This window comes from Thalia democratica, chromosome 5, assembly GCF_965202585.1.
Source record: "Thalia democratica chromosome 5, ktThaDemo2.hap1.1, whole genome shotgun sequence".
Lineage (NCBI taxonomy): Eukaryota > Metazoa > Chordata > Thaliacea > Salpida > Salpidae > Thalia > Thalia democratica.
This window is the reverse complement of record NC_139169.1, coordinates 44920110-44971306: the sequence shown is the minus strand read 5'-3', so window position 1 is coordinate 44971306 and position 51197 is coordinate 44920110. Positions and strand designations below refer to the sequence as shown.

The following is a 51197-nucleotide window of genomic DNA, read 5'->3' as shown; positions in this document are numbered from 1 at the left end:
TAAATAACAATGTTTTCTTTTAATATGGATTATAATTAATTGAAAACTTTAGCGTAGTTAAATATAATAGTTTTCTGGATGAGTAAACTATGCTTGATTTTTAAAACATAAGAATTTTTTAGAGCTTATTTTATAAACTAAACATTAATTCTACTTTTTTTTTTTTGCGTGTATAGTATGTTAGACTTAAAGTTTTTTTCTATCTCGATAATAATTTTGGTAATGACTAAAGTAATTTAAAAAAGTCTTAGTTTTTATAATTAAAAACACTTAAAAAGTAATTTATAGCATAACAACAGCATATCCTTTATTTTAGAATAATTTTAACTCCATCAGTTTTACATTACAAATTAATAAGAATCTTTTTTGACAAAGAAGTGTTTGTCGTTAAATATACTTTTAAATTAATCTTTTAAGAAGTTTAAGTGCTTTAAAATTTTATAAAGTTTACTTTATGTATATAAATACATTAAACAAGCTATATTTAATTTTAAACTTTTATAATACATTATTAAAGTATAAGAAAAAAATAAAACAAACAAAAGATCATTAATAGATTAAAAATATTTCAGAGTAGTTTTCAAATATAAAATTATGATAGTTTAAAAGATTCATCATTGTGAAAATAAGTTTTTACGGAAACTGACACACAGTTAAGATCGTTTAGGTTTTAGAAATACTTAAAAACAGCTATTAGATAGTAGTTCTAATTATAAAAATATTTAATTAGTGTTATGAAAAAGTTTAGTACCAAAATATTGATCATAAAACAATTTATACTAAACTTAGAAAAAGTGTTTCTAAAATTTTTTTTTTAAGTTAAACCTTTTATTTAATATGCTTAAAGTTTTGTTCTATAAAAATGTTTAACTTTAAACTTAAACTCTTATAGCATTTTGAACAATACAAACACGTTTTATTCAGAAAGGTGTCTCTAAAAACTCAAATAGTAAGGTTAAAGAAAAGTTCGTGCAGTATTCTTGTAAAACACCTTGGCAAAAACCTTTATTGGCAAAAACGTTTACTCGTATTTTATGTTTTCTCAGTAGTAATGCCTAATGTAAACGTTTGATATCAGTTTAACTTTTGTTTTTATCTATGAAGTATTAAATTAAAGTACATCTATTTCTACATTAAAAACAACCAGTAAAAGCTGATACACTCAATGTTTGTTTTATTATATTTTGTAATAAAAAAGTACAGTACAGTAATTCTTAAAGTTTCATCAGTAAATAAATATTTTTAACCTTAAACTAAATGTTAACTATAAACTTTAAAATAAAATACCTTAGTTTTAACAATTATACTTGCATAAGAAAACGTAATAAAAAAAAATTAACTATTGATTATGTTTCATTGTTAAAGCTTGTTTTACATAATAAAACTTAATAAATTTGAGAAACAAAAAAGTTACAAATGATTTATTAAGGTACAAAGTTAAATGTATTTCGACTAACCCTTATCAATCGCAGTTGTTAGAAACGGTATACTATCAAAATCCACCCGTGTTCAAATTCTACCTGATTTTTTTTCTGTATTTATTAATTAACTTTATATATTTTTTTGATTTTTTAAAGTTAATTTTAATTTATATTTCACTATCACTGTTACCCCTAACACTTACCCTCGATCGGTAAACGGTTTTGAACTTTTGGTTGATTTTGATCGCGGGTGGGTTTTGAACGTGTCCCGTTAGCAACTAAATTAAATTGTGAGCAAGAACAATACAGTTATAATTACGTCACAAGTACACATCTAATCAACAAACAAAATTAAAGTTAACAATAAGTTAAAATAATTTAAAATTTTTAACAAGTATACATTATATCTTAAAAAGTAAAATAAACAAAAAATTATAGTAATTTGTATAGATTTATTATAAACAAACTGTCGTTTACATAATTTAGACTTAAACGTTTTTATTTAAAAAAAAACTCTAAAACACTTAATCAATAAAATTTAAAGGCTTTACATAAAACTCAAAAACGACCATCATTATAATCGCTAGCCCGTTTAAAATTGTTTAATAAATGTTCTGTAATAACAGGATTTTGTTGATGGGCTTATGGAAGTATTTTGTTCATTTTATAATAAAAAAGTTATAATTTATGCTTAGTCAAACTCGTTATATACTGTAACTAATTGTTAATTTCATTTTTGTTTACTAGTAAATTAATGTGTTTTGATATTGCAATTACAAATGTATACATGCTAACAATTTACTTTATTTACAAGCTAACAACTTCAATTGATAAGGGTTAGCCGAAATATATTTTACTTTGTACCTGAATAGATCGTTAAAGATCGTCTTGTGTCTCAAGATTTTTTTATAAATAAGTAGTAAAATTAACATAATAAAACTAACTAGAAACTATTGTTAAATTTTAAGCTAAATATTAATTTTATGTATTGTATTAAGCTACAGATAATAAGTTTTTTTAACAAAAATTGTTTAAAAAATTTAGTACAAAACTTATATAAGTTTCGATTTATTTGACAAAAAAAAGTTTTAAAAGTTATTATTTCATAAAAGCGCTATTAGTTATTCGTTTACTATATATTTATTTTTAATAGTTAAGCAAGTTTAGAAAACAAGTTGTAAGTAGTAATAATTTTTGCATTACTATATATTAACATACTTTATATATCAATATCTATTATTACTTTATTAAGGGTTTTTAAATCAGATTGGTTTATTTTTGGATCTTAACACTTTACTAACCATAAGTTTTCTTAAACTTTATGCTGCTAAAGAGTATTTTATTTTATAACATTTAGTTTAATCATATCAATATTTAAACATAATGGTGAGTACTTAATTACGAAGTACGGATAGTTATTAAATGTGAATTTATTAAACCCTTTGAGTTCTTTTAAAAATAAAAATCTTTGAAGCCATAAGTTATTTTGCATTGTTTATACGTTATAGAATTTATTACTTTTTTTGTTATAAAGAATTGTTTGTTTTGTTTAATTAAGAAAGTTTTAATTGTGTATTTTGAGATAATATAATTAGCTATAAGAAAAATTTACGTATACTTAGTTATAGATAACAAGTATGTAGTAAGCTAATGTTAAAACTTGAAACTAGTTTATTGGAAGATCTATTGCTTTTAAGTTAATTAAATGTTTCTTGTAAGTGTATAACAAACATTTTCCAGTAATAAAAATTTAAGTTATATCACAAAAAATACATAGTTTTTATATAATAATAATGATTTGTTTATTTAAAGTAAAAAGAAGTATAAATATTTTAAATAATTGTATTGTTTTTTTTTACTCTTTATCAAAAAAATTGAAGTTTTTAAAAGTAAAATAAAGTTCTACAAACCAAATTATTTAGATTATACTTTAAAAAATAATTTGAAGCTTTAATTAAATTCGTCTTTTTTTGTTTTATATTAAAAAAAGTTTCTAAAAAAGTTTATGTTTATAGTTTTTAAGTCTGTAAAGATTACAGGTATGTTGATTAAACAAGTGCATACTTTCTTTGTAGACAAAAAAAAGTTATGTAAATAACAAATTTTCAATATAAAAAGATTTATTACACATGTTTTAACCATTAACAATATTGTAAATTGAAAAACATAAGGAAAAAAACTATGATACATTGTATTCTAATTAGTTTTACTAAATCACTCTTATTGTATAAAAACTAAATTTTTATCATACAGTAACTTCAATAAACTATTAACAACGTTCTAAAATTTATTGTTAAAAATATAAAATTAGTTTTTTAATTTCTTAATATCACAATTAAAAAAAAAAATATTTGTATTTTAATAAAGACCATGGCACTAATACATAACACTGTTGTTAAAATAATACTCTTAGTATAATAGTATATAATTTTTACGTAGATCTTTTAAAATTAATAAAAATTAGATGTATTTTAAAGACTTTAGTACTTACAAATAGTAGGTTATATTATTATCGTAATTTTTGGTTGGTTGTTTATTAATATGCACTTTTTTAGAAGACTTGCTTAGTAAGTATTATAAATAACTTCACAATTAATGAAATGAAATTAAAAAAAAAAAAAATATTTTGTTTTGATTGAGTTTTACTGAACAATATTTTAATACTTATAAATAACACTTGAGTTTATTTTACAACTTTTAGACTCTTTAAATTTCGTTCCCCTACATACTTTTAGTACATTATAAATATTAATGAAACTATAACATTTTAAAACCGTGCATTATTGTTAATGAGTTGCGGTAGGTTTAATTTCCAATTTATAGTATGGTTTAATTTTCATTGAGTATTTCAACTAGTGGGTAATTATTATAAAACCTTAAGTACTACTCGTTTACTTTAGAGTTTTAGCTCTTTTATGCAATAAAAATATTTTTGTGCTTTTTTAAAATATATTTAAAGTGTTTAATATAGGTTTATATTTAGTTGGCAATAGTTTTTAAAAGATAAGCTTCAAATATAACCGATTAGTAGTATGGTTGAGTTGTATATTTTCTAAACGAAACTAGTTTATTAACTCCAACGAAAATTTCTTGTTACTTGAAAAACATTTTTTCAAGTAACAAGAAAACAAAAAAAAAGTATTTATTATGTGAGTACTTTATTAAATGGCACTTAATATGAATAATGTAAAATATTTGATGCTTAAAGAAGTAAAAAATATCTACATAACTGTACACCTAGACTAGTACTTTAGAATTAATAACTTTTTTAAGATATTTGTATGTTGTAATATTGTTTTGAAGATGATAAATCTAAAGTTAAAAGCAAAGAAAAATGTTTTTGGAATATATTAGAAAACTTTGTTTTGAATGTTGCTGCGCATCATGAATTCAAAAAGTCTCTTTCTACAAAAGTGTATTACGTAAACATTGTTCGCCTTAAAGTTTAATTGTCGTGTTCAGTACATTTGGTACAATCAATTTTCGTTAAAATCATGTAACGTCATAAAAAATACAACATTAACGTTTTATTTTCATTATCAGTTTTAATAAAAAGAGTTATTATAGACAGTTTAAACTCTAAAACCTCTTGTTCCAAAAAGCAGTACACAAAAATCAAATTTTAATGTACATTAGTTTAGATAATAGATATAATTAACGATAATGATTCAAATAACCCAAAAAATTGTATGATTATAATTTTTTGTGAAAACATTATGTTCAGTTTTTCAAAAATTTTAATCATTTTTAAAATAAAATTCGATTAAGTTTATTCCATTTTGTGTTTAAAGTTAGCAAAAATCTAGTATACAAAAACAACAAGGGTTTAAAATAAATACATAAATTTAGAATTTAAATTAATTGTTTAAATCTATTCTTAATACATGCAACAACTTTTTAACAGTGTATTTAGAACAGTTTTGTTTGAATGAGATGATAACAATATACTTTTTTTTTGTTCTCCTTCTTTTAGTTGTAAATCAAAGTTATAAATTTTTAAGATATATATCTCAAACTTGTGTTGTTAGAATTTCTTTGGTCCTTTTAGTTTGTTTCATTAACATATTTTCTGTAGTTATTATCTAAAATTTTAGATTAAATATTTCTAAAAAAAATAAATTGTTTTTTTTTATCTTAAAAATAAAGAATAAAAATTAGTGTAAGTTAATATTAAATATCAAAGTCAATGAAAAATATATAACTTGTTATTTAAAGTTGTAAACTTTTTCACATTAAAAGCAATAGTAAAACCGTGATATATTGCTTTCTCATTAAACTTTTATCTTTCGAAAATATACTTTTACGTAACCATAGTTTATAAATTTCAGAACATAAGCTTTATTTGAAAATTTACATAGAATAATCTACTTGATGATACTTTACATTAGTAAAACTACAACGGATAAAAAACTGTATACAAAGTTTAACCTTTCGTAATCCTACAAGAAAGATAAGCAATTTAAATTCTTATGATTTTGACTTCTGTTTGAGTACTAAGCTTATAATATTTAAACTGTCTCTCAGTTTCATTAAAATGAAATATTTTAAAGTGTGTAGAAAAATTTCAATATATAATATTTTTGATAAACATTCGACAATTTAAAGAACTACTTTTAATCATAACTCACTGAACAAAATGTTAATTTATAAATCTAAGGAGTCACATTACATTAAATTATTAAAATATAAGACTTTTGCAATTATGTTTGGTATGATATATTTTCAAAAACTAACTCGATACTTATGTTTAACTTAACATATTTTTTATTATCATAAACTTTATTTGTTTTTTAAGTATTATTAGATGTTTATGCTTTTTATTTAAAATAAGCTCAATAACTTATATGTTTTGATTTTGTGAAAACTTATAAAAAGATTTTAACTTCTAGAGGAGAAACTATAGTTATTAAATTGTTTCAAGACTTTTTAATGCAAACTCAGTTTCATGCAAAAGTATAAATTCAATAATCGTATTTATAATTAAATCTAAAAAATTTTTATGTACCAGTTTAACAAATAAAAATAATTTACAAAAACTTGTTATCTTATCTCTAATTTTCAAGTAAAAAATTGTGAAAAATATTTTTAAAAAAATTTCTACATAATGACAAAAAATTATAAAATAAGTAAACAAAAGATAGTTAAGACGCTTTCAAAACATAGATAAAAGCCTCATTTCCAAACATTTATGTTTAGAAATACTGACTTTAAGTATAAAAATTGTATATAAAATAGTTCTAAACAATTATATTATGTAAATGTTTTGCAACTTGTTAGTTTACTATAACCAAAAAAAACGGATTTTCTAATCGTGTTAAACTAAATTTGATAAAATATTACGAAAACTAAGACAAAATTGTTCGAAGTAATAACTCTTGTAATAATTTTTACTTATTTCTTACTATTGAAATGATTTATTTTCTAAAGATTAGCTAAAACGGATCAAAACTTAAATGATTGCGACGATGTTTTTATTTGGTTTTTTTTTCCAAGAAATAATTAATAAATTGTACATACCAATTGATTTTAAATGAAAAGCTTTTTGAAACAAGTTTTGATGTAGAAATTCATTCATATAAAAAATATGTTGCGCTTAACAAACTTACTCAGCTACTTTAACCATGTTTTGAGTTTTTTAACTGACACGTTTCTTAAAGCTAAAACACATGTTTTTTTGATATTAGCATTAATCTTATTCAAATATTTTAGATGATTATTAAAATTTTCCAAATTTAGTAAAATTTGTTAAATTTTTTTTTAAACATAAACATTGACTGAGTCTTTATTAGCTTTAGACTAAAAATATGTTTTTATTTATTTAAAAACGAATAAAAATAATTAAAATTCTTAATATTTTTTATAAGTAAATCAGTTTAACGATTTAAAACCATTTTTTGTCGTTTTTAAGTTTAAATAAATAACTAGCTTACTTCTAGTTTTATTAAAACTTAAGTTTGCCACTTTTTTGCTTAGTTAAAAATTAAAGAATATAATTTTTAGTACATAAAAGAAATATCTTTTATAGTTATATATTCTTACAAAACATGTTTAAAGTTTTTTAGCTTCTATTGTACGTTTTCATTATAAACAATACTTTTCTTTTTAAGTATTTTTATTGAACTTCAACTAAATATTTGAATCATTATGTAAAAAATGGAAGAAAGCAACAAAAAAGTATATATACATATATATATATATATACATTTTTTTACTCCATGCTTAGCTAAACATCCAAATGCTACTAATATTTTTATCAAATTAGTTTTTATCATTTTTTACATATTTTTGTACTAAAAAAATAAATTAAATCGTATTACTTGCTTAGATCTTTCTTATGATACCTTATAAATAGTTCAACCTTTTGTGTTCTAGTTTTGCTTTAAAGAACTTTAATGAAGTTCTAATATTAAGCTAACATAGTTATTAAAACAAAATGAACAAGTTTAAGAATTTTTGAGCATAAAAACTATTTATGACTTAAATTACTGTGTTGCTCGTTTTTTTTTTGAAATTGATAAGTTCATATTCTATTATTCTGAAAAAAAGCGAAACTTTTTATCATTCTAATATTTCAAAATACGATATAAAGTTTTTTTTTTTAAGTACATAACTATGTTGAATTGATAATAGTCATATTTGTTTTAGATTTGTTGAATACTAAGCTTCTAAATAAATAATAAATAAATAAAATTTGGAATAAAAAAAAATTGCAAAAAAATTGTGTTAACTTAAAAAAAAAGTAATGGAAAAAATAAAGGGAGTAACTGAAAAATAGTAATGTAAAACTTAACCTATAAATTGTTATTAAAGAAATTCAAAGTTTAAATAATTCTATATGTAAGATAAAACGAAAAGTTGTTCTACTATTAAATATTAGTTAAACTAGTTTATTTACTAAACTAATATTGAATTTTTTAGCTTAATCTCAGAAAGTGTTTTCAGTATGAAATAATTTTAATATAAAAGATTGCTTATGTTTCATTAGTTTAAGTATGTTGTAATTTTAGTTTTTTCTCGCACTAAAATAAAATAGATTAATAAAAAACAAGTTAGTATTAGTTCTTTAAGATAATAAAAGTCAAAATTTTACAAAACGAAGGTAGTTCTTAAAATTTTATCAGTAACTTTAAATTTAAACAGAAATATCAAAATGTAATAACTTAATAATTTCATTATTTTAGAATTTGTCTATTAAAGTTTGCAACAATAAATGTTCGTTTTATTTATAAATGAATAGATAAGAGCCAAAGTATTAAAAGAGCTCGAAAAAATATCTTGTATTTTATAACAAACATAATAAAATTTTATAAAGTTTCTGATTTTATTTTCTTATCTTAGTAGTTCGTTAGAATAAAAACCGTAGAAAAACTTTGTTAAAAATATATACAAAGCAATAAATATTATTCTAAAACGATAAAAAATATAACAGTAACAGTAATCTTAATTTTATTTTTTTTATTTTAAAGTTTTAAAAGATTTCTAAAAGTTTGAAACTATAATTACTTTGTCATTCATTCCGTTTAAATTTTACATCATTTTTTTAACAAACTTGTAAGATAGTACTACTAAATAATATTATACAATTTATTGTTGAATTTTAATAAAATTTACAAAAATAAACTTCAAAACAATATAGTATCTAATTGTTATCTTGCATCTAGTATAACAGTAATATAAAATCAAATACTAGGATCTTTATATTTAAATTTTAGTATTTCTTTTGTAAAAAAAGTACTTGATAATATTTAAAATTATCTTTAGAGAAAATCGCAACTGTTACTATTGCAAGTTTTTAAGTCTAAGGTAAAAAAAAAGTATTTTTAAAAGACCTTTAAAAAATTTTTAATTATGATTAAACAAATATTAATTATTGTTTAGTCAGTTTTCATAACGTTATGTTATGTTTGAAAAATCTAAATGTTTATACCTAATAACTGTGTAAGAGGTAAAAAACACAACTTCCCACAAATATAAAATTAGTAAAATTCCGTAAATAAATTGGCAACATAAGATTAGCAGCCGAGACGTACTTGTCTAATATTTATGGTCACCAACCTAAGAAAGCGCAGGTAACGATGGCTTGGTAATGTTTTGAGTATTAATGGTTAGCTTACTCAAAAGGCTTTGCTATTCAACTAGTTAATCGTTAGTAGACATAACGCTAGTCGTCCAAAACTACAGTACAAAGACGATTACAAGCGTGACCTAAAAAGCTAAAAAGTAAGAACCCGAATGATAGAGCCTGAATTGTATGATCGCAATACCTGGCCATCTCTCATCATAAACAATCTAAGTTAAAAAGAAAAATAATCGTCAAGTAAATCAAAAAAGACAAAAAGCAATAATAAAAATATTAAAATTTGATTGTTAGTTTGAAAATATATATAATAATTATTTTTTGTCAATTTACTTACTTTATTTTTTTTTTGCCAAACTTGTTTGTAATTTTTTGACTTGTACATTTTGTTCTACCAATCTTGTGACCACGTGTTTACATTCGAATATTAGGTTAAAAAAAAAAGACTTTTCATTTTAATTTCTTAACACAGTATTACAAAAAACAAGTTTTAAACTAAAATGTTTATTCAACTTAAATGTTTCAGTTATTTTCAAAAAGTAAAAAACATTTTTAAAAGTATGTAGTCAATAAAGTAAAAACTAAATATAAGTAAAACATTGTTTGAATTATTAAAAACTAAGTACATAAAGAGTTAACAATGGGCAAATAATTTTTCAAACTATAAATGTCTAACAATTAAAAGCCAAAAATGTAGTTTTAATAAAACAGATTTTTTTTAAAACTTTGTTTTTATTACAACTTAGGTATGTTAAAGTATGTGTTTAAAAATATCACCACATTTAATTTATACAAAAAATAAGTTACTTGACTAATACCTTAATCGGAGTTATAAATATACTAAAGCTTATAGTAAACATATTATATAATAATGTCAATTATTATAATGTAAAAAGTATGCTAAAGCATAAGTCTTTTGTTTTGATTTTCTAAAGAAAAAAAACATGCTCTCAAATGCGTTTTTTATTGCTGATTCCGAACTGATTAAATGTTTTTGCAGAACCAAAAATTGTAGTTTTTAATGTATGAAGTTATTTATAAAAATAGCTCTAAAAATTAAAAAAAAAGTATTGATTGCAAATAAAACTTGTGCAGAATATATATTTTTTTTCTTTCAATTATATTTTTATAGTTTAATTGTCTTTTTAATATGTAACACTTTAAAACTTAAAAGTGCGTATCTAAAACAACTTTTTTAAACAAAGAAGACGAAATTTGCATTTATACTAGAAAATATTTACAGCAAACAAAAATTATGTGCAGAATAAAACAGTCTATGCGCACGGTGCCATGCCAACTTTGAAAAACATTGATCAAGATTTTTTTTAAAGGTTTTGGTTAAAAAAATTATTATAAAACAATTGAACTCTCTGAAGTTTTGTTGTAAACTTAAGTCAAACAAGATTAGCTGAGAATGACAATTACCTTTGAAGTTTCACTAATTTTAAAACACTTATTGTATATATAGTTTATTGAACGAAAAAAAAGACGCTAAAAATATTTTGTCATAGGACCTGGTGCGAGAATAACCTTTCGGTTATCGAGTCGCACACCATGGATACCTTTTAACGTTTTGTACAGGAGTCCTGGACTAATAAAACTTAAAGGTTTTAATGCGTAAAGCATTATACAACATCTTAAAACTATAAAAGTGTTGTTAGAAAAAAATACTATTAAGGTTTCATTTAAAATAAGCTTAACTTAATTTCATTATTGTTGCCTATTGAACAATAAATGAAAAGCGCTCAAAAAGTTTGGTCTAAGGACCTGGTGTATGAAAGATTTTTTTGGTTCACTAAATAGAAAACTTAAAGAAACACTTAATAGTCTACTATATAAAAAAAAGTTTTAGTTTATTTGCACTTAGTATATAATAAATATTCTTTTGATTTTATTTAAGTTAATTGAACAGTTATTTCATTTTGTGTGTACTGTGAATGTGTACCATCTAAGTATTCACATGTTATATATGTCTTGTTAGGGGAATTTTATTTTTAATTTAATATTACCATCCATGTCTAAAATCTAAAGCAGTAGAAGGTTTACTTTGGCTAATAGCTTTTTTTGTAATTTTTAAAAAATGTTCAAACTTTAGATCTAATTATTTTCCTTATCTTTAAAAGCTAAATTGGAACTTTTTTTTTAATTCTAAAGAATTTTTTTTGCCTTTAATTTAAAAAAAATCCATCTGATTGGGGTTTGAATTTTTGAATGGGGCCCCTTTAAAAATTTTAGGTTTTTTTCAATAATTTGACTTATTTAAGCGTTTATCCAAAAATAGAATATTTATATATTTTCTTTTAACTTTCTTATTAAACTAACTTAATTATTAAGGAATATTTTTTATTATATGATCTATGCAAGTTTTACATAAATCCATAGCATAGTTTACATCAGGGGCTTGTCTAGAATTTTTTCAAAGGGGGTTCACAGTTTTTTTTTTTGTTCTTAATTTCCGCTTAAGTACGCATTTCTTAGGTATGCACTGTCAGTTAAGTATGCATTATTTAGCCGAAAAACTCTGTGTTTAGAATTCTTTTTTCTGCTTAGAAATAAAAAAAACATATAAGTAGCTGAGACGTATATGTGGTAGATTTTAATAAACACTTTAAAAGTGTTTATTAATGTCTACCATATAATTGTCTAAAGTTTTCTTATTTACCTAATTATTTTTTACTTTTAAAAGTTAAAAAATACTAGTTTAACAGAAAGCAACAAATTGATAAGTAATAAATATCTTTTAATTTTAGTAAAAAAATTTAAAGATATACATTAGGTCATTTATTAATGACAATGCAGAAATTTGCATTAAAAAGTGAAGCTAACATGAATAACAAAAATATGTATTAACACAAAACTGAACACGAGAACTAATCAAAATAAGTAACTAAAGTGTCTTAAAATTAGTAAAAAATACTCAATGAAATTTAAATAATTTAATAAATAAAACATTAATTATACATAAATTCTACTTAAAATATTTAGCTAAACATCAGATTAAAATCAAAAGTTAGTTATAATTTTGAAAACGAAATATATAGTGAAAGTTTCCAAAGTTAGAAATGAAACCAATTGAGTTGGATTAACATTCAAAATTAGTATTATAAACAATTTTTATTGGCCTATTTTGTATCAAAAGTTTCATTTTTTGTATGTGAATCTTTTTGAATTATAACATTTTTATACAGTTTTTACTTTTTTTAACATAAATTCTTTTAAAACTAAGTCATAATAGATTAAAACTATTCAAAAGTTTAACAAAAAATCCCAGCTAAATCTACTTAAGTATGTAAATTATCCAATTAGATAATGTTTTAATTAAATAATCTAAGCTTTATTTCTTATGCTTTTTTTTATAGGGTTCACAGGAAACAGGAAACCAGTCAAAACAGGCCCCTGGTTTACATTATTATTTTTTTTTATTGTAGAAAAACATCAGAAAATACTCACTCTCCCCTCTGCAACGATAAACGTTTTCTGAAGGTCAAGCAAGTGAGTTTGAGCTCATCACATGTTATTCCACCTGCCCTATCTTTAAGTTTACTAAGAAAAAAAATTACCATTTAACTAAAAACAAAACTAAAAATGTCTATGTAATAAAAAAAAAAATTTAGCTAACTGAAATAAAAACTAATCCTAACCCTTTATTGAAAAAACCTCGGGTGACACGTCATGTGGCAAACACTCACAAGGTTAAAATTTCAACACTAAGAACCACAAATTGTGGGAGAATTATGAAGCTCAAATCCCCAAGTAAGTATTTGCCAACGCTACAACAAAAAACACACCAACAACCCAATCATGTGATCACTGCCACCAGTGTGAACTCACAATTAGCTGTTGTAAACTCAAATAAACCAATATCAAATTTTAAGTATTTAGTTCTAAAAAAAAAAATAAAAACTAACTAGAATAAAGAAATACTGTGAGTAGGGAAAAAAAGATACTATTTGTATTGAAAAAAATAACATATATATATATATATATATATATATATATAATAACCGCCTCCAGAAGATTTCTAGCAGTCAAAGCATTTTTAAGGAAACAACCCAACAATACCAGGAAGCTATAAGAGAAAGTGGGTACGATCACGAGTTAGCCTATAGCCACAAAAGCGAGAAGGGTAAGAACAAGAAAAGAAGGAGAAGAATATTCTATATTTCAACGCTCCATTCTGCAAAAGTGTGGCAACACGGGTTGGGAAGCGCTTCCTAGAGATTGTAGACAATAACTTTACTGAAAACCATCCATATTGTAAAGTTTTTAACAGGAAGACACTAAAAGTGTCCTACTCCTGCATGCCAAACATGAAACAACTTATAATGGCACACAATCGAAAGATGTTAGACACGCAGGACAAAGAGAGGCGAATGTGTGACTGCAAAAAACAAGAATGCCCGGTAAATGGAAGTTGCTTAATGGAAAATATTATATATAAAGCTACAGTCATAACTGAAAACCAGACCAAGTTTTATGTTGGCTCAACTGGACTATCGTTCAAGAATCGCCACACAAAGCACAAGTACAGCTTCAAACACCAAAAACATAAAAACAGGACAACTTTATTGCAGTACATTTGGAAACTAAAAAATAACAAAGTTAGTTTTAAAATTCAGTGAGAAATATTTACAAGAACAAAAAATAAATATAGTATAAAAAACGGATGTAAATTGTGTACTGCAGAAAAAATCGAAATTTTAAAAGTTAATAAATCAGAATCTCTAAACAAAAGAAACGAATTACAAACTGGCTGCATACATTATTGTAAACAATTTATCTAAAAACTATGTTACTAATTTTGTCTAAAATCAACTATCTATTATTACGTAATACCAAATTTTGTATAATTTTACTGCTGTACTTACAAGTTTGCTTTTCATTGAATAAAACTTGGCTGAAGAAGCGTATTAAACGCAGAAACAGCTGTTCCAAGCAAAAGTTTATTTTGTGTATTTTAATTTTATATATATATATATATATAATTTATTTAAATGGCGATTTTAAAAATTCTATTTTATTTAAAAAGCTTCTCTTAAAACACAACAAATATTGAAGCATTTTATAGTCAATTAACTGTTGTTTTCGTTAATTTTAGTTGTTTGATTAGTTAGAAGGTAGATCGATTTTTGTACTGATATTTGTAATGTACAATATTACGTCATACTGTTTTTTGTTTTTTTGCATAACTTTTGTATCTTTGTTTAGTACAGTGCTTTTTATTTTGAATTTAACTGGCTGATGATCAAAGCTTTGTGAAACATATGTTCCAGAATTTTTAAAATCGCCATTTAAATAAATTATTTAAAAGCCCTTCAAGTGGGCTCAGTTGAAAGTGTTTAAGTTTAAACATTAACCTTATTTTATATATATATATATCAACAATAAAGTCAATAAATAATAAGAGTTTTTAAAATTTGTTAGTATTAACTTTGTACAAGACTCAAAAAAATAGAAATAAATAAATAATAAACAAATAAAATAAGTGAAAAAATAAAAAATAAATAAAATAAATACTAAATAAACAAAAAAAAAAAAAAAAAACTAAAACTTTCTAAAAAAATTTATTAAAAATTTTTAACTTTTTAAAAATTAAAGAAATTATTCAAGGGACCTCCTGCTCAAGTGCTATGAATTTATGTAAAATTTGCACAGGTCATAAAATAGAAAATAAATAAATCAGAGAATTAATTTAAAACTTAGTAAATAAGCATATTAAAAACAATTTTTTTTCAAAAACTTTTAAGGAAAAATGTCATATCTTATTTTTTAAAAATTTAAAGAAAATAAAAAATTCCTTAGTAATTAACTTATTTTTATAAGTAAATAAAATAAAAAATATTTATTTTTGGAGAAAAGCTAGATAAAACAAGTAAAAAAAATGGAAAAATACGTAAATTTTTAAAGGGGCCCCACTCAAAAATTAAAACCACAATCAGATGGATTCTTTTAAATTAAAGGCAAAAAAAATTAAAAAAAAAAAGTTCCAAGTTAGCTTTAAAGATAAGGAAAATAATTGGATCTAAAGTTTGGACATTTTTTAAAAATTGCAAAATAAAGCTATTTGAGCCAAAGTAACCCTTGTAGAAATACATACTAAAAAGAAAGTGTAATAAAATGAATAAATCTACATTATTGTAGTCTATGGAACTGCTTTGAAGAAGGCCTTTCATTGAACAAACTTTAGACAACTTATTTTTGTTAAGTTGTTTTTAAGATTATTCAGTGAAATTGTAACCACTAAAATTAATAACAACAGGGATTAGCCAAAATAGTTTAAACATTTACATTATGTTAAGCTTTTAAACCCTTTTAAACTCCCAATGGTAATCATGAAAATCACAGTGTACTATTTACACCTTTTATTTCTCCAAAATATTTTAACACTCCTGTAACTAACATTAACATTTTGTCAATTGTTTTCAAATGAGCAAGGTTTGAATTTTGTTCTTGTTTTATTTAGTAGTAACACTACATGTATACTATTGCTTGGATGCATAAGGTGAATTTTTGGTAGTTCTGTATCAATTCAAAAAAAACAAAAAAGCTCAATTCACAAAACAAAAAAAAATACTGGCTCAACACTCAAAAAACATTTCTGGTTAAATAATAAGTATTTAATTATTTGTTTTTTGGTACAAAAACATCAGTTTAATTTTTCCCTTTGTAATGATAAACACTTTTTCGAAGTTCAAGTAAGTAATTTACACCATGTATAACTCTACCTGAATATAAAATATTATTGCCACCACTAGACAGCATATGTCATGGTTTGGGCTACAGTGTTAACACTGTTGTAAAAGTGTAAAAAAAAGTGACGCTTTTGATTTTTGTGAAACTGAGTGTCAAAGTAAATACAAATGAGACCCCTGCCTGGCATGATGTGATAGAACACTTTAGAAACATAAAATATCACATTCCAACATTACAGTGCTCCCTTTCACACTTTCAATAATTAGCCAATCTAAACCTAATTGACTTCAGTATTTGTTCCATGTAAGTTCCTGTTAACTTAGGCTTGTAACTTATGAAAAACAACAATTGAGTTATTGAGAAGGTCTCTAATTTGAGCTTGGGCCTAAATACAGCAGAAGAAGATGTGCATCAGTTTAAAGTTTTAGAGGACAAGTTAAGTGTGCAGGGTTGCCACTCAGTCAGGAAAAGTCAGGAAAAATTTTTAAAAATGACAAAAGTCAGGAAAAGTCAGCAAAAAATGGGGGGTTTTGAAAAAAAGTCAGGAAGAGTCAGGAAATTTTATAAAAATCAAAAAAAAAGTCAAATTTTGTCAGTTTAAATTCCTAGTTTTTTAAAGCCTTCAAATGGTAAAAAGTCTTTTAAAGTAAGTGATGTACCGGACTCACTATCCGGGTCCGGCCGGATATTGCCATTTTTGTCTGATATCTGGATCCGGCCGGACTCTAATTTGATAAAAAAGTCCGGATCCGGTTCCGGCCGGATTCTAATTTGAAAAAAAAAAGTCCGGTTCCGGGTCCGGCTGGATCTCTGTTAGGATCCGGATCTAGTTAGTAAAAAAGAGCATACTGAAAAGTATTTTTTCAAAAACAAACCCTGTGAAAATTAATAAGAGTCATTTTCGTCAGTTAAAATTAAACACCTACCGTGATTGGCTCATTTTGTACACGTGACTAATTTACATTTGTTTACATTTAAACTATAAATAAACATTTCATGAAATGCAACTCTTTACATATGTTGTAAAATTGAAAACTTTGGAATGAATACTTGCATTATTTATTGTTTAAAGTTGAGCTCAGAGAATATTTAGAGTTAATACGGTTGAATGTACGAGTCAATCAAAATCATATGAGGAAATGTTTCAAACAAAATACTGATGCAACAAAACATCAGAACATGACAGGCAGTTTATATGTAAGCAGTTAGTTAGTTTGGTGTGTAGCTTGAAGCAACAAAATATCTTGAACGTTTTTGTGAATGCTTATTGTAAGTAGTGTTTTGTCTTAAAAGTGAATATTTCAACAGGTGTTTAATTGTTTAAATATTTAAGCCAGGTTTATAGTTAAATAGTTTATTGAAAATTTTACAGTTTTCTTGTTTACTAAAAGTTTTATTTAGTTTTTATTTTTTTGTTTTAAGTCTTTTGATATAGATTTAAATAGCTTCCAGTTTTTAAAGTATTACCAAAGTAATTAATAATTTTGTATATGCTAGTATTTCTTGTTGTGTTTTATATAAAAGATCCATTACTCAAAACTGACGTGTCTGATTATAGAAAGTAGTCTCAGTTAGAATTCAGTATTTGATAAATATTAATTAAATAAGGTAGGATTTAATTATGATGTGTAGTACTAATAAGTTAAGTGTACCACAATCAGTCCACAACTGTACTACCAAATTGTCAACCTTTGCTAGCTGTTCTACTGATTATTAGATTAAAGTAATTTTTCAGTTTTTAAAAACCTCATTCTGACTCAGGCTTGTTTATACTCACTCTAGCTAGTTTTATTGACTTTAACAGTGGCAGCCCTGCTAGTTTGAAAATTTTTGGGAATTTTAGAAAATCTTGGACTGCCCAGGCTAGTTTAGTTTTTTATAAAAACTCAGGCTAGTTTTCTTTTAGATTTTGAATGGGTTTGAGCTGATCCAGTTTTCAATATTTTGTAATTTTCTAGTGTATTTTGTTCAAGAACTTGATTTCAGATTTTTAATTGTAAATAACACTTAAATTTGTAAACCTTTTGGCTAGCTGTTTTACTTATTATTAGATAAAAGTTCTTTTTTTTCAGTTTTTAAAAACCTCATTCTGACTGAGGCTAGTTTATTCTAGTGATGTACCGGACTCACTATCCGGGTCCGGCCGGATACTGCCATTTTTGTCTGATATCCGGATCCGGCCGGATTCTGTTTTGAAAAAAAAAGTCCGGATCGGGTTCCGGCCGGACTCTAATTTAAAAAAAAGTTTGGATCCGGGTCCGGTACATCACTATTTAAAGTCAGAAAAAAATTCCAAAATTTTCCTAGAATTTTACAAAAATCTTTAATTTTATTTCCAATGCTTTCATCTGGTATAAGTTAGTAAAATATCATTTATAAAATTGCAAAAATTTTCTATTAACATTTTGAACAAGTATTCTATTTGAACAAGCAGATTTTGTAAGCTTTTTAGTATTGATGATCTGTAGCAAGGACACTTTCATAGTGAAACTGATATATACACAAAAATTATCTAGCATAATTTTAGAATGAAAGTGTTTTTTGTTTAAGTAAATAGTTGAGATCTTTATAACTAAGCAGTAAGTTTAGTATTTTTTGTAACTTTAGTTAATGTGTATACTTTACCTCTTTAAAATCTTTTCAAAGTTGTTTAAATTTATAAAATTAGTTATAAGAGAGGTATATGCCAAGATTAAGTTTACTTATTATTTTAATTTTTTGTAGAGTAACTTAAGTTTTTAAAGTGAATAAGAGTACATTTATTTGTTACAAATTATAAGAGGAAAAATTTTATACAACAGATATATAGTTTTCTTTTTTATGTCTTTTTTTACAGTTACTTAAGTATATTCTTTTTAATTGTTTTTTAATTTAAGGATTTTATATTGAATAGTTTGGGTAGTATTTTATTAATCTAAGTGAACAGTATATATAAGTAAAGCATGTTTTAAGTAAATACATAATGTTGTTTCGTTTATTTAGATACATTTATGCTAGGAAATTCTAAAAAATTGTGTTCTTTATGGTTTCAACTGTAAAAACTTGTTATTGTTTTCAGATTTTAGTTGTGAAAGTTCGTTATTAATTCAAGGTTTTAATTGTAAAAGTTCCTTACATGTCGCTTGTTTATCTAAATACATTTATGCTAGGAAATGCTAAAAAATTGCGTCTGTTTTTAGACAAGCTGTGTTTAAAAGGTAATAATACAAGTATTTTGCTGATAAGAGCTGTTTATTACAAACATCAATCATACACAGATGGTTCAATAGATGTACTGAAAGTTTGATGATAGAATTCAGCAAAAAACTGCTGTTTTTAACCTGTATTAAAATTAGATTGAAAGCTTTATATAGTTTCAAGTGTTAGATTATGTATTTTAGAATAGGTTTAGTTTAGGAGTTTGAGTTTGATTTAGAAAAGTCAGGAAAATTTTGGTAAAAAGTCAGGAAATTTTTCTCAGCTTGATCAGTGGCAACCATGAGTGTGTGATTATGCAGATGGAAGATATTTTGAATTTAAATTGTTATATTGTTTTAAGAGGCTATCAAGTAAAACTTGAATCGTGCTACTTTTGTTTTTCTTCATTAGTTTGAAAGAAATGGTTATCTTTTTCAATAACATTTTTACCCTGTATATATAAAAAATTGTAGCCTAAGAATTTAAAGTCTAAAAAGAATCTTATAAAATTTTAATATCAAAATCTACAATTATCTAAGAAGGTTTTTTGAAAACATTATTTTTTCCATAGTAATAAGTCTTTATGGTCTTAACAGGGTTGCCACACACTTAGATTAACTCAGGCTAGTTTAAAGCTTTTAAAACTATTGGATGAAATTCCCATAAACTTTGAAAACTGGATCAATTTTCCAAAACTTTAAAATGGACTAAGATATGTTTTACTTAAAAATCAATTAGATAGTTGTCAAATTTAAAGTGTTTTATACTATCAGTTAAATAAGGTTCATTATTGATAGTGTTTATACTTTTTTGAGACTGATTGTGGGCAGTCTTATTTACTGGACATGAGCAGCACTAGATTGTTATGGTATTTTTTTTCTTTAATCTAAATTATGTTTTCATCTTTAAAAAAGAATGATAAAAGGAGGACTTTATTTTTTATTTTCCCATGTCATATATATTTCTGGATATACAGTAAAACATTGTATGGTTATCTTACTTGTTTATTTTTATTAATTTGTTTATTTTTATTTTGTTAGTATGTTTTAAAGTTAAGTTGTACAAATAAGCTTGGTTTTCGTTGATTTTAAAACAAGTTTATATATATTATTAGTTTTAGATTTGTTCATTAAAACTTAGTTATTTAGGTATATGTACAAAATATAAAATGAAGTTAAGCTGTTTTTTGTTTTTACCTAATTACAAGCACATATAATATAAGTTTATAAATTAAAGTATTGAGAAATTGTTATAGTTTTGCATTGTTATGTTTGTAATAAACATCTTATTTGTGGTGATATTACCGTTTCTACCTTCTAGTTTATAATATATGTAATTTGGTGCACATTTATGGTTGCTCTTGTATAAGGTTGTAAATTATAGTACAAATCAAAATCTAAGGTAAAAAATGGTGTGGTTACTATGGTTTTTAAAGTCAATATTGGCAGTAGTGAGTATTAAAAAAAAAGTGCTTACCATTTTTTTAACTAAAATTTTTTAATCATTTTTAATGACACAGTCTTATCAAATCTACACATATTCTTTTTAGGCTTCAAATAAAGTTACAAAACAATACACTAAACATTTGTGAAATAGTTTTTTGTATTTAGTATAAAAGTATTAGTAAGCTAAAATACAATCAACTTTGTCTCATCTTCTTTAACAATAATAACATAGTCATTAGACTTTTTTTTATCAAGGATTAAGCAGATTAACCAATCTTCATAAAACACTTACAGAGAAGTTAATATATTTTTTCTTAACATCACTTTAATTTTACAAGGTACAAATTATGTACAAGTAACTATTTTTGTATTGATCACTTATCATGCCTAATGCTTTACACTTTTTAATAGAGGTGGGCAACATATAGTCATATGGGCTTGATTCAGCCTGCAAAATAAAAAAAGTCTGCTAATATTTACAAAATTCAAGTTGATTTTGGCCCAAAAAGGTAAAAATGTGACCCGATAGTATAAAACTGGCCCACTTAACCAAATTTTGAAACTTTAACTATATATTCTGACAATAAAAAAGAAGACCAAAAAAAGTCTATTTAGGTACTATTAGGTACTATTTAAAACTATATATATGTTAAATAATTTACTATATTAAAACTAGATATAGTAAAAAAAGGTCATGGAAAACAAGTGTGGTCAAAATTAATTGGATAACTGAGTAATTTCTGTGAATTAAATAAAATTGAAATACTCTTTCCCGCTAGATACTATTTTTTTTACATCTATCCTGCTGACTAAAAACGTTGCCAAGTTCTATTCTAACTGGTAAAATTAATTCTTAATCCTCAATTTAACTCTTTATCCTAACATTTAATTTACTATTCAAAAACTTTAAGTGTAAAATCTTAAATATCTAATTTAGTATACAATTATTTACACTAGTATATATGTTATATAAATGTTAACTTTAACAGTAAAACCTTGCTAATGATTGGCTCACATCTCTTATCAACTTATTCTATAAACTAATACTTTAATAACATCCACTAAAACCTATCATCACATAAAATTTTTACTTATGTAAAGTAATAAGATGTACAAGAGTGTTATTTGTTCAAAAATGACTGATGTATTTACCCTGCATGTTTCTAATATGAAACAGTAAAAGTTCCTAATTTTCTGATCAATTTAAAACTATCCACTATTTCCTAATTTTTTTATGAAACCATGTAGCGAGCAAAAATAAAGTCTTAACTTATCAGCTCTTAAGATATATATATATATTAAACTTTTTTTGTTTAATAAATTACACTATTTAAATAATGACACTTATTAGATACACTGCAGAACTTAGTTTTTTTGTTATTTCTACAACTAGGTTTTGAAGTATAGCTTTTTACTAAACGAATAATTTATATAAATCTAACATAACTTAAAATATTAAACCTTAGCATTTCTATGTTTGATTTGTACTTATTTTAGTTGTACACAATTTCAAGCTTGATCTAAAGCTAGTAATTTATTTTTTAAGCAAAAAAACTAAGAAACCCTGTCTCTCTTTTTAGTTTTAAAATGTATGCAAGCAACAAAATTTTCAATAAACTTAAACAACATTTTTCTACAACCACTGCAAAGACAGTTAAAAGAAGTTTCATCCTAGGAATAGAGTCAACATTTGATGATACAGGAGCAGCTGTTATAAACTCATATGGTAAACTGGTTGGAGAATGCCTCATCACTCAAAAGAATGAATTTACTAAAACTGGTGGAGTAGATGTGTGGCATGCTCAGCAATTTCACCATCAATACTTACCAGTTGTAGTTAACAGAGCAATGAAAGAAGCAGGTGTTGGATACAATGATTTGAGTGCTTTAGCAACTGCAACAAAACCTGGCATGTATTTATGTTTGAAAGAGGGGTTAGAGTTCAGCAAAAAGATAATTACCCACCATCACTTACCTTTCATTCCAGTTAATCACATGGAGGCTCACTTGCTCACAGCTAGAATGAGTCAGCACAATGAAAATGAACAATTAGACTTTCCTTTCTTGACGTTGTTAGTTAGTGGTGGTCATTGCTTACTTGTTGCTGCAGAAGAGCTTGGTAGTTACAAAATTATGGGTAAATGTTTAGATAAACCACCAGGTGCTGCTATTGACAGAATAGCAAGGCTTTTGTTTCCCAATGATGACAGCAAAGTGCAAAGAAATGGTGTTTATTTAGAAAAAGTTGCAGAAAAAGGAAACTGTGAAAAATTTAAACTACTAGTTCCTATGTGTAGAAATGGAAGAAAAAATGACTACACTTGTGATTTTTCTTTTTCTGGCCTGCTTTCCAACACACAAATGTTAATTGACAAAGAGAATGAAATTGAACACCCAAACATAGCTGCCAGCTTCCAAAAGAGCTTGGCTTCTCATCTTTGTAGGCAGGCTAGTAGAGCAATTTCATACTGCGAGCTGTTTGACAAGAAGTTTTCTCAAAACAGGACTTTAGTTGTGTCAGGAGGTGTGGCTTGCAACTTGTATATAAGAAAAAAATTAATAAAAGTTTGTGATGATTTTAATTGGAAACTTATTTGTCCTCCACCAAAGCTCTGCACTGACAATGGAGTAATGATTGCTTGGGCTGGCTATGAATACTGGAAACATAACAAAGGCTTTAGCAAGGATCCTTTAAATGAAAAGTATCAATCTAAGTGTGATATTGGTCCTTATATAAGAAATGAGGTGGTTGCCTCTAAAATAAAAGTTAACTATTAGTAATTTTAAATATTAAATGTACTTTTTGGTTCAGTTTATTTTTTGTTGTTCACAAAATTGTAATGGTATTAGTTCTCTATGTTGTAATTAAAAATAGATTCCAAGACAAATGTAATTTAAATATTGTCTAAATATTGAATTACATTGTGTGTAAAAGTTATAGGCTATTTAAGATAGATATTTATATAACTGTTTTAGATATTAAAATATATTTTATTCAACGATTGTCAACGTAAGCTTACGCCGTTTCACCTAGAAGGATCTTCAGAGCTATTTTAAGTGACAATAAAATGATACACAGCACACAAATGTATATAAAAATATAAGGTAATGAGAAAGTAACTAATTAGTGATCAATTATTTTATTGCCACTTAAAAAAGCTCTGAAAATCCTTCTAGGTGAAACGGCGTAAACTTAAGTTCACAATCATTGAACAAAAAATATTTTTTAATAATTAAGCTCTTATATATTGAGCACTGCATTTCATATAGTTATATAACTTATGTAACTGTTTTAAATATATAAAAGTTGATTTTAAACGTTTTAAAAATATATTTTGAACAATAATCATATTTAGAGTACTAATATAGCTTTTGTATTTAATTGTTTAGCATTTAATACATTTACCTTTGTTAAAATGTTGCTACAATACTGCCATTAACATCCTGACATTTGTATAATGTTTAGAGTAATCTCTTATAGATTATGTAAAATTTAGTTTAAAAGTTTATGATTTTTATAGTCAAATATTTACAATAGAAACTTTTGATTACTATTTAAAATGTGCTCGTTTAATTTTCACAATTATAACTTTAACTTGCTTGACTTGTTAAAAAGGTTTTAAAACAAGCTTTGATCATAAATTTAAATTGATAAGTGCATTTTATTTAGTTGAACTGATGATAAAACATAATGAAGTTAAAGATGTGTGTGGGAAGCAACAAAAACTACCTGTTTTTAGTTTTCGAAATTTTATTAAACAACCCGTTTGTAAATGTAGTAAAATATCATGGATTTGAACTAGTTTATGTTGCTCTGTACACTCCATAATGTCATAACTCATAATGTCTTTTGCCCCTGGTTGCAACTAATCAAGCTAGTTTTGAATTTTAGAAAAACTCCAGCTTTTTCAAAATCAGTTGAAATTGTTTCTTATTGTAAAGTCTTGCCAGTTTATTTTTATTAAACATGGGATAGCTTTCATTTTAGTTTAAATAACATTTTATACAGTAAACTGCCAATTATGTACAAACTGCTGGTAAGGTACGCACTTTTTAACCAAAAAACGCCGTGTTCAAAATAAATTTAAATAAATAAAAAAAGCCTTTAACTTTTTATGCAAAAGCATTATATTTAAAAACAAGTTGCACTGAATTCAATAAAAATAATTTCAAACTAAATGATTCAGAAAATAAGTTATGAACTTTCAAACTGTATATCAATTCCAATGTTTAAAACAAATATTTTACAGTTTACTAATTTAAAAAGAATAATGAATAGTGAAATTAACGTTTACATATCCAATAATTGTATCATAAATGTAAAAAGAGTATAAAAAAGCAATACATGATCAATTAAAGAACTTTTCAATCGATACTTAAATACCCAAAAATAGAAAAATAATGTAAAAATTGTATAAAAAAGTGATATTAAAGAAAGTAAAAACTTTTCAGTTGAGATTTATTTAAACCTAGATGCTTTTAAAAACACTACTGTCAGTGTAGCTTGTTGTTTGGGTTTAACAGATACTTTTAGTTGTTTTTTTTTGAATTTTATAGCCCTAAACTAGCGTTTTTGAATAAATATAATTAAATAAAAGCACGATCAATGTTTTCATAAATAAATATTTATTTGAAATTAGTGATAACATAATTATGTGTACTATGTAACTTAAAGGTACATAGAAATAGAAGACAGATTTTTTAAAGTAGGTTAAATGTAAACTACATACATCAATAAAAATTTGTATATAAATACATAAGTTATATAAGTACTAAAAATTTCCTATTACTTTCAATAAATATGTTTTATTTTATGATGATATTTTTTTGTTTTTGGGATTTCGCTTGTACATGCAAACTTTAGTGGCTTTTAAGTATTTGTTTTAGGCTTAATGAAGCTAATTAAAGACTAACATTTCCTAAGTACGCACTTTTGTGCTATGTTTAAAGTGCGTAACTAGTTGGTAGGTTACTGTGTTGACTTTTTATTTATTTTGATTTTTCAAATATACTTTTAAACGTGTGTTTATTTGTTAGTACTTATATAAAATGATGAAAATTAATCATTGTGTTTAATAAATTCTACATATTTTAGTCTATTGAGTGCTTGTCAATTTTGTTGTACTTAAATAAATAATAAGGTTACCACTCTCTCAAAAGTGTTAAGAGTCTTGAATATAAAACTGGCAAAAATGGTTAAGTTTGCAAAATTTAAGCTTTTTTTTTTCTTTTAAGATTTTAAGACAGTTAAACAGTTATACAATAAAACATTAATCAACAATTTATTATAGTTTTATTTTCTGTTTATTGCTTTTATTTTCTATTGTAGCAATAAAAGCTCAAATTCCAGTTTATCCTTACACAACTATGATATCGCATCTTAAAAACATATTTTACTTTTAACTCGAAATGACTAAGATAAAGGTAAAATAAGCTTAAAGTAACAAACATAAACTAAAATTTCAGTTGAAAGTTGTCATGTTTAATTGTATTATAAAAGATTTAGGTTTAAAGATATAAACAAGTTAAACTATTTATACAGGTACAATGAGTACTTTAAATGTCAATTATAGATAAATATTATTGTTTAAAAATTCAAAAATAGTTAGTGATCTATGGTAAAGAATGTATTTCATTTTAGTAGTATGTGTAGTTTTTTATTGATATTTCTTCATTTTTATTTGATACGATGATAACTACTTTTATAGTTTAAATGTAAAAGAAAAAGCTCCTAAAACCTATATAACAATTATACACCAGGAAAAGGTGATTTTAATTTATGATTATAAATGCTTTTATGTTATTTTATTTTAAAACAGTTTAGCTAAAGTGGCTATTTGAAAAGTGTAATATAAATAAAATTAATCAGATTCTACAATTTAAAGAGTTTTAGTTTACAAAACTATGTTTTTTGAAAAGTAAACTATGTTACATGGTAAACTTTTGTACAAAAATACATATAGAAAACAAATAAAATGATTGAAGGAGAAGAAGTTGAGTATTTGGAAATAGTACACCAACCTCAGCAGAGAGGTATGAGGTTTAGATACGCTTGTGAAGGAAAAGCTGCTGGAAGCATTCTTGCAGAAAACTCAGACATGGACAAAAAATCTTGGCCGTCTTGTGGGGTAAAATATATTTGAAAAATAACATTTTACCTTTCATAGCCTGCTTAGTAATGTAACAAAATTATTGGTACAAAATGTAATAATAATTTAGATAAAGATTATAAAATCTTTATATTTTAGCTATGTTGGTTATTTTAACAAAAAAAATTTTTCAACAATGACTTGTTCATTATTATAAGAAAGAATAGTTTTTTCCATCAAATAAACAAATTCTAATGCTAAATTAAATTACAGTTAATTTATTTTTGAGTTTGCACTTAATAGGTAAGCACTTCCCTTTTAGTAGAATTTTTATAAAAAAGTTCTGTTCATAATATAAATCTGTGTTTTCAAATATGTATTTTTTTGGTTGCATTTAAAAATACTTTATTAGTAAGAAAAAAAAAACTTTCACATTTAATTAGATCTTGTCCTGCAAACAGTAAGTTTTTTTTTCTGAAATATTTTATTGAATAAGTATAAAATACTGTCTGCTAATGTAACATAAAGCAATAATTTAAGCTTATCTTAAATGTAAATTATTTTAGATAAGAAACTACTTTGGACCAGCACTGATGCGCGTTTCCTTGGTAACCAAAGATGATCCTCCGCAGCCACATCCCCATTCACTTGTTGGCAAGGGTTGTAAAAATGGCTTTTGCATGACAGCTGTTGACGAAAGCACCAAAATGCTTGGGGTGTCAGTATTTTTCTTGTTATTTAAAGCCAAACTTTAATTCTGTAAAGAGAATGAGGATAGAGTTTAAAAACTTGTATTTAAATCAATGCGTTTGAATCCATAAAAAAAAATTTTGTGTTTTTTTTAAATACAAAATTGTTTGCTGTAAATAAGTTAAGCTAACCACAGTTAACTAAAGCGTTAAAAATAAAAAAAACTTCATGTTTTTTTGTTTGTCAACTTGATTCCTTTTTGTAAAAATAAGTTATTGAATTATAATAGTAAAAGTATTAGTTTATAGTATTAATTCAAAAATTAATGCAATGATGCTTGTACTGTTACATTAATAAAATAGCAATTAAGTTCAATTACAAAAAGTATATTTCGTGCTACCTCACCACTTAAGTTTACAGCAATAAAAGTTATAAAAAAATTAAACTTAATTACAAGATTTTGATTTCACTGCATTTCCTTGAGTAATTGTAATTTTATAAAAAGACACTGGATTACCTTGGATAATTGTAATTTTAAGAATAAACTTTTGATTTCTTATATAATATAAAAAAAACTAATTTTCCTTAATTTTACATTTTTACATGGTTTTAGACTAACTTTATTACATGTATAATTGTTTATGATAAAGTTCATTTTTTATAGCTTATTATATAATATTAAGGTTATGAGTATAGAAGAAAAACAAAAACAATTTTAAAATTGAAAAAATAAAGCAGATGGTGTACAATTTTCTTTTTATAGTTTTCATTAGTAGTGCTCACCAGTTATAGAAACAAAATATAAATTGTACTACAAAGTTAAAACATGAGCAATCACTCTTTAAACTTGTTCTATTTTGATACAATAGTTTAATAAAGATTTTAATAGTTTCAACTTTTGATTTTTAGCTTTTGAATGACTCAAAATAAGATTAATTTAAAAAGAATTTAGATAGCCTATGAATCTTATATTGTATTTTCTACTAGAATGCCGCTCCTACACTTTGTTTAACACACAATGTATTATAATAAATACTTTATAATACTATTTGTAATAATAACTATAAAGTTTAATAAAATGTCACAATCTACCAACAAATTTTGGTAAAGTTTCTCAAAAAACTCAGGCCTACTAGCAAAAAAACATTATAATGTTTAAGTAAATGTGGTTTTCCTAATAACACAAAAATAAAGTAAAGTGTAAACATTTAGATGAGATAGCAAAGAATAGATTATGTATAATTAATTTTTTTATGGTATTTATTTGTAATAATTTGCAGAATTTTTCTAAAATGTCTATATAATTTCTAAATAAAGCAGTAAAATAGTGTGTTATAATTTTCATCAACTAGTTTAATAAAATTAAATTATTTGAACTTTTCTAATATATACAACCGTAGATGTGTCATAGTTATTGTAATTAGTAAAAGTTTTTTCATCCTTGTATGATGTTTGTAATAATATAGTTTTACATGAAACAGATTGCTCAAATTTTTTATGACTATTGACAACTAATTGTATCTATATATTTTTATCAGTTCGTGTTTGAAAGTTTTTAATACTATTAGTTTGCTAAACTTTAAGCTATTTTGTTTTAGATCAAAGTTTCCCCTTTTTTTTCATAAGGCCCCTTTAAAGAAATTAAAAAAGCAATGGCTCCCTCCAGTAAGATTTCTCAAAAAACTAACCTAAAATTTTTTTTTTCATCACAATGTCACAACATCTTTAAATTCGATGACTGTATGCCCCCTGTTGCAGCTTATGATCCCCCTAACTTTCTAAAAAAGTCCATTCTGGGAAGCACTGGTTTAGTGTAAGTTCCAAAACTACCCTTACATACGCCTAAGATTTTTTTTGCTTTTCATCTAGAATATTTTGTGTAAGTTTTAAATTATGGCCTTATGCTCTCCCTATGACCCCTTTAATAGTCATGCCCCCACCCATTTTGCAGTTTATGGCCTCCTTAGTTTCTGAAATGAATATTTCACAATGATCTAGATAAAAAAATTGAACAACTAATAAGTATAATATGAACTTATTTTATAAGTTAGTAGTGAATGACAAAATAAGCAACTGATTTTTAAATTTTTGCTAAAAGGTTTCCAAACTTAGGAATTCAGTGTGTGAGACGGCGTGAAATACAGTCATCAATAATAGGAAGGCTGAATAACCAGGTTAATCCATTCAACACTGATCATCTTCAACTGAGTAGCGAAGTCGACCTCAACGTAGTACGACTGTGTTTTGAAGTCTTTTTACTAGACGATGATGGTAACTGTAAAAAAAAGTTAAAGCCTGTTGTTTCACAGTCTATTTATGACAAAAGTTTGTTGTGTAATTATAAATTTTTAAATGGTTTTACGTGTTTCGCTCACAAAATATAGCTATAAAGCAAAGACTATTTTGCATAATGGGTAATTATTTAAATTTTTGTGAGCTTCTAAGTACTGCTCTTTTTTAATGTATTCAAAACTCCAATGAAAAAAAGATCTTCATGTAAAATGTTTTTTTTGACAGATTAAGATTACGTCATTTCATATTTTTATTATTCAACAATTTATTTTTAGAAGCCACATCTTCTTCAATACTTAAAATTTGTCGGATTGATAAAATACACAGTAGCTGTTGGGGTAGTGAAACTGTTTTTCTTCTATGTGACAAAGTTCAAAAAGGTTCTTATATGTTTCGCTTTGTAAATAGTGTTTAGGTAGATTAAAAACTAACGTTTAGAAGTAGATCTAAAAGGTTATTTATATATTGTAAGTTGTATGTTTTTATTTTAACATTTAAATTCTTTTTACAGGTATTCAAATTGTTACTGGTTTTTATTTACTTGTCCAAAGTCATGAGCTTTATTAGATTTTTTATAGAATATATTTAAAAGTTAAAAAAACACTGAGTTACAAAAACTATTACATATCTGTTTTTAACCGTAATTGTTTAATATAGTTTTTATATTTACAGTTTAATATCAACAAAACAATGTTTCATTCCTATATTGGGATATAGGAGATCATCAGTTGTTATACATTAATCTGAAAAAAGTTTTTGAACAAAATAAATGGAAGTAATGTAATAATATTAAGTAAAACAAAATCAAGTATTGAACTTATGGTGTAAAAACTTTTGATTTATTAAAAACCAAACTTAGTAATACTAAACTTAAGTAAGAATTTTGTAGACACTATAGATTTTAAAAAATTATAATAATAAACTGAAATCGCATGGAAGTTAGTCGCAAAAAAAAGGAAATATAATAGTAAACTTAAAGCTAGCAATTAATAAAGGTTTTATTTAGACTGCTGAAGATAAAAGTTCAACATTTTTTTAACTTAACTTCATGATGTAAACAGCAACAGTGCGTGGTGAAAAAACACATAAAAAAGTAATTTCATTTTTTTTTCGAATAAATATCTTTTCAAACTCAGTACAGTAATGTAACTTTATTGCGCCTCCTAGCGGATTAATTTTTTTTTGTATTAATACAATTTATCCAGAGTTTACTTATTTAACTTAAACTAGAGCTCAAAAACCCTTGAACTTTCGTAAATTTCTTATTAAACTGTGCTTATAAACGGTTAATGACATATTTTACTTCCTGTACCTTAAAAATATGTTCTTAACGTTTAAAATTTATTGTTTTTTTTTTTGATAATTTCCCTATAAATTTTCTATATTTTATGGGTTTCCCTATAATATTTTTATTTCATTTTAGTGGGAACCATGTATATTAAATTGCAAAAAGGATTAGGATCTAAAAGATTAGTATGCGGCCGGATCCGAATCCGAATTTTGTTTTGGAATCAGTTTCCGGATTTGAATCTCTTTTTGTAATGAGAATCCAGCCGGTTCCTATAAATCTCTAAAATTTTCCCGTAATATCTAGTGTAACTCTGAAAACTAACCTAAAATACGCCTAAGCCCATGTTTTTTTTTGCTTTTCATTATGAACTCAATAATATACAGTATAAGTTTCTAAATCTCAAATATATTTTTTTACAGAAACAACTAAAACGAATTAAGTATATTCTGTGACCTACCGGATTTTAAAAATTGGATCTTGATGTTTTTTTAATTAATATCAAGCCGAATCCAAACCCGAATCTTATTTTGACATTAGGATCCGATAGACCACTAGCTTTTATTTAGTGTTATTGATTTTTAAATAGCCAATATCAATCTTGTTCGCCCTTTTTTTTAATTTCGACATTTTGATGTAACATTAAAAATTAGATTAAGTTTCAAAACTTGCGTTTTATAGTAAAAATTAATGACCAATAATCTTAAAATTTTAACTCTGTTGAGTCAATAGCACCTAAAAGTCCCTTAATCTTACAGCACTACAAAATATTGTCTAAAAAGTTTAAATGAAAATCTTAAGCTTATAAAATGGAAATCATTTTTTTATAATATATTTAAAGTAATTTTTATATTATGTGGATAGTACAGGGCTCGTGCGCGTCAGGCTAAATCAGTTTTTTTGAAAAAGTTGAAAAACGTCAGGCTAAATCAGTTTTTTATTTTAAAGTTTGAGAATCTCAGTTTTTCTCAGTTCAAATGCTTGAAAATTTTTGATTAGAAAAAATTGAGAAATCTTTTTAAGATCAAATTGAAATGTGAATATATTTCTAAACAAAGATTTAGTTATTAAAGACAAAATCAGTCAATATATGTAAATATAAATGCTTGAGACCTTTTGTTGAATATCTAAAAAGTTTTTAAGAATCTTCATTATTTTGTTTTGAGTAGATTATATACGTCATGATTATGAAACTTCATAAAAAAAATACAGTTTAACATTACAATTTAGTTCAACAACTTAGCTGTTTGTTTGAATTTGTTTACGTCAGCTATGTTTTTCAGAGCTTAGTTAGTTGCACTGTTTTAATTTCTAACTTAAAGGCACTATACCAAATACTTTTTAGATTAAAACTCTTAGCAGTTTATTCATTTGTTTTACTGTTTGTTTAAAGTTATAAGAGATATTCACAACACTAAAACTTAGCTTTAAGATATAAGTACTAAGTTTGTGGGATTACAAATTTTAGGTATAATTAATTTTTCTTTACAAGAACAAAACATTAAAGGTTTTTTTTATTTAAGTGTAAGCTTTTAAAATCCGATACGACGTCAACAATCACTGTATTTATTTCGATTTTAGGATCTATAATTATGTATCACTTTAAGTATTAGTCAAAATACTATAATAAACATTTTTGCTTATTTTAATACTTAATACTCGTGTAAGCGTTTCATTTCATTCAAATTTTAATAAAACACGACAATGCACGGGGTATAAGGGGGTCAAATCACCTTTTTTACAATTTAGTCTTATTTTATTGAGTTGTAATTAAGCTATGAGTTGCTTTTTGCAGATTTTTAATGCTCAAAATATTTTTGAGATAAAGCTGGTTGAAGTCAGAGACTACAATAGTAGTAATCTAGTAGTTACCAATACCTAAATTGACTTCTAAAGGGGATTTTCCTTACTTTGAAAAAATGTCAGGCTAAATTGTTCTCAGTCAGGCTAAATGAAAAAAATTTCGCGCACGAACCCTGATAGTAGCAACTCTTTTAATTTTGATAATGGTATTATTCTTAAATTAGTTCGATGAGATTAGTTATCTTCATACGATAGGAATCTTTGCTTGGTTAGTAACTACTGAAGTTTTTGTTTGTATAAATATCTTTTAACTCAACTTCAGGAAGTTTGCTTTACTTAAATTGAAAATATCATTTCAATAAATTAAATGGTTTAACTGTAATACAAAAAAATCTAAAAAGTTTTATTTTTAATTCTTGTTTTGTTTTTAAGTTTGCTTGTGTTTTTCTTTTAATACCATTCATTAAGATTAGGAAAAAAGCATAATAAAACCAATACTTTTTTTTTACTTTCACTATAACAGGGTTGCCAAAAAACATGGAATTCCGTGAAACCTGGAACTTGACTATTTAGGTTTAAATAACTGGAAAAAACTTTTTTTTTTGAAAAAAAAAGAATTTTGAATGAAAATTACCAAAAAACCTGGGAATTTGATAAAATCATACAACCATGTAAAGTAATAAAATTTTGATTTGACACAAAAAAAATTATCATTTAGATGAAATTATTTTTTTATCTTTTATATTTTTAACTCATTTAAAATGGCATTACAATATTTTTTATTGTTGTTATACTATTTATGACAGTTTTTACATTAAATTTAATTTTATACTAAAAATAGACCCAAAAGTTTGTAATTTTAAAAACCTTGAAGAAATTTTTGATCAACCTTTGGCAACCCTGCTATAATTTATTTAATTAAATGATTGCATTATTATTTTTAGATTTTAAATAAAGTTATTTTTGTTGCTTAAAGTTATTTGATTGTATAGCAATAGTATTGTTTTTAACTTATCGTAAATTTTAAAGTAGAAAAATTTCTGTACGATAATAGTACTAAAATTAAATTAGTATAAAGTAAAATATTTGGATAACATATAACTGTATTTTTTATTATAACAGAGGATATAGAAATAGTTTTTTCTGATAAAGGATGGGAAGCTTATGGCGAATTCAATTATTTTGATGTCCACAGACAGGTTTTATTTTGTTAATATATAAAATAAGTTGATGTTTATTCATAATACTAATAATATTAATTTGTTAGATTTTAACGATTTATTTTAGATAAGGTAGTAATTTTTGCTGTTGTTTTTAAAAAGTATTTATACAAAGTTATATTTTGTATAAAAAGTATGTAGAGTTTTGGATCTTACAACTCCGTGGAACTGTGTTATCTTTTTTATATAATGTTAGTCTCGACTATTTTTTATTTCTTTAATCAAGATACAGAAATTTTTCAAAGTTTGATAATTTCTATAACTAAGATTAAAAAAAAAATCTCTTCTGAATGTTTTTTCTATTAAACTCAATTTATTTAAAAAGACTAAGTATACATCTTAATTGCATTGTTGTTTAGAACACTTTTTTGGTTCAGCTTTGTTGTTTTGAAAAAAATTTAAAAAGAAAGCTTTGTTCCTAGAAAGTGAATTGTATATGAGTTTGCCTATCTGTTTTATTTTATGTGCTCTAGCATAAGAAAAAAAGAGCTCTTCTATAGTTATTTTGAGCCTTATGACCCTTAATATACCCTTAGTTTTACCGGTTACATGACAATTCAAATTCGGACAACTCAAATTCCGACAATTCAAATTATTAAAAAAGTTTTTAAAAGACTTTATCTCACTTAATTTGTAAAATAAATAAAGTAAAATTAAAAAAAAAAAATACATATGTAGATCTTATTAATATCTACAAGCAACTTTTTTTTATGCAAAATCTTTAAAAAATTTCAAGATGTTTTAAAATTACTAAAATTAACTATTTTTTTTACTTTATTTAAGTCATATCTCAAAAAATATTTAATGTTTTGCAAAAAGAAAAAAATTGCTTATATATATTAACAGGACCTACATTTTTTTTTTTGAAAAGTATACATTACTTTTTAAGTTGTGGCCCTTTCAATTTCTTTTTAAGAATTTGAATTGTCGGAACTTAAATTGTCCGAGTTTGAATAGTCGTGCACCCAGTTTTACCCTAAAAGCACGGTTGAATTTAAAAAAATCTAAATCAAAAAGTTAAAAAAAAGAGCTTTCAAATAATTTATCTAGTATTTAGAAGCTACTTACTATATTCAAGAAAAGTTGTAAAAAGTTAACAAATCTAAGTGTTGTAATTTTGTATACTTTATCAGCTATTAATTTTGAGATTAGTTTTTATTAAATTTTGGTATTTTTAAGTTTAAAAAAGTGAAATTAATCTGCGCTTCAATTTACCTCATGTTTAGAATACTTAAAGCAGAAAATAACAGTTTTGTAACAAGAAATTAAATTCTACCCAACTATTAGAAGCACTTTGAACCACTACAAGATTTGCTTTCCGCGTACAAGTTCACTGTTTTGTTTTAAAATGGAGAAGAATTGATGTTTATGTGTTTAAAAAAAACTATTAACTATTAACAACTATTATTAACCACACATTCCAACCATATAGAAAAGAAAACAGCAAAATTATATATATTAATTCAAAGTCCAACCACCCTCCAGCAATACTGAAACAAATCCCAAAAATTATAGAAGAAAGACTTTCCAAAAATTCTAGCAATGAAAATTTATTCAATGAAATAAGTAAAGATTACAATGACGCAATAAAGTTAAGTGGCTATAATTACAAAATAAAGTTCAAAGATGAAGATGATGGAAAGAAACGGCCTAGAAAAAGAAAAAGAAAAATAATATGGTTTAATCCACCATACTGCAAATCAATAAAAGCAAACATTGGCAAGAAATTTCTCCAAATAATAAACAAATACTTCGGAGTAGACAGTAAATTCAAAAAATACTTGAATAAAAACAACATCAAATTAAGTTACAGCTGTTTGCCAAACATTGAGACAATCATAAAGAATCATAACAAGAAGCTCACAAACTGCAACAAGAATGATGAAGATGAAACATGTAACTGTAGAAACAAAGAGAAATGTCCTTTGAAAGGCGGTAACTGTAGAGCAAAAAATGTCATATACCAGGCCACAGTAAAAACTGACAATGCAACTAAATCATATATTGGTCTAAGCGCCAACCAATTTAAAAAAAGAGTGGCAACCCACAGAACAACAATAAATAGCAACCCAGAAGATAGAAATTATATTCAATACAAACAAGCAACTGAGCTATCAAAATACATCCACACATTGAAGAACGAAAATAAGAATTTTGAATTGACTTGGACAATACTGGAAAAAGAATATGAATCAAGACCGAGAATCGAGACGTGCAGGTTGTGCTTGAAAGAAGCATTAAAGATCCTACAAGCAGATAAGAACTGTATTAATAAAAGATCAGAAGTAATGAGTTCTTGCAGGCACAGAAACAAATTTTTATTATTCTATTGGAATGAGTCTAAAACCTAATAATTTAAATATTTTTAGCATTTTAATCATCCGTTAGTTTTTTTCAGAACTTTGTTAAGAATTTGTTGTGTTTTCGTTTATATTACTGCATTTAGTTTTTTAATTTCTTTTATTTTTATTTATTAATTAATACCAATATTTAGTTCACCTAATTATGCATTTTTCATTAAAATTTGAATAGTTAATGTTTATTTATTTTTTACGCATCAATGAGTTCAGATTCACATTACTGCCAATGTCTAAATGTTATTTACTGTTTTGAAATTATTTGAAAAGGTCGGCTAAGGCTCACCGAAACCAGGTAATAAACCAAAGCAGTGCTTAAACATTTGTTTTATTATAAATATTGTATACAATCTTCATGGATTTTTTTGAAGCGGTCTAGTCAAAAATAGTTGTTTTTGTTAATACAGTACACTACCGCTTAAGTACGCAAATTGAACCCGACCAAAAATTGCGTACTTTTTGATGACATAGTATAATATGAAATTTAGTTGTTTGTTTTCTTTTTTACAACTCGCCACCAAATAATTAAGCCAAATAAACAAGTCTTTTTATTTTAAATAACATTTAATACATAACTCTAATTTGCGAAATTTTTTAATAGGTTTTAAAATGATTTATTTTATCTATAAAAAGCTTCTACATAATTAATACATACATTTAATATAGAAAGTCAATGTCAGTCAATGATTAAAAAAAAATATTAAGCTACATTTTGTTTTGTTAGAGGGAAAGTACCAAACTACATTGTGTTTACCAAACATTTTCAAAGCATCAATGTAGGTACATTTAAATTAAATTATGACTTAACTATTTTGTATTTGTAGGTTTTTTTAACTTTGTCATCTAGATTTATTTATTTTATAGCGTTACAGCTCAAATATCATTATTTTTTTTTACTTTTCTGCAACCACTACATAAATATTTAGTTTTTTAACATTTAATAACAGGACTGTCACAATCTCAGGCCACTTAGACTACTCAGGATTACTCACCCTAGTTTGAAAGTTGTGAAAATCTCAGGCTAACTCAGCAGGTTGGCCATTCTACCTAGAAACATAAAATAATCTGGAAAAACTTGGTGATTGAAAATTTAACCAAAAAAACAGGAATTTTTTAGAAGTTCTAGTATAACATCCTTTACTTTGTCTTTCTGGATAAGTGCGTACTTAAGGCGTGATGCGTACCAAAAAAAGTGCGTACTTAAGCGGTAGTATACTGTAATAGATATTTAGCTACTGCAACTTTTTAGCTGTACAGAAGCCTTCTGAAATATATTAATTTAAAAGTACTATATAAATATGTATATTTTATTAGGTGTCAAATATGCATGAAGAGTCACTTTGGCACGAAGCGACTTTTTGTTTTTTTCTTTTTATTTAATTATTTTTTTTACTCTCGTGTGCAAAAAATGATCTTTTGTTTAAAAGTGTCTTTGTGCAAAAGAGACCCCTCGTGCAAAAGTGTCTTCGTGCAAATATTTCTTTGTGCAAAAATGTCCCTTTGTGCATATTTGACCCGTCTCGTATAATTATTTTGTTGTTTTATTTTAATTGAATCTATAGTTCTCTAAACTTTATAAATAAAGTAGAGCAACACATTTTTATGGTATAAAAAAAACAATTAGTAATAAAAAGATAGTCACTTGTTTTAATAACAAGGTTAATTTGACGAAGACTTGAGCATAAAGCGTTAAATTTGGAACATATGTTAACTATTGTTTTTTTTTACTACGATAAATATATATAAATTTGTTTTAGTTAAGTACTTTTGAAAATATAAAGGGCCTCAACAAGAAGTTTTAGATGCCAGTATACATTTAAATAAAACAAAATGGTTTCAGTGAGACAAATATTTAGCTAGTCTATGAAATATACTAAAATGTCAGTCAAATTTATTAAACAAAACATAAATCAAAACGTACAAATATTTAACTAAAAATTTAAAGAAAAATTATTAACAAACGCTTAAATTTATGTTTTCGAGTAGTTAAAATTTGTTACATCAATAAATTTGTCAGTTTTAAAGTAGACTTATTTGAGTTACATATACGTTTTAAACTATTTGTAATAACTGTTAAAATGTTAACAATTACAGATAAAAATTTTTGAAGCTAAGTTTTGTTTTATTTTTCCAATCTCTTTTTTCAATATTACAAAGAGTACAGCCGTGTTTTAAATTATACTTATTTTTAACCGCGCTAGATTTCCAAGCTAACGTTAAATCTACATTCCTGTATTTTAAATTTAAAATATATTTAAAAAAAGTGCTCTTAAACTTTTATAAGCTGTTATTAAAATAAAAAATAGCTCCTGTAACTACTTTTAAACGTTAAACGTGATGATCCAACATTGTGTTTTATTTGAAGTATAAAATGTATAGTTTTTTATACATAAATGCCATTGTTATATATAGTGCAGAAAAATGCTTAAGGCTGCACTGTATACCTGATGCCAAAATTTAGCTTAACTTTGAAAATATGCGCAAACTGTTTTGTAGAATCTTCAAGGTTATTAAATAGATATACATTATATTTTAATTAACTAATGAATATGTCATCATAGAAATTTTGCAATATTTTCTTAGTAAATTTTAGGTTTTGAAGAATTATTAAAATAAAAATTTTATGTTGCTAAATATTAATACTTACTAATTATAACCGTATTATATTAATAGAAATGGTGCTATTTCTCTTTTTAAATTTTTGTTTCAATCAAAGTATGTTTATAAATTGCATAGTTAGTTAATTTTAATTTGATATTACAAATATAAACTGTCTGTAGCATGAAAACGTTTATTATATTATAACTTGGTTTTTAAGTTACCTAGATTTATTTTCATTAAATAAAGAATTTTAAATCTATTAGTGTTGCAGCTGTTTTGTTTTAGTTTTTGTACTGTCTTTATATACTCGCAATTTTAGATCTTTTTCAAACTTAAATAACCTCAGTTAATTAGTTAAAAGTGATTGTTTTCTATTTTACCGATATCGTTTAAACTGTTGTATATTTTAAAGCATTTGAATTATCAATAGTGCTTAAATTAACGGGACAGATTCAAAATCCACTAAGTCAAATTCGAGAACCGCTTACCGATCGAGGGTTAGGGGTAACAGTAATAGTGAAAGCTAAATAAAAAATAAATAAAATAGTTGCAAAAAATATCTAAAATAAATAAGAAAATGTTTTTAAAAAAACGGATGGATTTTGATAGTTTGCCAAATTAACATACGATTAATATTTAAAGTATTTCAAGGTAGCAATAGTTTTCACCACTCCTCCTTACAAGGATGTCAACATAATGCGACCTGTTGAAGTGACTCTGTTCCTCAGAAGACCCTCTGACCAGGAAAAGAGTCAGGATATTGAATTTTTCTACTTGCCAAGGCAACATGGTTTGTTGTTTTTTGAAGTTGTTTGAATTGCTGAATTATTTTTTTGAAATTCTAACAATAGTATAGACATTTAAAATAAAACGAATACAACAAAATAAATTATATCTGCTTTAAATGTTTGAAAAAGTATTTGTATATTAAACAAAAAAATTTCTAAGTAATTCAATAATAAAACTAAGACGCTATCTAATCACTAGCAGAAATTTTGTTCTCAGAAGCTCCATGAAAATATATTAAAATGTTTTAATTTATTTTTTATCACAGCAATGTCTAAGTTTCAAATTTAATGACCCATATTGTGAATATAATTATCTTACTAAATTCTTTTTTATCTACTGCAAATCCATACAGTTTCATGGAAATAACAAAAAATAAAAAAAAACTACCCGGTCACATTACAAATGTTGTTTATTCGTAGATATAAAGTTAAATTAAAAAAATCATTAAAGATACTTGGTACTACTCCAAAAACAGTAGTTGAAATTTGAAGCTACCCGTCCATACTGATAATCAATCGGTAATTTCGACTAAAGTCATAATGTTTTCTATATTTGCATCAAATAATTTATTTTTTATTCTTAAAGTATTTATTAAACCTTTGTCACTCAATATCATTCTTTCTGAATTTTATTTTGTTGATGGAAAAACCTACTCGAATGTATGTACCCAACGTACATAAAAAATTAAGCAAGTGTTGTTTCCCTATAGAAATGTTTTTAAACTTTCCAGCTCATTTAGTACAATTGGTTATTCACTGTTGCTTTGCCAAACTCAATTTAAAATATATACTTTATCACTTTTAACTGGATTTTAGTTTTTATGAGATAATAAAAGATAGTTGTTTATTGTTCACAGAAAGATTTTCTTAACTTAAAAACTCAAAAAAAAAGAAATTTTGATGACAAAATATACATACTTTTAAAAAAAGTATCAAATAATTCTTCGTAAGTTTACCTAAAATTTAGAATAAAATATATATTGTGCTAAATACTGATCTGTTTTCTATATTTCATGATCAAATAGTTAAAGTTTAATTGATTTCAAAATAGTTATTTAATCTTTTTTTTTTTGACTTTTTAAGTACATCAGTTGAATTTTTATTTACTCCGGCAATTTTTGCGCAGTTGGATATTAAACATTTTCTTTGAGACAACTTTTAAAAAATTAGATTTTTAGATAAAAGTTATCTTTATAAACAAATCGTAACTTTAAGCATATGTGAGTCTAAAAAAAATTCTCATAGTATCAAAATCGTTTTAACATGATGAACTTGATTATTTTAAAAATACGAAATTTGCCGCAAATTGTAAACATTTTTTCTGAATAAACGGGAATATTTTCTAAATTAAGGACTGTCTTTTTTTTGTTGTTTTATTTAGATGTTGTTTTTGCACATTTTTGTCTAAGTTAAGTGTTCAAGATAATTAATAATCGTACTTGATTTTGTTTTGGTGTGTTTTAGCAACAAAGTATAACAAATCTTTTCCAACTAATTGGTTCTTACATTAAAATTATGTACTTCCTAGCAGTATATTACAGTTTGAAGATTTATTGGATTATCATTTAGCTTTAAAGTTTTTAACCAATAAAAACGACTTAATAACAAGCCTTTCTGTAAGTTTTACGGTAAGAATATAAATTTCTAAAAATTTTTCACTTGTTTTATTTTCGAACCAATATTGAAACTTTTTAAGACCTTGTGGTTGTTTTTTTATTGAAGACTAAATCCAATTTTTTACTTAACTATTATAGGCCAAAGTTGTTATTAGTTAACATTGTGTACTTTCGTAAATAAAAAGAAAACATTTTGTTAGTGTTGAGAATCAGCAAACTTTTTAAGTACATACAACTAAATCTTTTTAAACTCTTATTAACTTTGTCTAATTTAATGTGCATGCTTTTTTATTATTTTAGTATGTACTTATTTAAACTTTTTGTAAAAATTTTTACATAAAGTTATGTTTAAATAAAAATTTTAAAAAGTGTCTTTTAAGAATTCTTAATGAAATTAAACACTAGTTTGGAAAATAGTTTCCTGTAAACCAGTTATATAGTTTGTATAATATTTTAATTTAATGTCTAACTTAGTATTAGTTAGTTTGTAGTATAAAATATTTTTTATTTTAATTGAGAACTATTTCTTACTAGTTTATTGACTATATGTGTTTTTATTTTTTATCAAAATTCTTAAAAAACAGCTGAACTACTCGAACGACGGAAAAGGAGGAACATATTAAATGCTGATATAAAAAACTCTTGAGTTTAATACTGTAAAGTTTCTACGGGAAATTATGCTTCAAAGTAAAAAGGTTCCATAAGCAATATTTAATAAGAAAGTCAACAACCCTACTTGGAACACATAAGTAAATTAAACAAGGAAAATCTTGCTTTTCATCGGTTTCAGATTAACAACAAACAGCTTTGAATTATTATATAAAAATGATCCGGTGTTCGATTTACAAAATAATCACACAAAAAATATTACAAGTTATCCCTGAAAAGACAGTTCTGAGCAAACCATTAAGATTTTACAGAAAAACCCTGTTAAACAATTTTTTAATTAGTAACTGACCTATACTGTAAGGTCAACACACGTTTTTAAACCTACTTGCTATGAAAACTTCAAAAGCCTTTAGTGAAAATCGAAATGTTAATGATCAACTTGCACATCACATGTTCTTTTTTTTTAGTTGGATCAATAAAATCATGTTGATAAATTCAAATTCATTCAGTTTTCTTTTTTTATGACACATTAAACGCTATTTTTCTTTAATCTTTTGAGTTTTAATGAAACTGTTTTTGCTTCTTAATCATTTATCCCTTGTATACTTTTTTTTTATAAAGAATTAAATATTCTGTTGAAAATCCATTAACTATCTGTCTTAAATCATTTAATTTGAAATTTTACTTTTGAGTTTACTTTTGAGTTTTTAGTATAAAACCTGTTACATACTTTTACAATTTTATTTATTATTGCAAATTAATTTTATAAACAGCATATATATGTATATATATCCCAACTGTTTTGTATTCTATACTGAACCCAATCGTAGTAATTAAACAGTGTTTGGTTAACTACATTTTCTACTTTAACAAAATAATATTTCTCGTGTCGCTAGTCCAAACCCAGAGTGTCTGCCGGACACAATGGTCAAAACTCGAGTAAAGAGTGCTCGGATTCAGAGCCAAAGATCTCTTAGCCAAGAGTCAACCCTTAGACCCCTTCCCCTTCTTAATAGACCATTGGAAGTTGGCGTGCCGACAGCTACTGGTTTCACTTGAATCCGGCCGGATACTAATTTTACGGATCCAATTAGCCACTATTACTAATTCATTTAACTCACAAAAATTTCTCAAGTATGGACATTTAAGTGTTTAAGAAGTACTCAGAATTCTATATATATATATATATATATATATATATATAAAATAAGGTTAATATTCAAACTTGAACACCTTCTACTGAGCCCACTTGAAGGGCTTTTAAATAATTTATTGAAATGACGATTTTAAAAAATGCTGGAACATATGTTTCATAATGACAAAAAAGATTGTCTCTAATCCTCAGCCAGTTCAAATTTAAAATAAAATCACTTTGGTAAACAAAGATGCAAAAGTTTACAAAAATACAAAAACAATATGACGTAAGAATTGAACATTGTACATTACAAATATTCAGTACAAAAATCGATATACCATCTAATTAATCAAACAACTAAAATTAACGAAAACAACAGTTAGTTGACTATAAAATACTTCAAAATTTGTTTTATTTTAAAAGGAGCTTTTTCATATGTCGACAAGACGATATGAATTCACTCCTTTTATTTAAACAACCTTCCTTTTTTAACGTATACATAACGGCTGTTGATTCTTTTAAGCACAGCCTACAAACAGGGTTGTTACCATCTGCTATTGGCTGTGCTCTTTTTATCACCTCCCAAGTTAATTTAAAATCAATGTTTTTGCGCTTAAGGCCGTAAACATAAGTTGTTTTCGTTAATTTTAGTTGTTTGATTAATTAGATGGTATATCGATTTTTGTACTGAATATTAGTAATGTATAGAACAGTTTTGTATACTGATCGACCTCTAAATGGAATTTACAAAGATGTTTCTCCCACCCATGAAAAAAGTAACATCATCTATAAATTTAGTTGTCACTGTGGTAGTGACTAAGTGGGAAAGACATCTCAAAGGTTTCATGTAAGAATCGATCAACATGTTCCGAAAGTCTTGAAAAAGTGGTTTGATGGCCGTTCTGAGAAACCAACTAAAAAATACTTCTCGGCGATTGGGCAACATTTGTTGGACAATCCTCAGTGTGTTAAAAATTATAAAAAGGACATTTTTTCAGTCTTAGTGAGAGCGGAGAACTCTTTTCAATTGCATATTCTGGAAGCCTTATGTATTCAATCTTTAAGGCCCAGTTTATGTAAGCAGAAAAAGTTCGTTTACCAAACTAGACTTTTTAAATCCTTATATTAGTAATTTTAAAGTAATTAGTTTCTTGTTAAACTTTATTTTTAAGCATAGTTTAAATTTAAAAATTTTATTGCTTCTTTATTTAGATTGTTTTAATTCTACCGAGTTTTATTAGTATACCAAATTTGTTTAGCACTAGCACTTATTTAATTTTTAACATTTGATTATTACGTAATTTTATATCTTAAAACTCTAAACTGCAGTATAATTTTATTTCAATTTGTATTCATTCCAATCCAGTAGGAAACAATTTCTGACGAGTCCTACTTGAAAGTACTTAAATAAATTTAAAGAAAATGAAATGCATTCTGTTATATATTTTTAGTAAGTTATGCACCGGAAAAAAGCTGTTCAAAGTGCTTTTTATTTTAAATCTGTACTGGCTGAAGATTAGAGACAATCTTTTTTGTCTTTATGAAACATATGTTCCAGCATCTTTTTAAATCGTCATTTCAATAAATTATATATATATATGTTACCATGTTTCCATCAGCCAATAGCAGATGGTAACAACCCTGTTTGTAGGCTGTGCTTAAAAGAATCAACAGCCGTTATGTATGCGTTAAAAAAGGAAGGTTGTTTAAATAAAAGGAGTGAATTCATATCGTCTTGTCGACATACGAAAAAGCTCCTCTTAAAATACAACAAATTTTGAAGTATTTTATAGTCAATTAACTGTTGTTTTCTTTAATTTTAGTTGTTTGATTAGTTAGATGGTAGATCGATTTTTGTACTGAATATTTGTAATGTACAATGTTCAATTCTTACGTCATATTGTTTTTGTTTTTTTGTAAAATTTGCATTTTTGTTTACCAAAGTGCTTTTTATTTTAAATTTGAACTGGCTGAAGATTAAAGAAAATCTTTTTTGTCTTTATGAAACATATGTTCTAGTATTTTTAAAATCGTCATTTCAATAAATTATATACGTATATAATATACACGCGTAAATAAATATATATAAGTAGAGCCTCTTAAATTGATCATTATCAAAAAAAACGATGAACTTCGACCCAATAAAGTTCAACTACTCTATGAAAAATATACCGCTGTGCAACGAGAGACAGTATATGTCCAAGATGTACAACCAAGTATACAACTTCGTAGAAAGACTGAGATGGCGCGCGAGTTTCTTTAAGATCCAGAAAACCGAAATAAAGAAGCACCAAGAGGAAGACAAAAACCATCAAAGAAATGTTTTCCCTACAAGAAACACACCACCACCGGACGCAAGGTTAGCTGATTTTGAAAACGCTTTGTACAAGTTAATAAGTAACATTAAATTTAAAAAATACAACATCAGTTTATTAAACACCATGAAAAACGATATCAAGAGTCCTCTGACAAATTGTTTATTTTTTCTGACAAATCAATTAACATTTACAAAATAGACAAAAACACTTACAATAAACTTTTGAAAGAAAATATCACATCAGACTACAAAAAATCAGACCCGGAATAATTGAAAAACAAAATGAAGAAACCTATAAATTCATCATCAAATACAATGTAAAAGGCAAAATTAAAAAAAATAGAACAAAAACCTGCATTCATTACCATCAAAGGCCACAAAAAAGATTTTCCAAACAAACTAAACTGTAGAGTTTTTAACCCCTCCTAATCCCCTTTTAACAAATTCACGAAAGCTAAACTAGACACAATAAATAAAAGAACAATAACCGGTTTAAAACTAAATCAATGGAAAAACACTGACAGCGTTATAAACTGGTTCAATAAACTAAAAATAACCCCTAAAACCCGATTCATTAAATTCGATATCACTAAATTTTACCCATCCATAACAAAAACAACTTTAATTAATTCACTAAAATTTACTGAAAAATTCACACCAATCACAAACAACGATCAAAACTTAATACTACATTCCTGCAAATCTACAATCTTTCACGAAAACAAAGTATGGGAAAAAATAAACACCTCTGACCTATTTAACGTTAGCATGGGATCCTACAATGGAGCCGAGGTGTGCGACATGGTAGGACTTTTCATGCTAAGCGAAATAAAAAAAAACTAATATATTCAATGAAGAAGAATTCGGCATATATAGAGACGATGGCCTTGCGGTCATCCGATCTAAATCGCCGAAAACCATAGAAAATACCACAAAAATATTACACAAAATTTAAACAAATGGGGATTTAAAATAACAATGGATGCAGGCCTAATCAAAACAGATTTTTTAGATATCGAACTAAACTTACCCAACAAAACATACATCCCATTCAGAAAACCAAATTCGGACATCCTTTACGTAAACAACAAATCAAACCACCCTAATCAAATATTAAAACAATTACCTATAACTATTAACGAAAGGCTAACAATTTATCAAGTAACGAAGAATCATTTAACCGTATAAAACATAGTTATCAATCAGCACTAAAATCCGCCAACTACAAATTCAACCTAACGTACCAAAAAGCAAATGAAAAAACAACAAAAAAGCAAAGAAAAAGAAAAGTTATTTATTTCAACCCACCTTTTTCCCTAACTGTAGCAACTAAAATAGGCAAAGAATTCTTAAACCTGGTAAATAAACACTTTGACACAAACCACCAATATCACAAAATCTTTAACAGGAACACACTCAAAATTTCTTATAGCTGTATGGAAAATTTTAAAACAAAAATTCTTAACACAATAACAAGCTATTAAACAACCTAAACTTCAAACAAAAAGAAAAAACCTGCAACTGCAGGAAAGAAAAATGCCCGTTAAACAATAATTGCCTATCAAAAAATATAATCTACCAAGCAACTATAAAAACAGATGAGATAACAAAATTTTACGTAGGTTCCACTAGTACAACATTTAAAAACAGATATAGCAACCATAAAGCAAGTTTTACCAACAAATTAAAAAGACACAATACCGAACTATCGAACTATATTTGGGAATTAAAAGACGCAAAAAAAGACTATAATTTAAAATGGGAAATGCTCTGCAGAACCAAAACAAAACCGAAAAACAATAAAACATGCCATTTATGTTGCTTGGAAAAATACGCGATTGAAAAAATTTAAAAAGATTTATCATTAATAAAAGAAAAGAAAGGCAGCAACCCTGCCTACATAATCAAAACATGTATTTCAAAAGAACAAAAACCACTAAATAATAACAAAAAAATAACAACAAAATAAATCCAAAAACAAGAACAAGCAAAGCAAAAATAAGTTAACTTGTACATAAGTTGTTTTTAAAATAGGCTAACTAAAATTATTCAATTTTAGTTGAAACGTCACAATGTGTTTTTTTTTGTGTGATTCTTTGAAAATCTTACTTTGTTCTTTATTTCGTTCTGAGAAGATGCATAAAGCATCGAAACCAAGTAAACGATTTGAAAATTAGTTGTTTTTTATATTATAAATATATATATATATTATAACCTTGAGCCGAATTAATACTAATTTTATAAATACAATAACTTATTTACTAAAATGTACTCGAGCGTAACAGTTTAAGTTAAATATACAATTTTTTTATTAAGTGTTTTGAGTCATCTATTTTAGGCAACCCTGGGCTGGAGTATTACATTAAATTTACTAGAACAAATTTCGTAATATTTATCTTGGCGGGCCGGATTCCATTGGATTTCAAAATACGTCCCGGTGATTTTAACATCTCCGGCCGTACGTTGCCCACCCTTACTTTATGAGATAAATCCTTAAAAGTATGTATATAAGTTGTAAATTGAGAAACATTGTTGTTCTACTTGAAAATATTTGTAAATTTAAGGATAATTTTTTTTTCTGATATGCGCTTAAAAAAATTCTGCGAAGAATATCAAAAATATTTATTGATTATAGAATTTTATTTAACTGTTCTTGAATTTCAATTTAATTATTCATGTTTATTTACAATTCCACAAATTTTTTCTTCTCTAAAAATGAGATTCGTTTAATTTAATTATTTTAATGGACATAATAAAAAATTCAAAACTTCGGTCAAAGAACCTGGTGTATAGAAAGATCTTTCAGTCATCGAAATATAAACCAACTATTTAACTCATCTTTTTTTGTGTTATAAAACAAACGAAAAAAATTAGCATTAAGAATTTTGAGCTTAAAAAAACAAAATATATAAAAAGAAGAAAACTACATGCTAAAAAACATAACACAGTGTGATATATAACTTAAGAAATCTTGTCATGAAGCACAAAAATTATTATTTTAGTAATATATAATTAAATGGTTTTATAATTATTGAATAAATGTTGCTTAAAACAATAATTTAACTTCTTTGTTGGTTTCTTATAAATTGTTTTTAACTGCAACTGTAAACCTATAGACTAGACTAGTAGTCTTCTTGGTGTTTACAAAACACGTTTTGAAGTTCATTAAATTTTTAGGGTGCACAAGTTTTCGCTAAAGTGTGTGTTATTTTCTACTAAACTGATAAATTTTTAAGTACCGTGTGGATAAATTAAAAAAAGCTACTTTACATATAAAGAAAGCTGCAAAGTTTGATAGCTTTTAATGTCGTTTCAAACAGAACTAAGAAAAACCATTGAGATTATAAGTAAAAAGTTTGCTAATAAACTACCAATCAATAGTAAGTTTCATTAATAATACCATAGATATATACTATTTTTTTTATTAACTTATATACCACTAAAAACAAATCGATATCTTATATATACAAAAATCATTAAGTTTTCGTCTGAAAATAGTTTATTTTGAAAAGTTTTGACCGTTTTTACAATTATTAGAACTTCATTTATATAATTCAAAATTTAAGCAAAGTTTTTTTTTTAATTCTTACATGAATAAGCTTTTAGATTTAAAGTTCTTAGAAGCTCAAATTAAAAAAAAATAGTTTTGCAACTTAAGATGCATAATATCGACAGTTAGATTTAATCTAAATGGCAAGTTTAAAAGTTGTAGATAAAAAGCATTCATAAAACCAACTTTTTGCAAAAACATGAACGTAACCATCAAAAATTGCTTGCTTGAAATATAAAAATATCGTAATACACGGAAAACTTTTGAAAAAAAAATCTATCTTTGTTTTGGGTTCTTTAAAATTTTGGTTTTATTATTCATAATAATAACAATGACCTTGGTATTTTTTTTCATTTGTAATAATTCTAACAAGCATATTCTTCAACTTTGAATTTTTCTCAGAGTACTTAATTTAGAAATGATTTTGTGAACTTAATATTTTTTAAAAAGTAATCATGATATAAGTAGATAAATTACTGAAAACTCATAAAGTTAATATGCTTTTAAGATTACATTGTTGATAAGAAATAAGTTATTGGTTCTACCTCTATATAACAAAAGTAATTCCACAAAAATGTTTTCGATGCTATACAACAACTAACTTTGTTTCGGTTATTTTTTGTAAAACTTTCATCATTCTGTATAAAGTGCTTTTATTTAGCGTAAACAATCTTTAAATCAAATTCGATTTTTCTCACAAAATTTAACGTTTCTATTTTTTCTAACTAGGATTCATTCAATTGTTAAGTTTTCTGGCTTTTAAAAACTTTATTTTTTTCTCCAACTGTACGGTTTTGAAATAGTTCAAATACTTGGTCAGAATCAAAATTTCTAAGTACTATCAGATCATAGCAGAATCCTTATTTATTCTAAATTAACGTACTTTTAAAAATCTGTATATGAGCTTCTTTGAATGCTTAGTACGAACAACAAGTGTTGCTTTTCACTGTTTCTTTTCGTCTCTCACATTTTTTATTCAAATAGTTTACACTTGGTTGTAAATCTAGAATTAGAAAAGTACTCAACAGACTCCCATTGCAACTTTATTAACCATTATCTTCCTTTATGATTTTAATAAATTTTCTGTAAACTTCTTTTTAATCACTAATTATTTTTTTCAGCCTTTTAGTGAATGTTACTAATTAGGTGCTTATAATGCTCTCGAATTACTTAACGTCTCTTTTTCACTTTGTAAAAGGTGCTCACTTTGTAAATAATTTTTTATTTACCCAATTAGATACTGCAAAAAAATAATGTTAATTAAATCGATAATATAGTAATGGTATTATGAAAAATGATAGTCTTACATAGTAAATCTAACTTTTAAAACATGGACAACCTTTTAGATTTATATGTCTTGGATGTTTTTCTATTAATTATAAATTTACTGCACCAAACTAGAAAAATATTTTGTCTGTTTAAATTATTTTTAGTTCGGTAAGCATGATTAAGGTAAAAGACTAAAGCTTCATAATGTTAAAATGTTTTAAAGTTAGATTGTCGATAAAAATTAACTTATTGGCTCTGCTTCTTTAACTTTTAAGTGACTTTAACTTGAAGTGTTTTAAGAAAAAAAAGTGATAGTAAGAAATTTAATTACTAACTATAGTTCAATTTTTTCTTTCAAATCCACTAATTTAGTTCTTTTTTTTACTTAAATATGTCCTGGGCTTGACGTTAAACTGTTCTGGTGTATGACTCGATAACCGAAAGGTTTTTTGTACACCAGGTCCTTGGAACAAACTTTTTGAGCGTATTTTTTTTGTCGTTCAGTAAACAATAATAAAATAAGCTTCAAGACGACTTCGTTTTTCTTTTTCAGAGTTTTAAACGTTTCTATGTTCTCTTTATTATACTTTAAATTGTAAAACTGTTAACCTTTTTAAATCTTATAATATCTTTGTAAGTACAAAAGTTTGCTCAAAGTTGTTTTCCTAGAACTAAATCGTATACTTGTATGAACCAAAATTTCTAAATAGTTTTACATACAACCGAATTCTTCGCAAATTTTTAATTCAACCTATTCACC

The 51197-nt window shown here is 25.2% G+C and overlaps 2 protein-coding genes across 2 annotated transcripts; both read left to right on the top strand.

Annotated features, from left to right (window-relative positions):
• Positions 1 to 22524: 22524 nt before the first annotated feature.
• LOC145835695 (tRNA N6-adenosine threonylcarbamoyltransferase, mitochondrial-like) lies at positions 22525 to 23824 on the top strand. Its single transcript, XM_082943391.1, has one exon. The coding sequence runs from the start codon at positions 22662 to 22664 to the stop codon at positions 23589 to 23591; it is 930 nt and encodes a 309-aa protein (XP_082799517.1). The 5' UTR covers positions 22525 to 22661; the 3' UTR covers positions 23592 to 23824.
• Positions 23825 to 26695: 2871 nt separating this feature from the next.
• Positions 26696 to 42905, top strand: LOC145835679 (putative transcription factor p65 homolog). Its single transcript, XM_082943373.1, has 7 exons — positions 26696 to 26941; positions 27469 to 27620; positions 29691 to 29917; positions 30160 to 30264; positions 34098 to 34174; positions 39805 to 39943; positions 42142 to 42905. The coding sequence occupies exons 1-7, from the start codon at positions 26789 to 26791 to the stop codon at positions 42201 to 42203; spliced, it is 915 nt and encodes a 304-aa protein (XP_082799499.1). The 5' UTR covers positions 26696 to 26788; the 3' UTR covers positions 42204 to 42905.
• Positions 42906 to 51197: the final 8292 nt, after the last annotated feature.

What these genes read in the sequence shown, in the direction of transcription:
- LOC145835695 (XM_082943391.1), top strand. Translation starts at nt 22,662, where the DNA reads ATGAAAGAAGCAGGTGTTGGATACAATGATTTGAGTGCTTTAGCAACT.
- LOC145835679 (XM_082943373.1), top strand. Translation starts at nt 26,789, where the DNA reads ATGATTGAAGGAGAAGAAGTTGAGTATTTGGAAATAGTACACCAACCT. An exon ending in ATGTGACAAAGTTCAAAAAG is followed by an intron (nt 30,265 to 34,097) that starts GTTCTTATATGT and finishes TTATTATAACAG; the next exon opens with AGGATATAGAAATAGTTTTT. An exon ending in CTACTTGCCAAGGCAACATG is followed by an intron (nt 39,944 to 42,141) that starts GTTTGTTGTTTT and finishes CTTAAAAAACAG; the next exon opens with CTGAACTACTCGAACGACGG.